We start from the raw sequence: 50,539 nt of genomic DNA, 5'->3' as shown, positions 1-50,539 counted from the left end.
ACTGACAGAGAAGGTAAATTGTCATACTGTTTTTTGTTATCGCATTGGTGCAATCACACTGCTTTACTAAAATGTCATTGGCCAGTACAGCGCTGTATTATATGACATTCACTTAGCAGACACTTTTATCCAAAGTGACAACAGTCAACATATTTTGGTATGTGACCCCAGTGGGAATCGAACCCATACCTCTGGTGTTGCTTATGAACTGAGCTATGTACAGGACCACTACACTAGGTAAGTAGAGTATAATACTGTAAAATACAATACACAATTACAACACATGTGGAAGATGTATGATTGTCATCCCCATGAGCGTACCACCCTCCTTCACGCCATGGATGAGGCATGCAATGATTTCAATCCAGACCTATGTCAGGTTTGGATTCGCCTTACAAAAAGCTTTTTCCCCAGGTGTGTGAACAATGAGCATATTTACTGCGATGTTGATGGGAACCTATGGCCAAATGCTCAACACAGGCTTGACGCAAACTAGTGCCTGCTAAATAAACATTGTTTCTTCCTTTCTTTCATTGGATTACATTGTGAAAGATGTCTTCAATGATCACAAACGTGATGTTCAATCAATGTAATGGGTAGTGCAAGTGTATTGCCTAATGGGACAACAGTGTAATGTACTGTAGTTTACAGTACTGGAGCACACTACATTCAAAGGGCAAGTTTGTAACATTACCTTCATTTTTCTGCTATTGGATTAACTGGTTGTTAAAATAACTACATTGAGAAGATATCATTATGTTCCGTTTTGGTGATTAAACCAATGTACTTATGTGGTGAAAGAAGTCTACAAACAAAATGAAAGGTTTTGAATTAAGACTGGCTGCGTTACAAGTGTTACCAGTTTGGAGTTTTGTACCAAGAGTTTTGAAAATTCACCACTTACTTGTGAAAATAGCACCAAAGCGATAAAAGAACTGTAATGATAAATACCCACAGTGACTTGTATCTGATCATGTTGTTGTTGTTGTTGCGTGTGTGTATGTGTGTCAGTGTGTGTGTGTGTGTGTGTGTGTGTGTGTGTGTGTGTGCTCACTAGACGTCCATGTTTCCCATCCTCATGGCTCTTCTCCCTGGTCTTTGATGTGCTTTTAAAGTGCTCTCTCTGCTTTTTCTCTCACTTGACAATTGTTTATTAGTTTTGAAATGGATTTAGAGGACCTCAGAGTCTCAATAGAAGGGAGGGGAGAACTGGCCCCGAAAAAGAAAGGAGAGGCAGAAAACGAGTGCGCTAAAGAGAGAAAGACAGAATACTGTTTATGGCTTTTTATCAGGGTTTGTATAATAGAGCATGCTTTGTGGAGAGGTATGGCGATGTGAAAGGAATGGTAGAGGGAGAAAGGCGAAGGAGAGAAGAGAGGGAGAGAGAGACCACCCAGGTGTCCAGCTCCTCATTCTGGTTAGATTTATGGTAGGTGGCAGGTCCACTGGTCCATTCTGAGAGACAAGTCTCCATAGCCGTAGAACTTTGATCCTCTGACTCAGCAGACCAGACCAGAGAAATGTACTATCAACTCAAACCCTACCACGAAACCACCACCAGGACTAACAACTAGCATGATTTTGGGGGAATTGATTGATTTGATGACTGTGTCAAAACCCTGCTGATTAGAAAACCCTTATTTCCAATGGGGTCCTCGGTTAGGACTAAAACCGGACATAACACGGAAAGAAAACATTGGCCAATGATGAGCAGCTAACTGGCCAACGTCACTATAAATACATATATCAAATCAAAAATCCAGTGGTGGAACGTTACTAAAGGTCTATAGGCTTAGGAAGGCTGACCTCATAGTGTTTCAAGTGGGCAGCTTGGCCTGCTTCAACCTCAAGAGTTTGTTTAAGATGGATGGTTTGGTATGAAGTGATATGGTGAGTGAGTTGTGTACATTTCCGCATGCTATATAAGACGATGTTGAGAATGAGGGATGTTCTAGGTGACATCTGCTTTGGAATAACATCAGGTATTGTTTTAAATGTAAAGGCCTGCCATTTCGGTTTCCTCTGTGTTTAATCTCATTGTACAACCGCTGATGAAACTAAAACTGGTGATGGTGATTTTTTAAATCATTGTCATTTCCTGATAGTTGATTGAAAATACAATCTACACAGGACCTTCTAATCAGCAGGTTTGCATGGGCGGAGTTTCGGCTCTCCATGGACGTCGAACATATTGACTTGTATCACGGGTGGCCTGGCTACCTGATGAGATTGTTATGGATAAGAGAGGTATAGTTTTTACACGGTAGGACTTTACTCTGTGGGTGGAAACATGGTTATTGTTACCCAGAAAGGACTTAATATTGATTTTAAAATGGCTGCATTGGACCTTTAAAGCTATTAGTGTGACAATATTTCATTTCCAATCATTACATTTTCCTGGATTGAGTTCAAAGTTGAACAAAGTTGTCAGAGCATCATTCCTCCTCTTAAGAGACCCTCCTTTAAAAAGCCCCTCCACGGCCCTAACCCTCTTCCAAGAATCTCCCACATCCCCATCCCTCTTCTCAGACTCCTCTGGATGTGATCTGCACTCTCCATTTTATAATTTTTCAGCTTGTACCTTATCGGCCCATAAAGAGGCTAAGAAAACACTGTGATCCAGCCCTCCTAATAGGCCCGTATGGTGTAATTGCCTAATTGCTTTTTTTCCTATCGGGGGTTCTGCTTTCTATCAGCCAGACAGGAGCCCATAAACACTACAGAGCTATTTGGAGCATCTCCCTCAATGTCACTCTCCAAGCTCAGAGCTGGGGCTATCGCTCATTGGCTCCTCTCAGGACGAATGGCCTTGCTGACAGCAGATGGGGCCATAACTGGGTGAGCTGCTGATTGCTGAGAGGCAGACAGTCAACCACATTTCTCTGTATTAATGAACTTTTATGATCTCTCACTTGATCTCTGCATACCTATTTGTGTGTATACTTGTTTGCCACGTGATCTCAGTGGCATTTGCATTACTCAGTACGTAAATCTGTAACACTCCATTTACTATAGTATGATATATTACGTTAAATTAGGTTACATTGGGAATAGAATAGCGAATTGGATGACGTTACTTATCATATGTCTTGGACGATGAATAGCCTAGTATTCTACGTATTCTTCTGAGACAAGGTTGCTTGTTGCACAGTAACAACAAAGGAGAATTAAGGGGATCATTTATGTTGGCGGTTTGGGGAACTAACGAAAAAGGTTAGAATAATTTACGTAAAAGGTTAGGAGAACTAAAACGATTAAGGTAAGGTGAATTTATGTAAAAGGTTACGTAAATTGGGTTATGTTCAGAATAAGGGTTAGGGAAAGGAATAGCTAAAATGCTACAGTGTCCCCAACGCAACTCAAACAACCGACCTTTGGATTGCTAGGTCATGGATTATGCCCAGCTATCCACCCCAACCAACCTTCGACTTTAGTTTATTTCTAAAGTAACTATACCATTAGTAGGTATCATGCACTGTGTCACGCCCTGATCTGTTTCACCTGTCTTTGTGATTGTCTCCACCCCCTCCAGGTGTCGCTTATTTCCCCCAGTGTATTTAACACTGTGTTTCCTGTCTCTCTGTGCCAGTTCGTCTCGTATGTTAGTCAAGTCAACCAGTGTGTTTTTCCCGTACTCCTTTTGCTATTCTCTCTTTGATTGTCCTCCCGGTTTTGACCCCTGCCTGACTCTGGACTACTTTCCCGCCTACCTGATCATCCTGACTTTGTTTCTGCCTGCCCCTTGTTACCTTTTGAACTGGGTTTGAACCTTTTGCCTGTCCATGACCATTCTCTTGCCTTACCCTTTTGGATTAACAAACATTGTAAGACTCCAACCATCTGCCTCCTGTGTCTGCATCTGGGTCTTGCCTTGTGTCATGATACTTAGAAAATAAGGTTCCTTTTAGAACCAACAAGGGTTCTATCACTTGCTTCATACATGGAACCCCTAAAAGTTCTATATAGAACCCTTGTATAGGGTTCTTTGGTCAGAACCCTAGAGGTTCTTCATCACTGAACCAAAATGGTTCCATATAGAACCCTGCATAAATTATGGCCACTACCATTAAATAGTAATATTTTAAGCTAAGAATATAATTTAATAAACAATTAAGTAATGGACAAAAGAATACCAGCATAGCTTTTCAAATGTATTGTCATTATATGCAAACATTGTTTGAATGATGGCCCACGCTGCAGTCAAATGACCAAATCTCCCTCTAGTGGCCTCATGGTGGAATGTTATTAATATTTAATATTAATAACCCAGCAGCCCTCCAGTTGTCAGATCAATCCTGCAACAACAACAAAAAGAATCAGCTCCCGGCCCGGGATTCAAACTGGCCACCTTCAGCCACAGGTCTAGCTCCTGCCACAACTCCTTACTGCTGGGCTACCTACTGCCAGGTAGCAGTTCCAGAGAAGTGGTTCCAGAGAAAAAGAAAGGGGAGCAAAAACATTAGTTCATCTTCAGAAATAAGCATAAATTAATCTTCCAAAATGAAGACAACATTCTATGCATACATATTATTATTATGATGTAGAAGAACAGAGATTCTCTGCCTCTGACAGTTCTGGGTTACTGGCAGATTGAACAAAACATAGTGTGTTAAAAGTCATATAATGATTAACTGGGCTATTGAAGACTTAATAAACATCATTTATTGTAAATACTTTATACATACCTCCTCTCAGTCAGCAACAGTTTTCTAAGGGCTTCAAAAAACATAGTCCCTTCAATTGACTCCGCAGTGCAATTTTGAAATGTTAGTCAGGCTGTGTCTGTAGCTCTCTATTTGGCATATCCCATAATAAAATAATGTTTATTTGAAAGATTTCGTTGGCTAGCTTTTTCTGTTTAGCTAGCTAACTAGCTAGCTTACAAAACTGCTCAAATTATAAAAACCTTTCAACTTTATTTATCTAGCCTATAGTTGATCATATTACTTTGGCTTCATACATTTTTATTAAATAGTCAACTTTGCCTACCTTAATACAGTGAAAAATAATGTGCTCATTGGTTAGCTACTTGCAAGTTGGTTCAACCACCGTCCTCTTGCTTTGCCATGCTGGAATGGCGGTTGGTTTTTGAATCAGAATGGCAGTAAAATGTTGAATTGACTAAAAGGTTCTATATAGAACCCTGTTCTTTATCGAAGAGAGTATGCATATATTAAACACGTTATGCTTGCTTCAAGCTAGAATTGAGGTTTGTAACAGCACAGGTTTGTATGAACCTTGCTGTTTGCCACTGAGACTTCGGCAACAATGTTGCAAAATAGGAATTAGACCTTCCCCCTTCCACAGAGAGAGCTAACCGTGCCGGACGTCAGCTAGCCATTTTTATGACCAGGCAAAATCATGAGGCATCATTAATAGGGATTTAAAATGTCAAAACAGCTGAAACAAATTAAAAGGGAACGTTAGTTGTCATTGCAGAGTTTGGTGTGAGTGGGTTAGTTTTTTTTAGGCTAGCTGTGGTTTTCTAAAATCCCCATGACACTCTGTGGTTAGGGATAGAACCATCAATGTTCTTTGCCTTCACTGTATATACACTGAGTGAACAAAACATGACATAGACTGACCAGGTGAATCCAGGTGAAAGCTATGATCCTTTATTGATGACACATTTTAAATCCACTTCAATCAGTGTAGATGAAGGGTTAAAGAAGGATTTTTATTCATTGAGACAATTGAGACATGGATGGTGTATGTGTGCCATTCAGAGGGTGAATGGGCAAGACAAATATTTATTTAAGTGCCTTTGAACAGGGTACGGTAGTAGGTGCCAGGGACATCGGTTTGACTGTGTCAAGAACTGCAACGCAGCTGGGTTTTCTTGCTCAACAGTTTCGCGTGTGTATCAATAATGGTCCACCACCCAAAGGACATCTAGCCAGTTTGACACAACTGGGGGAAGCATTGGAGTCAACGTGCGCCAGCATCACTGTTGAATGCTTTTGTCGCCATGTAGAGTCCATGTCCCAACGAATTGAGGCTGTTCTGAGGGCAAAAGGGGTGCAACTCAATATTAGGAGGGTGTTCCTAACGTTTTGTTCACTCTGTGTATATTTAAGCATTAAGGCACGGGGGGGGTGGGGGGGGGGGGGGGTGGTATATGGCCAATATACCACAACTAAGGGCTGTTCTTATGTGCGACGCAATGCAGAGTGTCTGGACACAGCCCTTAACCGTGGTATATTGACCATATACCATATACTGTAGTTACCAAAAAGTTTTAAATGTATTTTATATTTGAGATTCTTCAAAATAGCCACCCTTTTCCTTTATGACAGCTGTGCACACTCTTGGCCTTCTCTGGCTCAATGGGGTTGAGGTCAGGGCTCTATGCAGGCCAGTAAAGTCCTTCCACACCGATCTCGACAAGCTATTTCATGCTGAAACAGGAAAGAGCCTTTCCCAAACTCTTGCCACAAAGTTGGAAGCACAGAATCATCTAGAATGTCATTGTATGGTATAGCGTTAAGATTTCCCTTCAGTAGAACTAAGGGGCCTATCCCGAACAGCAGCTGACCATTATTCCTCCTCCACCAAACTTGGAGGTTGCTGTTACCACCATATGGCGCAAGGACAGAGAAAATATCAAAAGACCAGAGGGCCAAGAGACCGGAGGTGGTAGAAAGGAGTACTTTGGTTGGGGTGTAGTGTTTGAGCAGAGCCTGAAGGTAGGAGAGGGCAGTTCCTATTGCTGCTCCATTGGCGAGTACCATGGTCTTGTAGTGGATGCAAGCTTTGACTGGAAGCCAGTGAAGTGTGCGGAGAAGTGGGTGATGGGAGAATTTTGGAAGGTTGAATACCAGGTGGGCAGCCCAGCCATCAGTGAGTTGTAGGACGTGCCTGGATTAGGACCTGCACCGCTTTCAATGTGAGGTAAGGTCGTACTCTACGGATATTGTAGAGCATGAACCTACAGAAGCGAGTCACTGCTTTAGTGTTTGCAGAGAATGACATGGTGTTGTCCAGGGTTACTCCAAGGTCCTTTTCACTCTGGGAGGGGGACACCATGGAGTTGTCAACCGTGACGGAGAAGTCTTGGAGTGGGAAGGCCTTTCCCGGAAGGAAGAGCAGCTCTATCTTTTTAAGTTTGAGTTTTAGGTGGTGGGTCGACATTCAAGCTGAGATATCTGCCAGGCACACAGAGATGCATGTCGCCACCTGGGTGTCAGAAGGGGGGAAGGAGAAAAGTAGTTCAGTGTTCGCATAGCAATGATAGGAGAGACCACGTGAAGATGTGACAGAGCCGAGTGACTTGGTGCATGGAGAGAGGAAGAGAGGGTCTAGAACCGATCCCTGGGGTACACCAGTAGTGGGAGTACGTGGTGCAGACACAGATCCTCTCCACATCACTTGGTATAGGTAGGTAGGATACAATCCAAGAGTATGCAGAGACTGGGGTGGCCAGCCCTGAGAGGGTGGAGAGGAGGATCTGATGGAAGTTATCTTTTCAGTTATGAAGGTTTAAAGCACTGACGACAAGAGTTAGAAACCACTGCATACTGTATATATCTCTACTCTAGGTATGGAAAGCATATGAAGTAGAGTCAAAGACTAAAGTAAGAGGGTGTGTGTGTGTTATCCTGTGCCCATTCAGGCAGGAATCATGGAAGGGGAGATAGGGGCCTTGGCCTTCAAAAAGGATGTAAATCAGGCAAATATCTCTCAGTGTGAGCCCATAGTCTGAAGGAGGGGTATACCATGCTCTCTCACTCCTCTCCTCCCCCGTATCTGTATACACTTTCGCAACACCATGATGAGAGTTAGGAAGAGAGAGTGTTTGAAGAAGAAAAAGTTGAACAGGAGGCAGGGAGAGAGGATAGGGGTAATTATTTATTTGGAAATTCCTCTAGTATTGATTTACATAAAGTCACAGTGATAGAAAGAAAGACCAAAAATAAAGGCTCTAGTTATAAGGGCAGTTTTGGGGAGACTTTATTTGAAATATATATATATATTTTAGCAGTGTAAGGATGTTAGATAGCTGCTATAACGTAATCTCTGTGTTTGGACAGTTTTTTCCCACATCTGTTCAATTGTGGCCTCCTCCAAGCGATCCTTTACTCTTTACTCTCTGCCCTTATGCTGAAAAACCTGATAGATGCAAGCCTGAGTCCTGCTGTCAACCCCAAGACCCTCTCCTTCTCTATCTCTATTACTGGCAACGAAGATGTATTTGGTCATTGCACATGTTCACTGCTCATTCATTTAGCCTTGTGTGTGTGTGTGTGTGTGTGTGTGTGTGTGTGTGTGTGTGTGTGTGTGTGTGTGTGTGTGTGTGTGTGTGTGTGTGTGTGTGTGTGTGTGTGTGTGTGTGTGTGTGTGTGTGTGTGTGTGTGTGTTGGTGGGTGGGGAGGGGAGGGGGAGGGGGAGGGACGTAATTTATTGAGAAACAACAGCGTACGTGGGGGGGGGGGAAGAGGAGGTCATTTTTACTCCACTAGGCAGAACCATTTGATCATCAATGCATGCTCATACCTTGAGTCAGCCAGCCTGTCCAATCCCTGACTGATTTATGATCAGCCTGGCTGTTATCAATTAATCTCTCTATTGCCACTGGTAGCTGTTACTGATAACCCACTTCCCAGCTGTTTATCTGATGGTTATTCTCATATTGTGTGACTTCAGCCTGCTTGTCAGTCACAGAAATGTGATTATGGTCACTGGAATGGATGTTCTTGTATCTCAACTGATAATGTGTGTTTCTGCTGAGTGGCTTTCTCATATATAGTAACCTCGTGATAAAGCACACACACACACACACACACACACAGAAAGAGAGAGAGGCAGTGCACCTTTTTATCAGTTCAGGAACAGCCTCACTCTGAGGGGAAGCCAGGGCGTCCTGTTGGGGTGGGGGGAAGACACAGGAAACAGAATGGCACTGACAGGAAGTCCCCTGAACACACTCACCGTCAGCATCATACAAACAACTAAACAAATCAACAGGCATAGAAATATGCCAAGCTGCACCTCTTGACTACTGCAGCATAGGGTTCACATGATGTGATCTTGGAGACAGAACTCAAAAGTGCATCTACATTATGTAAAGCCACTAGCATTGTTGTTCCTCACTGCTGCTAGCATGACCTTGACAAAACCCTTGGATCTCCCCAGCACAGTGTGTGTGTTTGTGTGGGTGCATGTGTGTGTGTGTGTGTATATGTGTTAATGTGTGTGTGCATGGACACGCATATACTTGTGTACGTGAATCTATACGTGCTTGTCTGTGTGCGTGTATCTGTACTGTAGGGCGTGTCTCTCCTAGTTAATAGAGGCCACTCCAGTGTGTTAATGCTTGTGAAGTGGTACCGGAGATGAGAGTGTGACTGGCCCACTTCGGCATAGGTAAACACTACGATCAGGCCTCAAGGAGATATCTGAAGCTCCTACACAAGCACGGCTATACAGCTACTTAGTGGAAAGGCCAGACAGGAACAACTCAAAGGATTTCTAATGCTGTGACGATAGTTTCCAAATCGCCTGGACTTTCCTGGACATGGGACGTTTAATGCGTTCACAAACTACACTCGCCAACGTTTACTTTATTAATGTATTTCTCTAATATTCTCTCTCTCTCTATCTCTCTCTCTCTCTCTCTCTCTCTCTCTCTCTCTCTCTGTGATGTGTTATGAGGAATAAATCCAGGCTCTCCGGTTGTTTGACGTCCCAGGTTTATTCATCGTGCTGGGTGGCCTTGGACGGGACGTGGAGCTCAGCTTTGTCATGGTGTTTTTCTGGCTCAGCTGAGGAGAGGAGCCGTGACCTGGATCAGTACAGTGGGGTCACACACTACAGACACAGGCTGGCGGGTCCCTCCCATAGACAATATATCAGGTTCCACATCTATGGTCTCTTCTGTGACACCAGTACCTTACACATGGCTTAGCAGTATCTTGCAAATGAAAATATGCGCTAGTAAATGAATATAGTGATAGTGAGTTGTTTTCAGCACCCATGGGCTGTGGGTTTTGGCATTAGCCCTTTTTGCTGATGTCATGAGAAAGGTTTGTTCAATTATTCTCCAGCACCCCCCTGTGGTTGTTTCAAGGAATTGCCAACATGTAAGCGAGAATAGGTGGTAGAATAGGAGGTGAAAGGTACAGTAAAAGGCAGTGGTTTCCTGGGCTACTCTCTGTGGGTACACATGGGCACAGGTCAAAAAGACAAAGACAGAGACAGACAGACAGACAGACAGACCAATCAGAAAGGTCAAAATACCCACTGGGTACTGGAGAACTGGAGTCTGGGTAATATCTGGTTTATGTTGTTCATACTGTACAGGATTTGTCCCAACATCCCACCCCTTTCGTCTATATTGGCCAATCAGATTTGTTTTCTAACATTGTTCTTAAACAGGGTGTTCAGTTCCGGATTGAAATCACCTTTGAATGACTTACAGTGTCAGCGTAACCCTCAGTGAAGTTGAATGCTTAAGATGTCCAAAGCGCACCTGACAGCTCCTGAGTCCAGACTAACCAGAACTGATATAAACATACTTCCCCATGAAAGTTCTTCTAGAGAAAACAAACTGTCTCATAGATTCATAGGTATCAATTCATCTCCAGAGTGTCCAGTTCTGCACTGAGAGGCAGTGTTTTCCACCCCCATGTGTCTGACATAGATGATGTTGCATAAACATTTAAACAGCAGTATTTTTTAAAGGCCGTCTGTGGTGTCTTGTAAATCTGCCTGCTTCTTTGATGTCTTATCTTTGCCGGGAGACTCTGGATTGTGATTGTGTGTGTGTGTGTGTGTGTGTGTGTGTGTGTGTGTTCATGCATGTATTCATGCGTGCGTTCATGCGTGCGCTCTAACCTGTCCAGGGTGGAAAATATTATGTCATCTTTACAACATAGATAATTTGAGAAGTGCAGCCCTTACACCGTGTATCTTCAAGCAAAATAATGTTGCATGAAATGAATAATAATGGACATTGTAAAAGACCATCACTCTATCCACTCCTGCAGGCATAGCTGTAGCTCAGAGGTGAGTGGGGAGAGGAGAGAGGAGTGTATGGAGTGGTGTCACTACTACCAGTGATTTAGGCTCCAGGGGTGAGCTGGTCTCTGGGGGTGGCTGTCAGACTGGGCATACTTAGCACTGTGATTTGTACCCCGGCCTAAAGAGAACAAACCAGGGTTTGTGTCTGAATCAACAGCCAACCTGCAGATAGAAGAGTTATGGAAAGGTTCTGTCTTTTCATGTGAGAGATTGTTGTTAGGCTATATCATCTTTATATTCTCTTGAATCTCACAAAGGAGTTATACAAGTGAAAATGACCACGCCCATATGATTAGTGTTACTCCCTCACTTCCCTTTTTACTGCTCTGTGTACTGTAGGTCTAAACCAACTGATCTGAGATCTGGTCCTGGCTGTATTACGATGTGAAAACATTGTAAAACAGTCAGTTGTGTGATGTATGGCTTTGTGAATGTTTTATTGACACATACGTAGGTCAAGGTAATGATAATATATAACGTGTGTGGGAGAGGACATTCATTTTAGTTTAACATCATAACAGATTTTGAAGACTGCATGGGTTTTAAAATTCCTAGAGGCCACAAATGTTGTAACTCTTCTCAAAATCTGAGAAAATTGATTCTGCGAACTGATTCAGACAGAGGGAGGCAGACAGAGGGAGGCAGACAGAGTGCTACATGGCAGTTACTGAAAGGTAGGCTGAAGTTTCTGCTCTTTGTTGTTTTAGCAAAGGAAGTCCTTGAGACAGACTCACTCTATAAAGCACACTTATTCTGATATGATTGTGAAGACGTTGTACCTCTCTGTTAAGTCATGTTCCTCCTTTCCCTCATTGACTCCACGTCCCATTTACTATAAATAATAGGAAAATATTATGTCAAGTTAAAGGTACAGTACCCAAGGCACTTCATTTGGAGAGCCATTTCATATTAGCCATATTATGCATATCATATCCTGTGTATTTTCATGAGGAAGAACGTTATCAGGCCCTCATATACATTTAGAAAAATCTCACAGTTGAATGTGTGTGCTAGAGAGGGGAAGTGGCAGATAGAAAATAGAGAGGGCACATATCAAGTCTATGGTCACTGCCTTTTTACGACTTGGGCCTACATGTCGACTGCATGAACTTTACAAAAATCATGTGATCAAAGGTCATTCATTTTTGACTGCAGTTGCTCTTCACCAACTTCCTCCTGCAGCCATTGCCTGCGTTGCGGGAGGCTGCATTGTCAACCAATCATTAGGGTGGTTTTGTTTGACCCACGCAAACTTGACCAGAGACGTGACTGAAACAGAAACCAACTTTGCCGCAATTCATGTACAGTATATACTGGATATGTACAAATGAATGTGATATTTGAGGCTCTCTCTCACTAATTGACTGTACAATGTACACAGATATATTTTCTGTTCGTGAGTGTATGATATGGAGTTTGGAGACATGTTTATTTCGACATTATAAAGAACAACTTCTAGAAACAATGGCAACACTGCCATGTTGATCTAAGCCTTGCTGTTGGACAACTCCGACTCGCAGATGCACCTCCCCCCGACTTCACTCCTTGACTTTCATCTAGTCGGTTGCTTTCGCCTTACCGCTCAAGCGAGCCCAGAAAGAGAGAGAGAGAGGCAGCAGTAGATTGCATGATTTTCCTATGACATTTGGATTAGCGTGAGCAGGACAAGAGGAAACTGAGTTGTTATTCCAGTCCTGGTCAAAAAGAGTAGACCCATTCTCCCTCAAACACACCTCTCTCTCTCTCTCTCTCTCTCTCTCTCTCTCTCTCTCTCTCTCTCTCTCTCTCAGGGACCTCTAGTGAAGAGTTGAAGTGCTTAAGTGCCTCACTTATTTTGCACGCATTGTTACTAGAATGGACTCTGACGGCATTGTGCCCATAATCAGAGATTAGCCGCAAATCTGAGGTCAGGTTCCTTTTTATTTATGATCAAGGCATCAATAACCAATTAACAGATGAATTATCAATAACTAATTAGGGTCCTTCACAGGGCACATTCAAGTGTATATGAGGTCCGACATACTCTCGGGTGATTGATCAAATTTATTGGATAATTAAAAGTAGGAGTTAGGCGGCGCCAGCCGGAGGCAACAATACATACATAAACAATTATTGAGGAAACAAGTAAAATAAAGCCTTGAGGCTTATTTTTCTCCTTTGTAAGAGGAGGAGTAAATTATGCACTGACAATATTCAGCATTTTGATCATTCCTGTCACGCTCTCATTGCGTTCCTGTACGTCTGCAGCATCCATCAGGGTGGAAACATACCGACAGAAGTTTTTTTTGTTGTTCAACCCGGTCTGTCCAGTGTTCAGGAATCAGGAAACTCTAGGTTTTGTGGCCCACCAGCATTGTTGGGCGAAGGTGACTGTCATGTCATTGTGTTAGCTATCATGTGAACGTCATAACCATAGCAGCTGCTGCTGCTGTCCTACAGTACACCCTAAGTCCCAACCTTGGGGGGGGGGGGGGGGTACTATTAAGCTAACATATGTAATTCATTTCAGATGGTCATACCAAGGATAATTTATCTATTTGATTTGATATTTTATGTATTTGGTGAAACATTGAATTTGGCCTTACTGCTATCAACCCGTAGAAATGCATTGAATAGCAGATTCATGTATGGAAAAACAGATAGTGGGGGGGGTCCCCATATTTAACACATTTTTCTGGGCACTAAACCACTTCCATATATACAGTACCATTCAAAAGATTGGACACACTTACTCATTCAAGGGTTTTTCTTTATTTTTACTATTTTCTACATTGTAGAATAATAGTGAAGAAATCAAAACTATGAAATAACACATATGGAATCATGTAGTAACCAAAGAAAAAGTGTTCAACAAAACAAAATGTATTTTATATTTGAGATTCTTCAAATAGTCACCCTTTGCCTTGATGACAGTTTGCACACTCTTTGCATTCTCTCAGCCAGCTTCACCTGGAATGCTTTTCCAACAGTCTTGAAGGAGTTCCCACTTATGCTGAGCACTTGTTGGTTGCTTTTCCTTCACTCTGCGGTCCAAATCATCCCAAATCAATCAATCAAATGTATTTATGAAACCCTTCTTACATTAGTTGATGTTACAAAGTGCTGTACAGAAACCTAGCCTAAAACCCAAAACATCTAATTTGGCTTGAGGCCGGTTGATTGTAGAAGCCAGGTCATCTGATGCAGCACTCCATTACCCTCCTTCTTGGTCAAATAGCCCTTACACAGCCTGGAGGTGTGTTGGGTCATTGTCCTGTTGAAAAACAAATGATAGTCCCACTAAGTCCAGACCAGATGGGATGGTGCTGTGCTGCAGAATGTGGTTGCCATGCTGGGTAAGAGTGCCTTGAATTCTAAATAAATCACAGACAGTGTCACCAGCAAAGCACCCCCACACCATCACACCTCCTCCTCCATGCTTCACCGTGGGAACTACACATGCAAAGATCATCCGATCACCTACTCTGCATCTCACAAAGAGACGGCGTTGGAACCAAACATCTCAAATTTGGACTCATCAGACCAAAGGACAGATTTCCAGTGGTCTAATGTCCATTGCTCATGTTCCTTGGCCCAAGCAAGTCTCTTCTTATGATTGGTGTCCTTTAGTAGTGGTTTATTTGCACCAATTCGACCTGATTCACGCAGTCTCCTCTGAACAGTTGATGTTGAACTCTGTGAAGCATTTATTTGGCCTGCAAGTTCTGAGGCTTGTAACTCTAATTAACTTATCCTCTGCGGCAGAGGTAACTTCCTTTCCTGTAGTGGTCCTCATGAGAGCCAGTTTCATAACAGTGCTTGATGGTTTATGTGACTTTACTTTAAGAAACTTTCAAAATTCCTGACATTTTCTGGATTGACCGACCTTCATGCCTTAAAGTAATGATTGGTTATCATTTCACTTTGCTTATTTGAGCTGTTCTTGCCATAATATGGACTTGGTCTTTTACCAAATAGGGCTATCTTCTGTATACCACACCTACCTTGTCACAACACAACTGATTGGCTCAAACGCATTAAGAAGGGAAGAAATTCCACAAATTAACTTTGAACAAGGCACACCTGTTAATTGAAATGCATTCCAGGTGATTACATAATAAGCTAGTTGAGAGAATGTCAAGAGTGTGCAAAGCTGTCATCAAGGCAAAGGGTGGGTACTTTGAAGAAACTCAAATGTAAAATATATTTTGATTTGTTTAACACTTTTTTGGTTACTACATGATTCCATATCTACAATGTAAAAAAAAAATGTAAAAATTAAGAAAAATCCCTGGAATGAGTAGGTGTGTCCAAACTTTTGACTGGTACTGCACGTCCATAAAAAATTTTAAACTGGTCCCACGCTACCTTCAGACAAGTCTTGTGAGGCTTAGAGCAAAACATGTATGTGTTGTGAGAGTCTCACCTTTCTATAGAGTGGTCATATTAGTGTGTAGCACAAAATCTGTATTTTTAAGATAGAGATATCTATGTTCTACTAAGCTAGCATATGGAATTGTTTTAAGATGGTCATACCAAGGATCATTTGGCTATTTGAATTTGAATTTTAGGATATTATTTGATGAAACATTGAATTTGGCCTTACTGCTATTAGCCCATAGAAACGTATTGAATAACACATTCATACTGTGTATGGAAAAACAAAACATAAATCAAAAGGAAGTTGGCACTAAACCTCTTCCACATGTACTTCCATTCATTTTTTAAACTGGTTCTGGTACTGTTTGTGTGTTCGTGAGAGTCTCATCTTTCCGTAGAGGGGTCAAATTAGGGTGTAGCTCAAATTGTTTGGTCACTAAATCACAAACTAGATATTTTTAGCTTAAACAGACCGATTTTGATGAAAATGTTTTTCCTATAGCAATCTCTGTAATCAGTTTATCACACAATTGTGATTCACAGCACAGCTGATATACAGTTGATATCGGAATTTACATACACCTTAGCCAAATACATTTAAACTCAGTTTTTCACAATTCCTGACATTTAATCCTAGTACAAATTCCCTGTCTCACGTCAGTTATTATGGTATCCACTTTATTTTAAGAATGTGAAATGTCAGAATAATTGTAGAGAGAATGATTTTTTTCAGCTTTTATTTCTTATTCCCAGTGGGTCAGAAGTTTACATACACTCAATTAGTATTTGGTAGCATTGCCTTTAAATTGTTTAACTTGGGTCAAATGTTTTGGGTAGCCTACCACAAGCTTCCCACAATAAGTTGGGTAAATTTTGGCCCAATCCTCCTGACAGAGCTGGTGTAACTGAGTCAGGTTTGTAGGCCTCCTTGCTCGCACACGCTTTTTCAGTTCTGCCTACAAATGTTCTATAGGATTGAGGTCAGGGCTTCGTGATGGCCACTCCAATACCTTGACCTTGTTGTCCTTAAGCCATTTTGCCACAACTTTGGAAGTCTGCTTGGGGTCATTGTCCATTTGGAAGACCCATTAACTTCCTGACTGATGTCTTGAAATGTTGCTTCAATATATCCACATAATTCTCCTTCCTCGTGATGCCATCTATTTTGTGAAGTGCACCAGTCCCTCCTGCAGCCAAGCACCCCCACAACATGCTGCTGCCACCCCAGTGCTTCACGGTTGGGATGGTGTTCTTCGGTTTGCAAGCTTCCCCCTTTAACCTCCAAACATAACAATGGTCATTATGGCCAAACAGTTCTATTTTTGTTTCATCAGACCAGAGGACATTTCTCCAAAGAGTACGATCTTTGTCCCCATGTGCAGTTGCAAACCGTAGTCTGGCTTTTTTTATGGCGGTTGGAGAAGAGGCTTCTTCCTTGCTGAGCGGCCTTTCACGTTATGTCGATATAGGACTTGTTTTACTGTGAATATAGATACCTTTGTACCTGTTTCCTCCAGCATCTTCACCAGGTCCTTTGCTGTTGTTCTGGGATTGATTTGCACTTTTCGCACCAAGGTACGTTCATCTCTGGGAGACAGAACGTGTCTCCTTCCTGAGCGGTATGGCGGCTGCGTGTTCCCATGGTGTTTATACTTGCGTACTATTGTTTGTACAGATGAACGTGGTACCTACAGGCGTTTGGAAATTGCTCCCAAGGACGAACCAGACTTGTGAAGGCCTACAATTTTTTGTCTGTCTTGGTTGATTTCTTTTGATATTCCCATGATGTCAAGCAAAGAGGCACCGAGTTTGAAGGTAGGCCTTGAAATACATCCACAGGTACACCTCCAATTGACTCAAATCATGTCACTTAGCCTATCAGAAGCTTCTAAAGCCATGACATAATTTCTGGAATTTTCCAAGCTGTTTAAAGGCACAGTCAACTTAGTGTATGTAAACTTCTGACCCACTGGAATTGTGATACAGTGAATTATAGGTGAAATAATCTGTTTGTAAACAATTGTTGGAAAAATTACTTGTGTCATGCACAAAATTGATGTCCTAACTGACTTGCCAAAACTATAGTTTGTTAACAATACATTTGTGGAGTGGTTGAAAAAATGACTCCAACCTAAGTGTATGTAAACTTCCAACTTCAATTGTAGCAACCTGGTGTCAAAGCATTTCATATTATTCTTTACGTAAATCCGAGACACTCCATTTAGTAGTTAGTGCCCGTTGCTGACAGGTGTGTAAAATTGAGCAGACAGTTATAAAATGTCCATAGACAAACATTGGCATTAGAATGGCCTTACTGGCCTTACTGAAGAGCTCATTGACTTTCAACGTGGCACCGTCATAGGATGCCACCTTTCCAACAAGTCAATTTGCCAACTGTAAGTGCTGTTATTGTGAAGTGGAAACATCTAGGAGCAACAATGGTTCAACCAGGAAGTGGTAGGCCACACAAGCTTACGGAATGGGACCGCCGAGTACTGAAGCACTTAGCACGTAAAAAATTATCTGTCCTCGGTTGCAACACTCACTACTGAGTTCCAAACTGTCTCTAGAAGCATGTCAGCACAAGAACTGTTCGTCAGGTAGCTTCATGAAATTAGTTTCCATTTCCAGCTGCACACAAGCCAAAGCTCACCATGCGCAATGCCAAGGGTAAGCTGGAGTGGTGTAAAGCTCGCCTCCTTTGGACTCTGGAGCAGTGGAAATGTGTTCTCTGGAGTGATGAATCATGATTCACACTCTGGCAGTTCGACAGACAAATTTGGGTTTGGCGGATGACAGGAGAACGCTAGCTGCCCCCAATGCATAGTGCCAACTTTAAAGTTTGGTGGAGGAGGATTAATGGTCTGGGGCTGTGCTTCATGGTTTGGGCTAGGCCCCTTAGTTACAGTGAAGGGAAATCTTAATGCTTCAGGATACAATGACATTCTCTAGATGATTCTGTGCTTCCAACTTTGTGGAAACAGTTTGGGGAAGGCCCTTTCCTGTTTCTGCATGACAATGCACCCATGCACAAAGCTAGGTCTATACAGAAACGTTTTGTCGAGGTTGGTGTGGAAGAACTTGACTGGCCTGCACTGAGCCCTGACCTCATCCCCATCAAACACATTTGGGGATGAATTGGAACGGCGACTGCGAACTAGGCCTAATCACCTAACATCATTGCCCAACCTCACTAAGGCTCTTGTGGCTGAATGGAAGCGAGTCCCCTCAGTAATGTTCCAACATCTAGTGGAAAGCCTTCCCAGAAGAGTGGAGGCTGTTACAGCAGCAATGGGGGGGACCAACTTCATATTAATGCCCATGATTTTGGAACTGAGACATTAGCTAGGTGACTAGGGGGTTAACACTAACATTAATTAGCTGGCTAATGTTAACTAGGCTAGAGGTTAGGGTTTAGCATTAGGGTTAAGGTTAGGGTTAAGGTTAGGAGCCAGGTTAAAGGGTTAAGGTTAGGGTTGGGGAAGGGGAAGGGTTAGCTAACATGCAGCAGTTGCAAAGTAGCTAAAAGTAGTAAGCAGTTGAAAGTTACTAATTAGCTAAAATTGTCCGTGATGAGATTCAAACACGCAACCTTTGGGTTGCTAGACATTTGCGTTGTACACCTACCCATCCACCCTGACCAACCACCCTTATTTTTGTTTTTGCCTTAAATGGCCTTCTGTCTTATGTAAACATACCTAGCATAACATAGTGTATCATAATAATTTGTGTATCCCGGATTTACTTTTGATAATTGTGTCCACCCCATTTGTAAATATATAAAAAATACCTGTTTTAATTCGTTAGCATTCAGAGAAACGCACAATCAGAGAATTGCATGTTCCTATCTAAAACCTCAAAAATATGTTGCACAATTTGACCTCTTGATCTCTTAAAGTCACTCTTACATTTTTAGATTACATAATACGGGTACTCCGCTCAAGTAGAAAAAAGTCATCAAAATCATTGTTTATTCAGTAGTATTATGTATTCACTATTCTCTATTCACTCAATCATAACTCAGTATTTATAGACCATGATTTATGTTTTTTTTTTTTAAGATCTCCTCTCTTAATTCCGAATTGTAGGAGTGAAACATTTAATGCATGGCATTGTGTGTTTGAGTTTCTCTGTTGTGTGTTTGAGTTTCTCTCTTTTTTCTAGGGTTCATAAAGCCGGTTGGGCCGGTTTTTGGGGATTTCTGCACAACCGGAATATCAAGGAAGAACTGGCCCGGGCGTCTGTGTTTGTGTCCTCTGGAGGAGGACCGCTCCAACCTGTTCCCAGGGTGGAGATTGGGGGGAGGGGGGAGCGCTCTCCATGCCTCCTTTTCCTTTCTTGCTTTCTCTCTCTGTTTCTCTATCCTTCTCTGGCACTGATCAACCAACTCTCCAGGGCTAAGGACGAGAGGGATTCTGATTCTGATTGGAGCAGAAGGGACAATCGGGTTGATTGTACTGGGAAGAGGTGAGTGAGCCTGCTGTTAGTGTGAGTGGGGAGCAGGGGCATGTAAGGTTTGGGCGGGTTGGCAGGTGGGCAGGTGGCAGAAGTAAGGCTGGGCAGGAGAGTCCATTCATTAGCATACAAACAGTAGATCAAGAATGGTTGAAATCCCAGTGTTAAAGAAATTAGGGTTAAATTGACTCTACTGGGAGTTATCTGAACCCTCAAGAGAATGATACGCTCCCTGAAGTTAGTGTTGATGACTGTAGTTCATTGGGATGGAGTACTTTTAACTACATTAAGAGTAACCAGAGACAGGGAGTTAAATCTACGGAGTTATACACAGATGTGGGAGGGGCATCATTGTCATATTTCCCAGCATTCTCTTTTGCAGGTTGAGTTTAAAATGTTTTGTTTCAATATCTGTGTTTTCGCATGTACAGTACATTCATTTTATCCTACTGAAAGATAAGAAACATAATTTTTTTCTAAACGAATACAATCTATAAGTAGTTGGATTCATAGCAACCGTTAGCAAGTGCTATAGTTGTTCTAGTTTACATGATGTAGGTAGTCTTCATGTATTGTGAGTTCTTCCCTACACTGACAGCCATTCTAAATGCAAGTTGTGAGTGATATTAGTGCTGGCCATCTTCTTGGAAGTTGGCTTCCAACAGAGATTGGAAATCACATTGCAAACCACCATAATGTGACAAATAAGGCTTTACACCCTTATAACTCAAAGGAAGTAAACTAAAAGTGAAATGTACTCTGCTATAGTTGATTGTTAATTTTAAAAAGACATACAAGTACACTGCTCAAAAAAATAAAGGGAACACTAAAATAACACATCCTAGATCTGAATGAATGAAATATTCTTATTAAATACTTTTTTCTTTACATAGTTGAATGTGCTGACAAAAAAATCACACGAAAATGATCAATGGAAATCAAATTGATCAACCCATGGAGGTCTGGATTTGGAGTCACACTCAAAATTAAAGTGGAAAACCACACTACAGGCTGATCCAACTTTGATGTAATGTCCTTAAAACAAGTCAAAATGAGGCTCAGTAGTGTGTGTGGCCTCCACGTGCCTGTATGACCTCCCTACAATGCCTGGGCATGCTCCTGATGAGGTGGCGGATGGTCTCCTGAGGGATGTCCTCCCAGACCTGGACTAAAGCATCCGCCAACTCCTGGACAGTCTGTGGTGCAACGTGGCGTTGGTGGATGGAGCGAGACATGATGTCCCAGATGTGCTCAATTGGATTCAGGTCTGGGGAACGGGCTGGCCAGTCCATAGCATCAATGCCTTCCTCTTGCAGGAACTGCTGACACACTCCAGCCACATGAGGTCTAGCATTGTCTTGCATTAGGAGGAACCCAGGGCCAACCGCACCAGCATATGGTCTCACAAGGGGTCTGAGGATCTCATCTCGGTACCTAATGGCAGTCAGGCTACCTCTGGCGAGCACATGGAGGGCTGTGCGGCCCCCTAAAGAAATGTCACCCCACACCATGACTGACCCACCGCCAAACCGGTCATGCTGGAGGATGTTGCAGGCAGCAGAACGTTCTCCACGGCGTCTCCCCAACTGTCACGTCTGTCACATGTGCTCAGTGTGAACCTACTTTCATCTGTGAAGAGCACAGGGCGCCAGTGGCGAATTTGCCAATCTTGGTGTTCTCTGGCAAATGAAAAACGTCCTGCACGGTGTTGGGCTGTAAGCACAACCCCCACCTGTGGACGTCGGGCCCTCATACCACCCTCATGGAGTCTGTTTCTGACCATTTGAGCAGACACATGCACATTTGTGGCCTGCTGGAGGTCATTTTGCAGGGCTCTGGCAGTGCTCCTCCTGCTCCTCCTTGCACAAAGGCGGAGGTAGCGGTCCTGCTGCTGGGTTGTTGCCCTCCTACGGCCTCCTCCATGTCTCCTGATGTACTGGCCTGTCTCCTGGTAGCGCCTCCATGCTCTGGACACTACGCTGACAGACACAGCAAACCTTCTTGCCACAGCTCGCATTGATGTGCCATCCTGGATGAGCTGCACTACCTGAGCCACTTGTGTGGGTTGTAGTCACGGCGGTAATGATACAGCCTGGGATCAAACCCCAGTGACATCGCAATAATGTGATGCGGAGCCTTAGACTGCTGCGCCACTCAGGAGGCCACATAATATGTTTTTAAATGAACCAAACACAGTGTAGGGAAGTGAGCAGGATTCACATTGAATTTGTCAGATGATGGAATAATGGTTTGTGGATTGACAGTGAGCTAGTGATCCATGTGTTGATTGGGACAGAGTAGGCGACAGAGCATGAAGGCAACATACACTGGATGTGTGCAGTGAAAGGTGTTGTTTTACAGGGTCAGCCATAGTAGAATGGTGCCCCTGGAGCAAATTAGGGTTAATTGCCTTGCTCAAGGGCACATCGACCTTTCACTTACTGGCCCAACGGAACTGCTAGGCTACCTGCCACCTCACAGTAGCCTGTGCACTTTCTCAGAGCACAAATAATAACATTTTGTGAACATAACCCATTGTTGTGATTATGTCTGTTTCCCAACACTGTTTTGTACAGCATTGCACGATTAAAGGGGAAAGCAGGGATCGGTTCATACATTTTTGGACTGGTTAAAACTTGGTTAACTATAATTTTTATGTGATGGATGATCAGTCCTTGCATCCATAGTCTGTTGATCAATATAAGAGTGCTTAAATCAAATCAAATCAACTGTATTTATATAGCCCTTCGTACATCAGCTGATATCTCAAAGTGCTGTACAGAAACCCAGCCTAAAACCCCAAACAGCAAGCAATGCAGGTGTAGAAGCACAGTGGCTAGGAAAAACTCCCTAGAAAGGCCAAAACCTAGGAAGAAGCCTAGAGAGGAACCAGGCTATGTGGGGTGGCCAGTCCTCTTCTGGCTGTGCCGGGTGGAGATTATAACAGAACATGGCCAAGATGTTCAAATGTTCATAAATGACCAGCATGGTCAAATAATAATAATCACAGGCAGAACAGTTGAAACTGGAGTAGCAGCACGGCCAGGTGGACTGGGGACAGCAAGGAGTCATCATGTCAGTTAGTCCTGAGGCATGGTCCTAGGGCTCAGGTCCTCCGAGAGAGAGAAAGAAAGAGAGAAAGAAAGAGAGAATTAGAGAGAGCATACTTAAATTCACACAGGACACCGGATAGGACAGGAGAAGTACTCCAGATATAACAAACTGACCCTAGCCCCCCGACACATAAACTGCTGCAGCATAAACACTGGAGGCTGAGACAGGAGGGGTCAGGAGACACTGTGGCCCCATCCGATGACACCCCCAGACAGGGCCAAACAGGAAGGATATAACCCCACCCACTTTGCCAAAGCACAGCCCCCACACCACTAGAGGGATATCTTCAATCACCAACTTACCATCCTGAGACAAGGCCAAGTATAGCCCACAAAGATCTCTGCAACGGCACAACCCAAGGGGGGGCGCCAACCCAGACAGGAAGATCACATCAGTGACTCAACCCACTCAAGTGACGCACCCCTCCTAGGGACAGTATGAAAGAGCCCTAGTAAGCCAGTGACTCAGCCCCTGTAATAGGGTTAGAGGCAGAGAATCCCAGTGGAAAGAGGGGAACCGGCCAGGCAGAGACAGCAAGGGCAGTTCGTTGCTCCAGAGCCTTTCCATTCACCTTCACACTCCTGGGCCAGACTACACTCAATCATATGACCCACTGAAGAGATGAGTCTTCAGTAAAGACTTAAAGGTTGAGACCGAGTTTGCGTCTCTCACATGGGTAGGCAGACCATTCCATAAAAATGGAGCTCTATAGGAGAAAGCCCTGCCTCCAGCTGTTTGCTTAGGAATTCTAGGGACAATTAGGAGGCCTGCGTCTTGTGACCGTAGCGTACGTGTAGGTATGTACGGCAGGACCAAATCAGAGAGATACAGTGCCTTGCGAAAGTATTCGGCCCCCTTGAACTTTGCGACCTTTTGCCACATTTCAGGCTTCAAACATAAAGATATAAAACTGTATTTTTTGGTGAAGAATCAACAACAAGTGGGACACAATCATGAAGTGGAACGACATTTATTGGATATTTCAAACCTTTTTAACAAATCAAAAACGGTAAAATTGGACGAGCAAAATTATTAAGCCCCCTTAAGTTAATACTTTGTAGCGCCACCTTTTGCTGCGATTACAGCTGTAAGTCGCTTGGGGTATGTCTCTATCAGTTTTGCACATCGAGAGACTGAAATTTTTTCCCATTCCTCCTTGCAAAACAGCTCGAGCTCAGTGAGGTTGGATGGAGAGCATTTGTGAACAGCAGTTTTCAGTTCTTTCCACAGATTCTCGATTGGATTCAGGTCTGGACTTCTAACACATGGATATGTTTATTTTTGAACCATTCCATTGTAGATTTTGCTTTATGTTTTGGATCATTGTCTTGTTGGAAGACAAATCTCCGTCCCAGTCTCAGGGCTTTTGCAGACTCCATCAGGTTTTCTTCCAGAATGGTCCTGTATTTGGCTCCATCCATCTTCCCATCACTTTTAACCATCTTCCCTGTCCCTGCTGAAGAAAAGCAGGCCCAAACCATGATGCTGCCACCACCATGTTTGACAGTGGGGATGGTGTGTTCAGCTGTGTTGCTTTTACGCCAAACATAACGTTTTGCATTGTTGCCAAAAAGTTCAATTCTGGTTTCATCTGACCAGAGCACCTTCTTCCACATGTTTGGTGTGTCTCCCAGGTTGCTTGTGGCAAACTTTAAACAACACTTTTTATGGATATCTTTAAGAAATGGCTTTCTTCTTGCCACTCTTCCATAAAGGCCAGATTTGTGCAATATATGACTGATTGTTGTCCTATGGACAGAGTCTCCCACCTCAGCTGTAGATCTCTGCAGTTCATCCAGAGTGATCATGGGCCTCTTGGCTGCATCTCTGATCAGTCTTCTCCTTGTATGAGCTGAAAGTTTAGAGGGACGGCCAGGTCTTGGTAGACTTGCAGTGGTCTGATACTCCTTTCATTTCAATATTATCGCTTGCACAGTGCTCCTTGGGATGTTTAAAGCTTGGGAAATCTTTTTGTATCCAAATCCGGCTTTAAACTTCTTCACAACAGTATCTCGGACCTGCCTGGTGTGTTCCTTGTTCTTCATGATGCTCTCTGCGCTTTTAACGGACCTCTGAGACTATCACAGTGCAGGTGCATTTATACGGAGACTTGATTACACACAGGTGGATTGTATTTATCATCATTAGTCATTTAGGTCAACATTGGATCATTCAGAGATCCTCACTGAACTTCTGGAGAGAGTTTGCTGCACTGAAAGTAAAGGGGCTGAATAATTTTGCACGTCCAATTTTTCAGTTTTTGATTTGTTAAAAAAGTTTGAAATATCCAATAAATGTCGTTCCACTTCATGATTGTGTCCCACTTGTTGTTGATTCTTCACAAAAAAATACAGTTTTATATCTTTATGTTTGAAGCCTGAAATGTGGCAAAAGGTTGCAAAGTTCAAGGGGGCCGAATACTTTCGCAAGGCACTGTAGGTAGGAGCAAGCCCATGTAATGCTTTGTAGGTTAGCAGTAAAACCTTGAAATCAGCCCTTGCCTTGACAGGAAGCCAGTGTAGGGAGGCTAGCACTGGAGTAATATGATCAAATTGTTTGGTTCTAGTCAGGATTCTAGCAGCCATATTTAGCACTAACTGAAGTTTATTTAGTGCTTTATCCGAGTAGCCGGAAAGTAGAGCATTGCAGTAGTCTAACCTAGAAGTGACAAAAGCATGGATACATTTTTCTGCATCATTTTTGGACAGAAAGTTTCTGATTTTTGCAATGTTACGTAGATGGAAAAAAGCTGTCCTTGAAACAGTCTTGATATGTTCTTCAAAAGAGAGATCAGGGTCCAGAGTAACGCCGAGGTCCTTCACAGTTTTATTTGAGACGACTGTACAACCATTAAGATGAATTGTCAGATTCAACAGAAGATCTCTTTGTTTCTTGGGACCTAGAACAAGCATCTCTGTTTTGTCCGAGTTTAAAAGTAGAATGTTTGCAGCCATCCACTTCCTTATGTCTGAAACACATGCTTCTAGCGAGGGCAATTTTGGGGCTTCACCATGTTTCATTGAAATGTACAGCTGTGTGTCATCCGCATAGCAGGGAAAGTCAACATTATGTTTTCGAATGACATTACTTTTCTCTGTCTCCATCCCCAGCTGTTACCAATACAAATGGGGGGGGTTACCATTTTCTTGTTTTTAAATTCCTAAAATGCGCCTTTAGTGGTAGGTACTACAGGTGCGAGTGTCAGCTGTTTGTTCACCTACCCACAATTGCTAATAACCTGTTGGCAACCGCCCGACTATGTGTGTTAAAGTGAAAATCTGAGGCCCACACCCAACCACTCAAAAATAGAAAATGTAGGGGTTGCAGGATCTTTTTTGTTGCCTGATTTAAACATGTTTCTGCTTATAATTCCCAACATTTTGGTAGGCTATTTGTTAGTCAACTTGTCTATAATTAGATAGCTGCAGCTTCTGTTCTGTCATTATTAAATGCCCTAGAAGACTAAACAAAACCTTGGTCAACAGAATAATGTAATAGATCGCTAGAATTATTGCTTCAATCTAGTTGACATCTGTAAAGTTTCTCTGTCATCTTTCGCTGAGCAAAGACGTTTAGGGACTGGGGAGAAAACACAATAGTGCAACAAAAAAACTGGAAAGATTTTCTGTCAAAATGACAAATGACACCAGTTTGACCGGTTGAAAAGGAAAATAAACCTGTGAAAACGACCCAATGTTTTTCTGATAAGATTTCAGTTCGGCTTGGATGCATATTTTAAGCCTATGTGGTTGAAATACTATCAGCTTTTATGACAAAGTGAACACCTCTACAGATGGTATCTAACTGAGCATTGCATTCCTTCAAGATGCAGAAAGAAAGAAATCATTCTCCACTCCTGTTCCCATGTCCACATTTAGCCTACATTTGGTGTATCATTTTACAGCAAGAAATGCTTAATTCTGCAGGAGTTAATATTAAGGCTATGTGAGAGGTTATAGACCTACAGTCCTGGCCAAAGGTTTTGAGAATGACACAAATATACATTTTCACAAAGTCTGCTGCCTCAGTGTCTTTAGATATTTTTGTCAGATGTTACGATGGAATACTGAAGTATAATTAAAAGCATTTCATAAGTGTCAAAGGCTTTTATTGACAATTACATGAAGTTGATGCAAAGAGTCAATATTTGCAGTGTTGACCCTTCTTTTTCAAGACCTCTGCATTCAGCCCTGACATGCTGTCAATTAACTTCTGGGCCACATCCTGACTGATGGCAGCCCATTCTTGCATAATCAATGCTTGGAGTTTGTCAGAATTTGTGGGGTTTTGTTTGTCCACCCGCCTCTTGAGGATTGACCACAGGTTCTCAATGGGATTAAGGTCTGGGGAGTTTCCTGGCCATGGACCCAAAATATCGATGTTTTGTTCCCCGAGCCACTTAGTTACAGTGCCTTGCGAAAGTATTCGGCCCCCTTGAACTTTGCGACCTTTTGCCACATTTCAGGCTTCAAACATAAAGATATAAAACTGTATTTTTTTGTGAAGAATCAACAACAAGTGGGACACAATCATGAAGTGGAACGACATTTATTGGATATTTCAAACTTTTTTAACAAATCAAAAATTGAAAAATTGGGCATCCAAACATTACTTTTCTGGCCCTCTCTTCTCTTTATTTTCAACTCTTCTTTTGCAGCTTTTGTCATATTGAATTAAACTTCGACAATGTCCTTTTTGCTCGGTGGTTGTGCGTTAGCTTTTTCTGCCCTTTCCCAAAAGGGTTATTTCGCGATTGGCTGTGTGGGCTATGTGGCTTGCCTACAGTTAAGCCCTAAAGTTTTGGCTTAAGCACTAATACCAGAAAAAAACTCAATGTAGCCTATATAAATTGCACAAGAATTCTACACTTATTTTTTTTTTAAGGTATTGTTTATTTTTATTTAACCAGCCCACCCGCCCTTCAGCCACACACTATTTAATGACCTTAAACCGGTCCGCCACGAGGATATAGCCGCGGGGACTGGGGGTTATGAGTCAACCCGTACGTCACTAGTAGGTACCATATAGCTGAGTCTATATTTCTATTGATATAGAAAATGTAGCCTTGTTACTGCCACCTGCTGTTTGCATGCATGTATCTGTGTCTATGTGTGAGTGCCATTGTGTCTCATTTCAGTAAATGCATGCTAAGTCTTTGATTTTTCAGGCTTCATTGACACTTTGAGACTGCATTTCTTGATGTGTGTCACAGACTCTTTAGCCACCTCGCTGTATCCTTATACTCTATACCAACATTCTCTTCTCCAAGTGTCTAGAGCTCTGCAACTCCTACTTTGTTGTGTTAACACCATAATGCAGTGCACAGTTACACAGTAATACAGCTCGTCAGTATTCATTTACAGCAAACAAACAGGTATTTACAGGGCATTTCATTAGATACATGTACTTTGGTATGAGCAAATCAGGCCTATTGTTCTGTGAATTTTCTGAATGATCAATAAGAGCAAATGTACTTTTACTTAGATCAAACAAGCGGTTTTAGTCTAAATCCTAATATAGGTGTGTGTAATATACTGTGTTTATAATGTTCTTGTAGATACAGTGTTGTATAAGTGTGTATGTTACAGTTGAACTGAGAGTTTGTGACGTACAGTAGAGAACCATGAAAGCCAGCCAGCAGTGGAAGACAGGCAGGTCTTCTCTTGCTTCGCTGCAACGTTTGGGACAGTTAGTCAACGTATCCCAACATGCCGAGAGAACGACTCTGATCAAAATGCAAAATAGTGTTTTCGAATGTGTAGACACACCCTCAAACATCTCATTTTTGGACTGAGATTCTTGGTCATATGGGTGAAAATAAGTACAAAGAAAAGAGGGAAGTAGTCAGTACTCAATACAAATATGTTATATTATAATAATGTGTGTCACTTTAGAGTTGTGCCCGCTTCAATATCTCAACAACAACTTCACATGCCCTATGAATGTCCTAGGAATACTGCTTCCCTCAGACATGTTGTGTTTCATGGCCCAGTTGTAAAGATATCACATGACAGGATTGCATTGTCACCTTACAGCAATATTGAGATTTCAACAAGAATGTTTCTTATTCTATTATTTATATATTGACCTCTAGTCTAGATTCTAGAACATAGGAGAGGGAAGTATACAGCTATCAAGTGCTTCTCTCTCTCTCTCTCTCTCTCTCTCCCTCTCACACACACACACACACACACACACACACACACACACACACACACACACACACACACACACACACACACACACACACACACACACACACACACAAATTGAGGCCTTGGGCGCAGTCCTCTGAAAACGTTATAGTTTCCCGTATCTCTGTACAATTTTACCCTCACGTTTGTGCGGGGCAAGGCCATAAGGGCTGCTTTGCAGAATGCACACTAGCATGCTCTTCTGTGGATCTGAATGTACAGTTAACTATTTTGGTTGGAATATCTTCCCCAGTTGATGACATTGCTGACTGTAGTGGATGACAGCTGAGCGAAAGAGGGGCTCTGTGTCCAGGTCAGCTGTGACAGCCTAGTGTTACCATGGCTCTGGAGGGTTTCAACAAGCTCTTCCACAAACTGAGGGAGGCCCATGAGAGAGAGGTCAAAGGTGAGTGAGCATTCCTCCAACAGTATCAGTGTCACTGATACTCTGAAACGTGAGTCAAAACAAAAGAGTGAATGGACTAACAACTTTATTACGTCTTGGCCTCCCGGGTGGCGCAGTGGTTAAGGGCGCTGTACTGCAGCGCCAGCTGTGCCATCAGAGTCCCTGGGTTCGCGCCCAGGCTCTGTCGTAACCGGCCGCGACCGGGAGGTCCGTGGGGCAACGCACAATTGGCCTAGCATTGTCCGGGTTAGGGAGGGCTTGGTCAGTAGGGATGTCCTTGTCTCATCGTGCACCAGCGACTCCTGTGGCGGGCCGGGCGCAGTGCACGCTAACCAAGGTTGCCAGGTGCACGGTGTAGCCTCTGACACATTGGTGCGGCTGGCTTCCGGGTTGGAGGCGTGCTGTGTTAAGAAGCAGTGCGGCTGGTTGGGTTGTGTATCGGAGGACGCATGACTTTCAACCTTCGTCTCTCCCGAGCCCGTACAGGAGTTGTAGCGATGAGACAAGATAGTAGCTACTACAACAATTGGATACTATGAAATTGGGGAGAAAAAGGGGTAAAAATTATTACAAAAAAAAATAAAATGTATTACGTAACAGCAAATAATGTCTTTGTAATACTGGAAGCTGAGTGTCTGTAATGTAATGTTATTATGCAAGTATAGCCATGTGGTTTTTCGGGAAATCACGCAAAGATTTCCCCCTGTGAATTGCTTTTTTTCATTTTTTCCCCGTGAAATTTTCACAAGTCAGATGTGTTTTTTTGACACGTGAAGTGTCAAATGTACATTTTTCACCTGAAAAACAAACAAACACACATTTATTTGTCACCACTTCCAGCAATATCTGGTCTCCCATCCAGGACCAAACCTGCTTAGGCAAATCAGCAGTGGGATGAAGGGTGGTTTCTATGTTGCTAGAATGAATGAGTCAAAACTTACAACTGGAACAAAAAATGTAACTTTTGAGTTTATGTTTTGCTTTCAATATCATTATTTTTGTTTGCAATACTAAGAATGTTGATCTCGACATCAGAAGTTTTGTTTGCTATTTACAGTGTTGGGGAAGCCACTCTGAAAATCTGGTTTACCAAGCTATTATTTCACAATGGAAAAGGTTCAACTACACTAAAGCTACCCTTTAGAAAAATATAGTTACCTAACTAAAGTTACTTTGAAAGAGTAGTTCACTACATCCAAACTACTTAGTGAAAAATTATCATATCTAAATATGAAATTTCATAGACTTCACATTGCAAGAATAGATCACTCTGGAGTCAGATGTTAACAGGATGTGTTATTTAGCCTATTAAACACAAAACGATGTTTCAAATGAGAATTAGGCAGGTCTGATGCCGTCTTCACCCATGTTTTAGTTTATTTTAGCAAAGAAAAGTAGTGTGAAGTTCCAGTAGTTAGCTACACCACTACATGGCAATTGTTTTTAATTAACTACCGAAAATACTACTAGTTGATCTACAACTCCCCAACACTGGATATTAATGGCACAAATGTTACTCACTCACTTGAGGATTGCACAATATAATAACACTATTACTCTATTAAGGGTGTTTAAAGTGTCAATCCTTAATTGAAACATTAACAAAGTGCCCTCCCCGCCACAGTTTCGGTAAAAAGCAATGGGGCTGAAAAACGCAACAACTCAAATCCATAGACTACAATTAACAGACTGACCATCCATGATATCAAAATGATTGTTTAACAATGTTTTTAGACTTTACGGTGTTTGTTTACATTTACTTAATTTACAAACATTGGAATAAATGTGGAGTTTTTTTTACATGTGAAACTTTCAATTAGATTTTCACTTTGATGTCTGGAATTGCAAGTTCACTTGAACATTTTCCACATATGAAACTGCAAATTAGATTTTTACATTTGATTGTTTTTGTGCAATTCTACATGTGAGGTGAAAAACATGTTATACTCCTCATATGGAAAGGTGGTGTTAACATGTGAACACTAAATTGAATACATGTTAAAAATGTGGTTTCACAAGTAAAATTGAAGCTCAACATGTGAAAACAGCTATTTGACATGTTTCTCTCTCTCTCTATTTCTCTCTCTATATTTCTATTTCTCGTTCTATGTATCTTTCTTTCTTTCTCTCTCTCTCTCTCTCTCTCTCTCTCTCTCTCTCTCGCTCTCTCTCTCTAGAATGGCAAGAGATATTTCAGGAGCTGAACAATAAAAACAGCTGGTGAGTAAAGCACTTCATTAAAGGTGACATGTTGATATATGGGAGATGTAGTGATGGCAGTTCTTGGTGTGTTACTCTGAGTAGTGAAACAAAGCAAATGGAGGAGCTGTTTAACAAGAACCAACAGCTGAAAGAGCACCAGAGGTCACTTACAGAAAACATCAAACAGCTGGAAAATAGGTGGGTCCCTCTGTGTGTCTCTGTGTTGGGGTATTCTCTATTAGTATTTTTAGCTGAACGTTTTATTTTTCACATGCACATGTACAGTGAAATTCTTAACTTGCAAGCCCTACCCAACAGTGCAGTATACAATATCAAAAAAGTATACTAACTAATAGGAGAGTATATTTTTTAAACCACAATAAATATTAAAATAGGGTGTTTTAGTGTGTGCTGTCTTAACACAATTTGTTGCTGAATGTGTGTCAATGTTTGACCCCCTGGTGACCTCTGTGCTGCAGGTTGAGGGCGGGGCTCTGTGACAGGTGTACTGTCACTCAGGACGTGGCCAAGCGCAGGCAGCAGGAGTATGAGACCTCCCAGATCCAGAGCCTCCATCATATTTCCATCCTGGGTAGCTAGCTAACACATCAACCCCTCCTTCACATGCATCTCAAGCATTGTGTAAAGATCCAACAATAATGCTTATTTTATAGCTACAGTATAGTACTTAAACATTAGCCATGGACTGTGGGTTATTTTGTAGTGGGAAAGATGAACGAAATGAAAACGGAGAACCAGAGACTGCAAGAAGAAGTCAGTCATCTGAGAGGAGCACAAGAGTGAGTTATATGCACCGAGTGACCAAAACATTATGAACACCTGCTCTTTCCATGACATAGACTGACCAGGTGAATCAAGTTGAAAGCTATGATCCTTTACTGAAATCACTTGATAAATCCACTTCAATCAGTGTCGATGCAGGGGAGGAGACGGGTTAAAGAAGGATTTGTAAGTATTCACACCCCTTGACTTGTTCCACATTTTGTTGTGTTACATCAACAAAAAAACAAAAACAATCTCATCCATCTACACACAATACCCCATAATAACAAAGTTAAAACACGTTTATAGACATTTTGGAGAATTGTATTGAAAATAAAATACAGAAATGTCTGATTTACATAAGTATTCACACCTGTACATGTTAGAATCACCTTTGGCAGCAATTACAGCTGTGAGTCTTTCTGGGTAAGTCTCTAAGAGTTTTACACACCTGGATTGTCAAATATTTACCTTATTATTTTTTAAGTGCTTCAAGCTCTGTCTACTTGGTGGTTGATCATTGCCAGACAGCCATTTTCAAGTCTTGCCATAGATTTTTAAGCTGATTTAAGTCAAAACCTTAACTAAGTCACTCAAGAACATTCAATTTTGTCTTGGTAAGCAATTCCAGTTTAGATTTGGTCTTGCGTTTTAGTTTATTGTCCTGCTGAAAGGTGGATTTTTCTCCCAGTGTCTATTGGAAAGCAGACTGAAACAGGTATTCCTCTAGGATTTTGCCTGTGCTTAGCTCCATTCCAGTTCTTGTTGTCCTAAAAAGCTCCCTAGTCCTTGTCGATGACAAGCATACGCATAACATGATGCAGCCACCACCATCCTTGACAATATGAAGAGTGGTACTCAGTGATTTGTGTTGTTGGATTTGCCCCAAACATAATGCTTTGTGTTGTGTACATAAAGTACATTTATTTGCATTTTTTGCATTATTACTTTTGCAAACAGGATGCATGTTTTGGAATATTTGTATTCTGTACAGGCTTCCTTCATTCACTCTGTCATTTAGGTTTTTATTGTGGAGTAACTACAGTGTTGTTGATCCATCTTCAGTTTTCTCCTGTCACAGCCATTAAACGATGTAATTGTTTTAAAGTCACGGTGAAATCCCTGAGCGGTTTCCTTCCTCTCTGGCAACTGAGTTAAGAAGGACACCTGTATCTCTGTAGTGACTGGATGTATTGATACACCATCCTAAGTGTAATTAATAACGTCACTATGCTCAAAGGGATATTCAGTGTCTGCTTTTAAATGTTTTACCCGTCTACCAATAGGTAGTCCTTCTTTGCAAGGCATTGCAAAACCTCACTGGTCTTTGTGGTTAAATCTGTGTTTGAATTTCACTGCTTGACTGAGGGACCTTACAGATAATTATGTGTGTGGTACATACATGAAGTAGTCACTCAAAAATCATGTTAAACACTATTATTGCACACAGAGTCCATGCAGTCCATGCAACTTATTATGTGACTTGTTAAGCACATTTGTACTCCTGAACTAATTTAGGCTTGCCATAACAAAGGGGTTGAATACTTATTAACTCAAGACATTTCAGCATTTCGTTTAAAATTAATTTGTAAAACATTCTAAAAACATAATTCCACTTTGACATTATGGAGTATCGTGTGTAGACCAGTGACACAACATCTCAATTTAATCCATTTATTTTAAATCTTGCTGTAACACAACAAAATGTGGAAAAGTTTGTGAATACTTTCTGAACACACTGTTTGTGAGAGGGTGAATGGGCAAGATAAAATATTTAAGTGCCTTTGTACGGGGTACGGTAGTAGGTGCCAGGCGCACCGGTTTGTGTCAAGAGCTGCAATACTTCAGAGTTTTTCCACGCTCAACAGTTTCCCGTTTGTATCAAGAATGGGCCAACACCCAAAGGACATCCAGCCAACTTGACACAACTGTGGGAAGCATTGGAGTCAACATAGGCCAGGATCTCTGTGAAAAGCTTTCGACACCTTGTAGAGTCCATGCCTCGAAGAATTGAGGCTGTTTTGAGAGCAAAAGGAGGGTGGGTGTGCAAATCAATATTAGGAAGGTTATCTTGTCGTTTTGTATACGCAGCCTGTGTTTTATTACAAGAGAGCCTGTTGTTGTGTGTAACTTTGCGTGAATAAATGTGATTTTGTCTTGTTAGTTGGAGCATAACATTCTTGTCATTTCAGGGGTCAGAGTGGACATTCCTCCTCCCAGGATGCAACCCCGGAGGTCAGGCAGTCTGCTGACACTTCACCTTCTGCTGTGCCACACGCCAAAGCCATCAGGTCTCTCAGCCAGCCACCAGAGGGCGCCACTGCGGGGCTGTCCATGGTCAATACTGACACGGGCCACAGACGTTCCTTTGTAGCTGACGGTGAGAGGAAAGAATACACTTCTCATCATGAACTTAAAGTATTTCGAGTCAATTAATGATAACTCATCATTATCACCTGTATAATCATCAGGATTTATTTCTTCTTTGGGCTTTTTGACAAAATAGAGACGTTACTTGAACGTAGACATGTGAAGGGATGGAATGGAAAACAATCCTATGTAAGTGATTTTGTTTGTCTTAAAAACAAATCATTGCTGAACATATGGATCAATATAGAACAAGTCAAAATGTCCCCTCTCAGCCACCATCTATCTACCTTCTTAACGCACACAGAAATCCCATAAGCCTCTATTCATGTCCACTCCCATCCCACAAGCATTGAGGCCAGAGCAAAGTACAGCCAGCAACACTGGAGAGAAGAGGTGAGCAAGTGAGGCAATAACAGCAAAAGATAGTGAAAAGAGAAGCACATTTACCTTATAACCTTTTCCTCTCTTCCCTCTCTTTCTCCTCTTCCCCCATCCTTCCCTTCTCTTAGAGTCCATAGTATGGAAACAATTGGCCAGCAGCTCTACCCTGTCACTCCCTCCATTCCCCCCCACCTGTTTGTCCTGAAGAACACCCCTCTCCCTTCTTCCTCCTCTTTATCCTCCTCCTCTCTACGTGGAGATGAGAAGCAAAAATGTGACCTGGTCCATGCCCCGGTCCCCTACCGTCCATTTCCTATCAAGAGTGCCCATCTCTCTGTTCCCTGGCCCCTGCCCAAGCACTCTGACTGGGGCACCCTGGCCACCTCTGTTGGCGATGGCTTGGTGGTCCACCCCAACCCTAACCCCAACCTCCAGACCTTCCACCAGCAGAGCAGCAGCAACAACCAGAGCAGGGGGCAGAGCACTGGGCAGGCCTGGCCCAAGCCTGGGAAGAGCCCAGCTGCACGGGTCCAGGACCAAGACAGGCGGGGGGTGCAGCACCCATGTCGGGATGTGTTGGTGCAGCCAGAGAGGGTGTTTGGGGAGGGGCTGAAAGGGGCTGACTCTCCTCTGGACCTGTCTGACCCTGGGAGGTTCAAAAGCAGTAAGTCACCACAGGACAGCAAGGCCAGCCCCACACTGCAGGATGTATACATAGAGGGAGAGACATCTAACAGGGCCACGAGGACAGACTCCTCCCCACAGATCCAGGCCAGTCCTCCCTCTTCCTCTTCTTTTCCACCTGCTCCTCCCTCATCCTCCTCTTCTACACCTCCCTCCAGCCAACAGAGGCAAAGCCCCAGTGATCACAACCTCAAGGTACTTTACGGAAGCATTCCTCTCAATGAACATGTGGAATAGACAAACCAACACACACCAGTGTTTTTTTTTCATGACCATGGCATTATTCCTATCTATTACAGCATGTTGGATGACTGTCATTCATACTCCATTCAACCATTTCACTGTAACATTGATAGGTTTAGGCTACTACATGATACTTGAGTTTTCCCTATACCCATCATGAGGTTTCCACAACCTATCCTATGAATGAAAGTTGACAACGTAGGTGCACACAGGTCGAGAGAAAATTGAGGTGACAGAGAGTGACACATGGACAGACAGTGACACATTCAATACCGTCTTGCACACTCTTGCCTGTAACTAGCTTATTTAGGGTGTAATCATTAGTCCAACAGTTGCAAACACAAGTTTTTATTGGACAAATGCAGGTATTTTATATCCCCTTTCGTTTGCTTCCGTTTAAGAAAAGTTTTTCAACAGAATCGGCATAATGAATACATCCCTGATCACACATAAACACAGGTCACTTTCATAGCAGCCATATTGTATTCCTTCTCACCTCTATGCGCTCTCTATGCGTCACCAGACAAAAAAAACGTTCCAAGCCAAATCATGTCATAACCGCTACACACAGCCTACATCATTGTCCCCATGTTAGCTAAAGTAACATCCTAGTCAACAAAGCAAATAGAACTAATGCGTTAGTAAACTCGCTACAATCATGCAGTAACGTTACAGTGTATATAGGCAGTAAGCAGTTACACCGGCGGGCCCCGGTGGCAATAAATTATTCAACCAAAAGCTTACCTTGACTTGGAAGAGTTCCAGTGTTGTGTTGGAAAGTCATAGCCAGCTAGCTAACATAGCGTCCCTCTGTTTGAGCCGGGTGTTTGAGTAACTAAACTAGCCAGCTGCATTTGCTAGCTAAGTAAGTGAAACTGAAGGGGAAAAAATAAATCTCTCTCTCTCTCTCTCTCTCTCTCTCTCTTCTCCCTCGTTTTTGAAAAAAAGTATTTGTTGAAAACTGTTCAACTATTAAATTTCTCCCTCTTTGAGTCAATTACGCACCACATTTTATGCACTGCAGTGCAAGCTAGCTGTAGCTTATGCTTTCAGTACTAGACTAATTCTCTGATCCTTTGATTGGGTGGACAACATGTCAGTTCATGCTGCATGAGCTCTGATAGGTTGGAAGACTTCTTCCAGAAGTTGTCATAATTACTATGTAATTCTATGGAGTCTATGGAAGGGGATGAGAACCATGAGCCTTCTAGGTTTTGTATTGAATTCAATGCACCAAAAGGAGGATGGAAGCAAGCTGTCCTCCGGCTACACCATGTTGCTACCCTACAGAGTGCTGTTGATGCTACTGTAGACCTTCATTTCAAAACAGTGTGTTTTAATCAATTATGTGGTGATGTGTGAATACATTTAGTATAGTTTTATCTAAAAAAGGATGACTTTTTCAATATTTTACCATTTACATTTTTTTTATAAATTCACTGAGGAGGATGGTCCTCCCCTTCCTCCCCTGAGGACCCCCCACTGACACACACGTGTGTGATTTAGTCATTTGATATGTCCACAGGAGGGAGGGCAATCAGAGATGGTGGAAGCTGACGGGAAAGCAGATAAAAGAACAGGAAAGGAGTCTAAGGACAGGAAAGACCCTGTTCTGACCATCTCACTGCATCCAGGTACAGAACACTGCGACAAGGCTGTATGTGTATGTGTACAAGTACATATAATAATAATAATAATAATAATAATAATACATTTTATTTGCGCCTTTCAAGATACACAAGGAAATAATAAAATATTAAATATAAACATGTCTATTACAAAAAGTAGCATGGCTCCCAAAAGAAGTTACTCTTTTTCCTCAATTGCTTCTGTATTGTTGCCGCAATCAAGGGGGAGGCCGATGACATCAGAGTGAACCATCAGACCAACTCCTTGAATTGTCAAACCCTTGAATTTCTAAAAAACACTATTAACGCTGTTGAAATTAAATCGTATTACTTTATTTTTCTTTTCTCTGCCTCGTTCTGGAACCACCTCATTGCCGCAACTTAATTTCAAGGAAAGTCACGTTTGCAATAATATCATGTGAAACAATGTGTGGGAACTCAGGTTGGAAAAGTCCATTATTATGAACCAGTCCGTGGGTGGAACAGTCCATTATTATGCACTAGTCAGGGTGAAATAGTCTATTATTATGAACCAGTCAGGGTGGAACAGTCCATTATTATGTACCAGTCAGGGTGAAATAGTCCATTATTATGCACCAGTCAGGGTGGAATAGTCTATTATTATGAACCAGTCAGGGTGGAACAGTCCATTATTATGTACCAGTCAGGGTGAAATAGTCCATTATTATGCACCAGTCAGGGTGGAACAGTCCATTATTATGAACCAGTCAGGGTGAAATAGTCCATTATTATGAACCAGTCAGGGTGGAATAGTCCATTATTATGTACCAGTCATTGTGAAATAGTCCATTATTATGAAACAGTCCGTGGGTGATTAATGATACTTGTTTCTACTATTATGAGATTATATGAATATTGATATGAGGACCTTGAGCAGGAAGTTTGAACTCATCCATGATTTTATTTCTTGAAGACAGTTGAGTGATGATGGGGAGGTCAGAGGTGAACGTAGATTTGCATGTCATCAGCGTAACAGTGGGATTGCAGACCGTATTGATGGATGATTTGGCCGAGGGGTAGGATGTAGATGATGAAAAAGAGAGGCCCTAGGTCTGAGCCTTGGGGGACTTCCTGGCGGACAGCATAATGGGCGGATTTGAAGTGTCCCAGGGTCACTAACTGCTGCCTGTCCAACAGGTAAGACCTGAACTAGGCTAGAGCTGTTCCGATAATTACCCGAGGCCTCTCCATTCTTTCAAGGAGGAAGTTCAGTAGGATGAGGAGGTTTAGATTGCTAGAGTCAGCCAGAGTAATCTACTAGTAGTAGAGATCGTTTACCACTTGAACCAGAGCCGTTTCCATGCTGTGGTTGGCCTTAAACCCCGATTGAAGACGCTCAAAGACGTTATTGGAAGCCATGTGCTGATGGAGTTGGGAAGGTACATTGGCCATAAAGGGAATGTTGGATATTAGCTTGTAGTTGTTGAGGTTAGCTGGGTCAAGTCCTTGTTATTTTCACAATGGGTGGGACAGCAGCCAGTTTGAGATCAGGTGGAATAGTGTCAAAACAGAAGGACACGTTAACAACCGTGAGGGGAGAGATTGCAGGAAGACATGTCTTGACTAGGGAAGTGGGCATAGGATCAAGGGAGCAGGTTGAAGCTTTGGATTTGGTGACTAGACCAGAGATGAACTCAGCGTCAAGAGGGGAGAAGGCGGAGAGGGAGGAAATGGTTGCTGAGTCGAGGCTATGGAGGGAGCTCACTCAGTGGACTTTGTTTGAGCTGTATCTATTTTATTGTCTATTTTGTTTTGGAAGATGTCCAGCTACTGACGACAGAGGTCAACTGTAGCATTGAGGGGGGGGGGGGGGGGGGGGGGGGGGGAGTCGTTCTGTGGCTGTAGTACTGTAGCTTTTTGATTGTGCAGAAGAAAACTCTCAGGCTATTATGACCTTTACTGATTATGTTTGAGTAGTGGGTAGACTTGGTCTTGTGGAGAGCGTCTTTGTAGTTTGAGACATGTTCCTTATATGCATGTACTGTGAGCCCTGTTTTCTTATCCAGCCATTCCAGCTGGGGGCCGGCAGCCTTCATGGTACGTAGTTTGGGTGTGTACCCGGGTGAAGACTGGGAGAAACCGTTTTTTTTTGTTTGATATGTTTCTCTGTAATTGCAGTGGTGCTCCTTGAGGCTCTGAATTATGGATTACAGAATAAACTTTACTCCAACGGCAAGGCAAGTGTCTACTCTCCCTATATGTCCACAGTCTGCAAACTGAAACTGATTTGAGGTTACTGAGGTTATTGTATCTTGTCATTGTTTGACATTTACAGTCAGCCCAAAGCACTGCTGCAGGGAGCAACTCAGACGACCAGGAAGTGGAGAGCAGTCTGTCTGGGTCAGAGAGCAGCCAGAGTTCCAAGAGGAAGTGGACTAGGCTGGACACAGACACAGAGGGTAAGGATGGATAGAGAGAGGGGGGAGAAGGGGAAGTGAAAGGGGGAGAGAGAGCGAGAGAGAAAGTGAAAGAGAAATAGATAGAAAGATCACACATGAAGTCAAATGTGTGTCTTGTATCAAGCTGTGGGATTATTTTCTCTTGTTCTCCTCTAGCTCCTCATCAGAAGGAAAAGAGGATCAACCTTCTTAGTACAGTAACTGGGGAAGAGCCCACAGAAGTGAAACAGATGACCGGTCAAGGATAAAATCACACAGGTCTGTAGCTCACACGCACTATACTGTGCTTACTGAATGTCTGAGAAGTAGCCGGAATGTCACAACGAGATGGAAACACATAATTGTCAGTAGAATGTGTTATTTTCACAGGAAATGTCCCTCATCTAAGAATAGGGTAAAAGAGAGGGTGGGGGAAGTGAGACAAACTGTGCATTAAAATAGTCTTCATATAAACCCCTTGGCCTGTAGCTCTGTGTTGCTGAAACACAGATTGCATGACATTTATTAAGAGAGTAAAAGAACTACACTTAGACCTCAACCTCTTTTTGTTGTTCCTCTTCCCTCAGTCATGTGACGTTCAATGTAAAAGAGGATCAAGGCATTGTAGTCCCCAGGAGGACATCTATCAGCTGTATTCCACCCTCCTCATCACCCCTCATTGCAATGAAAATGTCTGCCTTGCTGGAACAGAGGGACAGACAGTGTCAAAGACTTGAACAGAGCTTCTTCCATCTGACTGTTGTCCTTTCAGTAGAGGGTTCTTGCTAGTGGGCGTTATGCATTTCAATGGAATAACCTTGATAATGACTAGCTAGATAATAACCTTGTGATTAATATTCAATTATCCTCCAACTGATAATGTATTTCACGCTGACTTCCCAGTATTGCTGTTGTCTCAGAAGGCCAAACAGGGGGAGTTGACACTGTACTAGAGCGCCGACTTTATCTCTCTCCCTACCACTCTCTCGCTCTCGCTGTCTCTGTTACCCCTATCTCTACTTCTCTCTCACACTAATCTTGTTCTCTCATACATATTCATACATTTCTACTTCGTGGCAGAACTGTCAACTCCGCCTGGCTATTTTTGTCACAAATTGTTCTTCACCCCGTCCCCAAACGTTCTTCTTCCTCTTTTTGGTTTTCAGAAAGCACATATTTTGCAAGTCTTAACTTTCCACTTGCAGCTGCCACAAAGTTTGTGTCAATGTGGTGGGGTGATGTGGGGGGCAAGAGTGTGGAGGGGGGGGGGGGGGGGGGGGAGGAGCTCTGAGAGACACTGCTCTACCATGTTTACTCCGCATACAAATGTGTTCTCAATAAGTGACATTGGGCTATTATACACTTATGCTATGGTTCACCTTTGTTTTTCCAATGAAGGTAAATAATCTTCAAACTCTTAGAGACACTGTTGTGTACTAGCTCTAAAATCAATATTGAATGTGTAATTTTAAAAAAGCAGTCTGAATATACCTTAACAATGTGATGAAAAATAAAACATGGTTATTTGGATTATAAAACTGTCTGGAAACATGTCTTCGGTCCAGGATGTTATGCAAAGTGACTATGTTGTCATGACCAGACCAACAGTGTGGAAATCCCTCCTATGATGCTGTGTTCATCCGGGAAACCGACACCCCGACCCAGTCACAGGAAGTCAACCCCACAGTGAACACAGAGATGGAACACTGTGGGATTTCTGGCTTTTCCATCACCTATCACTAGATGTTTTTCAAATCAATGTATGATAGTTTCATATGGTGGAAGCATTTCAAATGTTCAAACACTTTAGATATCTTTTCAAATTGGACATCTTACAGTAAGATTTGTATACAGACAACCGCACACATAATTGCATGAGTCATTTCAAAGTTATCTCGGTATCGCACTGGTGAGGTTCCTCATTCTCCTGTCTGGTTTGCATGTGGAGGGCCCACGCTGGCAGCATCGGTCCTGGAAGAAAAGAGTCCTTGTGTTACTATCGATCAGACATTACCGAGCTGTTGCAAATCTCTGCATTACCACAATCATATCCTAGCAGGAATGTTGATGGTGCAAATTGTGTCTGTACAAAAAGGGGGTGGGGGGGTAAAGGAGATAAAGAAGAGGAAAACGTCAGTAGAGAGAAAGGGAGAGTGGGAGTGAAAGACAGGGAAGAAGAGACAAACGTTAATGGTACTGTAGGTCTTTGTGGTCTTTGTCAGGTTAGTAAGGAATACCTTAAACACCGATGAGATTCATCACCCACGCAGAATCAATCAATCAATCAAATGTATTAATAAAGACCTTTTTACATCAGCAGATGTCAGAAAGGGCTTATACAGAAACCCGGCTCAAAAACCCAAACAGCAAGCAATGCAAATGTAGAAGCACGGTGGCTAGGAAAAAACTCCCTAGAAAGGCAGGAACCTAGGAAGAAACCTAGAGAGGAACCAGGCTCTGAGTGGTGACCAGTCCTCTTCTGGCTGTGCTGGATGTAGATTATAAGATTGCGTGGCCATTAAGGCCAGATCGTTCTTCAAGATGTTCAAACGTTCGTAGATGATCAACAGGGTCAAATAATAATCACAGTGGTTGTAGAGGGTGAAACAGGTCAGCACTTCAGGAGTACATGTCAGTTGGCTTTTCATAGCCGAGCATTCGAGACAGCAGGTGCGGTAGAGAGGGAGAGAGAGAGAGGGAGGGTGAAAGAGATATGATTATGGAACAGGTTGCAGCTGGTGGGGATCTGCTCTGACTCCAGCACACCTGTCTCTGCCCACCCAATCACACACACACATACAGAGAGAGCAAGAGGGAGAGGGAGAGAGTACTGGGGGAGTGCAGCAGGTCAAGGAAACACAGGATGAGCAATAGAGGGCATTGCAAAGAGCAGATGTGACCGAATCCAGCCAGCTGGTCTACGTGTGCTCTGAGGACACAGCTAGGGATGCCGTCTGGGCCGGCAGCCTTGGGAGGTTTAACACGCTTAAATGTCTTACTCACGTCATCCATGGCGAAGGAGAGCCCACAGTCCGTTAGAGCCGTTGGACTAGTAACCTGAAGGTTGCAAGTTCAAATCCCCGAGCTGACAAGGTACAAATCTGTTGTTCTGCCCCTGAACAGGCAGTTAACCCACTGTTCCTAGGCAGTCATTGAAAATAAGATTTTTTTCTTAACTGACTTGTTAAATAAAGGTAAAATTACAGTGCATTCGGAAAGTGTTCAGAACCCTTCATGTTTTCTATATTTTGTTAGGTTACAGCCATATTCTAAAATGGATTATATGTTTTTCCCCCTCATCACTACACAAAATACCCCATAATGACAAAGCGAAAACAGTTTTTTTTTGCCAAAATAATAATAATATATATATATATATCACATTTACATAAGTAGTCAGACCCTTTGCTATGATACACACAATTGAGCTCAGGTGCATACTTTTTCCATTGATCATCCATGATGTGTTTCTACAACTTGATTGGAGTCCACCTGTCGTAAATTCAATTGATTTGACATGATTTGGAAAGGCACAGACGTCTATATAAGGTCCCAGAGTTGACAGTGCATGTCAGAACAAAAACCAAGCCATGAAGTTGAAGGAATTGTCCGCATAGCTCCCAGACAGGATTGTGTCGAGGCACTGATCTGGTGAAGGGTATCAAAAAATGTTTATAGCATTGAAGGTCCCCAAGAACACAGTAACCACCATCATTCTTAAATATAAGTAGTTTGAAACCACCAAGACTCTTCCTAGAGCTGGCCACCTGGCCAAACTGAGCAATAGGGGGAGAAGGTTATTGGTAAGGGAGGTGAACAAGAACCCGATGGTCACTCTGACAGAGCTCCAGAGCTCCTCTGAGTATATGGGAGAAACTTCCAGAAGGACAGCCATCTCTGCAGCACTCAAGTATCCAAGATGGCATAGCAGTCGGACGTGTATTTGTCTTGTCCCGTCTTGTCCACTGTACATAGTAATTTTTCCTTGTTTTTTGTATATAGTTTGTAAATAATTTAAGCTCACTTTCCATCTACGGACTGAATATACTCTCCTGCAACTCGCCTCACCCAATGTGGTACGGATCTGCTATTTTTATACTTTAGAATCTGAACCCCCATCAGAAGCCAGCCAGCTAACTAGCTACTAGCTAGTAGTCAGCCACTGCTAGCGGTCTTCACAGTTAACTCGGACATCAGCCAGCCTCAGCTCGGTCAATACCTGGCAGTCTACACAGCGCGATATCAACCCAGAGCATATCGGACTGCTTTTTCTCTACCACATCTCCGGATTCCTACTGCAAGCTCTGAACCTTTACACCGGATAAATGCAGCTAGCTAGCTGCAATCCAAGTGGCTACTCCTGGCTAACGTCTCTGTCCCGAAGCAAGCACCAGTTAGACTGGAGCTAGCCTCGAGCTAGGCCCATCTCCTGGCTAGCCAAAGAGGTCCACCAGCCAATTCTTGGGTTACTATACCTCTTTTGCCAATTGGCCTGGACCCTTTTACTGCTGACACGGAACCCTGCCGATCCATCACGACTGGTCTGCCGACATAACCGTCCGAGGTGGTTTCAACAGGCTCCTCCGTTGTGACGTTGCCGGAGGCCCATCTGCTATCCCCGGCCTGCTAGCTGTCTGAATCGGCGTGTCTCCAGCTCGCCTAGCGTATTAGCGACTACTGAATTGGGTCTATTGCTACTCATTGGACCCTATGATCACTCGGCTACACATGCCTCTCCCCAATGTCAATATGCCTTGTCTATTGCTGTTCTGGTTACTGATTTTTGTCTTATTTCACTGTAGAGCCCCCAGCCTTAACCAATATGCCTCAGATAGCCCTTTTGTTCCTCCCTCCACACATGCAGTGACCTCACCTGGCTTAAAACCTCTTGGAACTACCCATCCCGGATCTGGGAGAATTGTCAGCAACTACACTAATTAGCATAGCACAATGGTCAAATAATCTTACTAGAAAATATTCATGAAATCACAAGTGAAATATAGCGAAACACAGCTTACCCTTTTGTTAATCACTCTGTCATCTCAGATTTTGAAATTATGCTTTACAGCGATAGCAAATCAAGCGTTTGTGTAAGTTTATCGATAGCCTAGCATAGCATTATGTCCAGCTAGCAGCAGGAATCTTGGTCACGAAAATCAGAAAAGCAATCAAATTAACCGTTTACCTTTGATGATCTTCGGATGTTTTCACTGACGAGACTCCCAGTTAGACAGCAAATGTTCCTTTTGTTCCATAAAGATTATTTTTATACCCAAAATACCTCTGTTTGTTTGTCATGTTATGTTCAGAAATCCACCGGAAATAGCGGTCACAACAACGTCGAAAAAAATTCAAAATGATATCCATAATAGCGACAGAAACATGGCAAACGTTTTTTATAATCAATCCTCAAGGTGTTTTTCAAATATCTATTCGATAATATATCAACTGGGATTGTTGGCTTTTCAGTAGGACCGGAAAAATGGCTACTGCTCTCTGTTACGCAAGAATCACTCTGAGAGCCATCAGCTGGCCACTTACGCAATGTGTTCGTTTACGCTCATTCTTCGACATAAAGGCGTGAAACTACATCTAAAGGCTGTAGACACCTTAGGGAAGACGTAGAACAAGGAACCTGGTTGATATGCCTTTCAATTGGCAATAGGGATGCATAGAAAGACAGGGGTTTCAAAATAAGGGTCACTTCCTGATTGGATTTTTCTCAGGATTTCGCCTGCAATATCAGTTCTGTTATACTCACAGACAATATTTTTACAGTTTTGTAAACTTTAGAGTGTATATGCATATTCTAGCATCTGGTCCTGAGAAATAGGCAGTTTACTTTGGGAACGTTATTTTTACAAAAATAAAAATAGTGCCCCCTAGCTTCAAGAGAGCCTCTAGAGACAAAACCTCTCTCATTGTCACTCAATGCCTAGGTTTACTTCCACTGTACTCACATCCTACCATACCCTTGTATGTACATTACTTGCATCTATTCTTTCACGCCCAAAAAATCTGCTCCTTTTTACTCTATTTTCCGAACGCACTAGACAACCAGTTCTTATAGCCTTTAACTGTACCCTTATCCTACTTATCCTAAGGTTCACCCAGGCCCTGCATCTCCCAGCACCACTACCCAGGCGCTCTCAGTTGTTGACTTCTGTAACCGTAAAAGCATTGGTTTCATGCATGTTAACATTAGAAGCCTCCTGCCCAGGGCCTCCCGGGTGGCGCAGTGGTTAAGGGCGCTGTACTGCAGCGCCAGCTGTGCCATCAGAGTCCCTGGGTTCGCGCCCAGGCTCTGTCATAACCGGCCGCGACCGGGAGGTCCGTGGGGCGACGCACAATTGGCCTAGCGTCGCCCGGGTTAGGGAGGGCTTGGTCGGTAGGGGTGTCCTTGTCTCATCGCGCACCAGCGACTCCTGTGCCGGGCTGGGCGCAGTGTGCGCTAACCAAGGTGGCCAGGTGCACGGTGTTTCCTCCGGCGCATTGGTGCGGCTGGCTTCCGGGTTGGATGCGTTCTGTGTTAAGAAGCAGTGCGGCTTGGTTGGGTTGTGTATCGGAGGACGCATGACTTTCAACCTTCGTCTCTCCCGAGCCCATACGGGAGTTGTAGCGATGAGACAAGATAGTAGCTACTACAACAATTGGATACTATGAAATTGGGGAGAAAAAGGGGTAAAATTCAAAAAAAAAATAAAAAATAAAAGAAGCCTCCTGCCTAAGTTTGCTTTATTCACCGATTTAGCACACTCCGCCAACACTGATGACCTAGCCGTGTCTGAATCCTGGTTTAGGAAGGCCACCAAAAATCCTGAAATTTCCATACCCAACTTCAACATTTTCCAACAAGATAGAACTGCAAAAGGGGCAGAGTTGCAATCTACTGCAGAGATAGCCTGCAGAATTCTGTCATACTATCCAGGTCTGTGCCCAAACAATTTGAGCTTCTACTAAAAATCCACCTTTCCAGAAATAAGTCTCTCACTGTTTCCGCTTGTTATAGATCCTCCTCAGCCCCAAGCTGTGCCCTGGACACCATATGTGAATTGATTTCCCCCCATCTATCTTCAGAGTTCGCACTGTTAGGTGACCTAAACTGGGATATGCTTAACACCCCGGCCATCCTACAATCTAAGCTAGATGCCCTCAACAAATGATCAAGGAACATACCAGGTACAACCCTAAATCCGTAACCATAGGCAACCTCATAGATACCATCCTGACCAACTTCCCATCTAAATACACCTCCGCTGTCTTCAACCAGGATCTCAGCGATCACTGCCTCATTGCCTGCGGCCATAATGGGTCTGCGGTCAAACGCTCCCAAAAACACTTTAGCGAGCAGGCCTTTCTAATCGACCTGGCCCGGGTATCCTGGAAGGATATTGACCTCATCCCATCAGTAGAGGATGCCTGGTTATTCTTTAAAAGTGCTTTCCTCACCATCTTAAATAAGCATGCCCCATTCATAAAATGCAGATCTAAGAACAGATATAGCCCTTGTTTCACCCCAGACTTGACTGCCCTTGACCAGCACAAAAACATCCTGTGGTGTACTGCATTAGCATTGAATAGACCCCGCGATATGCAACTTTTCAGGGAAGTCAGGAACCAATATACACAGTCAGTTAGGAAAGCAAAGGCTAGCCTTTTCAAACAGAAATTTGCATCCTGTAGCACTAATTCCAAAAAGTTTTGGGACACAGTAAAGTCCATGGAGAATAAAAACACCACCACTGCCCAATGCACTGAGGCAAGGAAACACTGTCACCATCAATAAATCTACGATAATCAATTATTTCAATAATATTTTTTTATGGCTGGCCATGCTTTCCACCTGGCTACCCCTACCCCGGCCAACAGCTCGGCACCCCTTGTAGCAACTTGCCCAAGCCCCCCCTCCTTCACCCAAATCCAGACAACTGATGTTCTGGAAGAGCTGCAAAATCTGGATCCCCACAAATCTAGACCCTCTCTTTCTAAAATTATCCACTGAAACTGTTGCAACCCCAATTACTAGCCTGTTCAACCTCTCTTTTTGTATCGTCTGAGATCCCCAAAGATTGGAAAGCTGCCACGGTCATCCCCCTCTTCAAAGGGGGAGACAGTCTAGACCCAAACTGCTACAGACCTATATCCATCCTGCCTTGCCTTTCTGAAATCTTTGAACGCCAAGTTAACAAACAGATCACCAACCATTTCGAATCCCACCGTAACTTCTCCACTATGCAATCTGGTTTCAGAGCTGGTCATGGATGCACCTCAGCCACACTCAAGGTTCAAAATTATATCATAACCGCCATCGATAAAAGACAGTACTGTGCAGCCATATTCATCGACCTGGCCACGGCTTTTGACTCTGTCAATCATCGCATTCTTATTGGCAGACTCAACAGCCTTGGTTTCTCAAATGACTGCCTCGCCTGGTTCACCAAATACTTCTCAGATAGAGTTCAGTGTGTCAAATCGGAGGGCCCGTTGTCCGGACCTCTGGCAGTCTCTATGGGGGTGCCACAGGGTTCAATTCTCGTGCCAACTCTTTTCTCTGTATATATCAATGATGTCGCTCTTGCTGCTAGTGATTCTCTGATCCACCTCGACGCAGACGGCACCATTCTGTTTACCTCTGGCTCTTCTTTGGACACTGTGTTAACTAACCCCCAGATGAGCTTCAATGCCATACAACTCTCCTTCCGTGGCCTCCAACGGCTTTTAAATGCTAGTAAAATTAAATATATGCTCTTCAACCGATTATAGCCCGCACCCGCCCGCCCAACTAGCATCACTACTCTGGACGGTTCTGACTTAGAATATGTGGACAAATACAAATACCTAGGTGTCTGGTTAGACTGTAAACTCTTCTTCCAGACTCACACTAAGCATCTCCAATCCGAAATTAAATCTAGAATCGGCTTCCTATTTCGCAACAAAGCCTCCTTCACTCATGCTGCCAAACATGCCCTCGTAAAACTGACTATCCTACCGATCCTTGACTTCGGCGATTTCATTTACAAAATAGCCTCCAACACTCTACTAAAAAAACTGGATGTAGTCTATCACAGTGCCATCTGTTTTGTCACCAAAGCCCCACATACTATCCACCACTGCGACCTGTATGCTCTTGTTGGCTGGCCCTCGCTACATATTAGTTTGCAAACACACTGGCTCCAGGTCATCTATAGGTCTTTGCTAGGTAAAGCCCCACCTTAGCTCACTGGTCACCAAAGCAACACCCACCCATAGCACGGGCTCCAGCAGGTATATTTCACTGGTCATCCCCAAAGCCAACACTTCCTTTGGCCACCTTTCCTTCCAGTTCTCTGCTGCCAATGACTGGAACGAATTGCAAAAATCACTGAAGCTGGAGTCTTATATCTCCCTATCTACCTTTAAGCATCAGCTGTCAGATCAGCTTACCAATCACTGCACCTGTACACAGCCAATCTGTAAATAGCACACCCAACTACCTCATCCCCATATTGGTATTTATCTTCTTGCTCTTTTGCACCCCAGTATCTCTACTTGCACATCATCATCTGCACATCTATTACTCCAGTGTTAATGCTAAATTGTAATTATTTCACCTCTATGGCTTATTTATTGCCTTACCTCCCTACTCTTCTACATTTTCACACACTGTACATTGATTTTTCTATTGTGTTGTTGACTGTACGATTGTTTATGTGCATCTCTGTGTTATTGTTTTTGTCGTACTGCTTTGCTTTATGTTGTCCAGGTCGCAGATGTAAATGAGAACTTGTTCTCAACTGGCCTACATGGTTGAATAAAGGTGAAATAAAATAAATAATCAACTCCACCAATCAGGCCTTTATGGTAGAGTGGCCAGACGGAAGCCGCTCCTTAGTAAAAGTCACATTTACAGTCCACTTAGAGTTTGCCAAATAGCACCTAAAGGACTCTCAGACCATGAGAAACAAGATTCTCTGGTCTGATGAAACCAAGATTGAACTCTTTGGCCTGAATGCCAAGCGTCCTGTCTTGAGGAAACCTGGCAACATCCCTACAGTGAAGTGTGGTGGTGACAGCATCATGCTGTGGGGATGTTTTCAGTGGCAGGGACTTTGAGACTAGTCAGGATCGAGAGAAAGGTTAATGGAGCAAAGTACAGAGAGATCCTTGATGACAACCTGCTCCAGAGCACTCAGGACCTCAGACTGGGGCGAAGGTTCACCTTCCAACAGGACAATGACCCTAAGCACACAGCCAAGACAAAGCAGGAGTGACTTCGGGACAAGTCTCTGAATGTCCTTGAGTGGCCCAGCCAGAGCCCGGACT

At 43.0% G+C, this 50,539-nt stretch overlaps 1 protein-coding gene across 1 annotated transcript; it reads left to right on the top strand.

Moving 5' to 3' along the window:
* The first annotated feature begins 19,587 nt into the window (after window positions 1-19,587).
* On the top strand, window positions 19,588-41,487 carry rbbp8l (retinoblastoma binding protein 8-like). Its single transcript, XM_021615969.2, has 15 exons — window positions 19,588-19,845; window positions 29,395-29,547; window positions 31,725-31,767; window positions 31,852-31,947; window positions 32,229-32,341; window positions 32,474-32,549; window positions 34,725-34,912; window positions 35,039-35,091; window positions 35,207-35,295; window positions 35,412-36,162; window positions 37,736-37,844; window positions 39,978-40,036; window positions 40,135-40,258; window positions 40,415-40,516; window positions 40,825-41,487. The coding sequence occupies exons 2-14, from the start codon at window positions 29,481-29,483 to the stop codon at window positions 40,504-40,506; spliced, it is 1,860 nt and encodes a 619-aa protein (XP_021471644.2). The 5' UTR covers window positions 19,588-19,845; window positions 29,395-29,480; the 3' UTR covers window positions 40,507-40,516; window positions 40,825-41,487.
* The last annotated feature ends 9,052 nt before the right edge of the window (window positions 41,488-50,539 follow it).

This window comes from Oncorhynchus mykiss, chromosome 9, assembly GCF_013265735.2.
Source record: "Oncorhynchus mykiss isolate Arlee chromosome 9, USDA_OmykA_1.1, whole genome shotgun sequence".
In the NCBI taxonomy this organism is placed as follows: Eukaryota; Metazoa; Chordata; class Actinopteri; order Salmoniformes; family Salmonidae; genus Oncorhynchus; species Oncorhynchus mykiss.
This window is presented reverse-complemented; position numbering and strand designations above follow the sequence as displayed.

Bases quoted from the DNA above. Each gene is read 5' to 3' on its own strand.
- rbbp8l (XM_021615969.2), top strand. From the start codon at position 29,481: ATGGCTCTGGAGGGTTTCAACAAGCTCTTCCACAAACTGAGGGAGGCC. The intron at 34,913-35,038 runs GTGAGAGGAAAG...TTGACAAAATAG, and splicing joins ACGTTCCTTTGTAGCTGACG to AGACGTTACTTGAACGTAGA. The intron at 36,163-37,735 runs GTACTTTACGGA...ATATGTCCACAG, and splicing joins CCAGTGATCACAACCTCAAG to GAGGGAGGGCAATCAGAGAT.